At 46.1% G+C, this 71,878-nt stretch overlaps 1 protein-coding gene across 1 annotated transcript; it reads left to right on the forward strand.

The window, feature by feature from the left end:
• Positions 1-6,004: 6,004 nt before the first annotated feature.
• Positions 6,005-52,739, forward strand: HKDC1 (hexokinase domain containing 1; the record flags this gene model as incomplete). The annotated part of the gene is made up of 18 exons (XM_081268137.1): positions 6,005-6,067; positions 11,307-11,469; positions 18,302-18,450; positions 18,535-18,654; positions 23,287-23,382; positions 24,496-24,595; positions 26,518-26,701; positions 31,330-31,485; positions 32,136-32,369; positions 33,761-34,065; positions 36,430-36,575; positions 36,664-36,783; positions 39,308-39,403; positions 39,525-39,624; positions 41,337-41,520; positions 43,659-43,814; positions 46,905-47,138; positions 52,592-52,739. The coding sequence occupies 18 exons, from the start codon at positions 6,005-6,007 to the stop codon at positions 52,737-52,739; spliced, it is 2,754 nt and encodes a 917-aa protein (XP_081124263.1).
• Positions 52,740-71,878: the final 19,139 nt, after the last annotated feature.

The following is a 71,878-nucleotide window of genomic DNA, read 5'->3' on the forward strand; positions in this document are numbered from 1 at the left end:
GTGCAAGCACCTAGGTTTCAACGTCTTATCTGTGAAGCTATTACTTTTCTTTTTTTGGGGGGTGGTACAAAGGATTAAGCTCAGGGGCACTCAACCACTGAGCCACATCCCCAGCCCTTTTTTGTATTTTATTTAGAGACAGAGTCTCACTGAGTTGCTTAGCCCCTGACCATTACTGAGGCTGGCTCCAAACTGGTGATCCTCCTGTCTCAGCCTCCTGAGCCACTGGGATTACAGACATGTGCTACTGTGCCCCATGAAGCTATTACTTTTCTGTGTCCAAAATTACGTTAATGACTCTTATTGACCACTATTTCTTTCCTTTTTTAATCTCCAGCCCTTTTTATGTTTAATTTGAGACAGAGCCTCACTTGTTAAGTTGCTGAGGCGGGTCTTGAACTTGAAATCCTCCTGCCTCAGCCTCCTGAGCTGCTGGAATTACAGGTGTGTACCACGGCACCCAGTTATTTCCTTTCATTGTTGTGTCCTCTTGAATTTTTGCCATGTTTAACCAAAAGTCTCGTACACTTTCTGAAGTTGGTTATTTTGTGCATTTGAGATTGAAATTATGCTGAGAATTATTAAAAGCCATCTGAATTACATTTCCTTGTCTCTTTCTAAATATGTGTTTTGAAAATAGGGCTTTTAATGTACAGTTGTGATTAAAAAATAGTCCTGTCATAGTTTCTTTGTGAGCATTCCCTGTCTTCTCTGGGCATGCAACAAACCTATAAAAAGATCAGTAGTATTCTTTTGAAACTTGCTGAGGCTGACATTTCTGCTTCATTTGTGGTTGCTCCAGGGAGACTCCATAGTAACTGTAACCACTGGCAGAGGTTGGAAGTTTTTACATTGATTTTCTTTTTATGGACATTTGTTCTCACTCACTTTTACTCTTTTACAGCAAATGGAATGCCAGCAGGTCAGACTGATTTATGTTTTGGACAACTTAAATTTGGACTTGCCATTTAAAAGAACACAGGGCACAACTCAAGATCTGTTTTCTTAAGTAACAGGAGTACAATTTTTAAAAAAATTCCTAACTGCTCCTATAATACCCGTAAATAAAATTGGTGCCTAAAAGGACTACACTTTATCTTTTTGGTGTCAGAGAGTGAATTCAGGGGCATTCGACCACTGAGCCACATCCCAGCCCTATTTTGTATTTTATTTAGAGACAGGGTCTCGCTGAGCTACTTAGTGCCTCCTTTTTGCTAAGGCTGGCTTTGAACTTGAGATCCTCCTGTCTCAGCCTCCTGAGCTGCTGGGATTACAGATGACACTGCACCCAGCTACATTTTCTTAGCCTAAGTGACCAAGTGGGATGAGATGAAATACAGGTTTTTAGGAAGGGTCCCTGGCCTGGTGAAGGCTTAGATTCAGGAGATGTGTTTAGTGTGGGTCAGTAACTTGGGTGATCTCAGTAACTTACCCTTCACATAGTGACTAACGAGGTGGCCACAAACTCTTTACAGAGATGAACTTGCCCGTCACCTTCAGGGAGAGCAGAGTTGAGGTAACCCAGGGCCTCCGCACTTTCCACTGTGCTACCTGGGGCTTTGGGCCAGTTTTCTAGCCTAAGTCCCCTGTCTCCCTGTGCTTGGCCTCCAGATCAGGGACAGCCAGTGCAGCCCAATTAAGTGCGGACTCCAGAGCCAGAACACCTGCATTCACATCTCTAGTCCACCAGGTGCCAGGGCCAGTGCTCTGGGCCTCGGATTCTCCATTCGTGGATCAGGAGAATGGAAGTGGCTGCAGGAGTTAATCTTAAACACCTAGTTAACACCATATATGTGCTTGCTGAATGAACAGGTCAATTTTTCTGGACTTCTGGTGCTCCTACAAGCTTGGTACTTAAAGGAAAGCAGATATTATCTTTGGGCCTAGCTGGAAAACCAGGCCAAATTTGAGTGTGGTATTATGTGTGGGTACACTACATGCTTTTAAATATAATGTATTTATGTATATATGTATAAATGTCATATTCATTTATATACATATGTTTACCACTGATATGTATGTATGTATGTGTGTGTGTGTGTGTGTGTGTGTGTGTATTTCAAATTGAATATATATATAGACACACACACAGATTTTTACCAATGGTTCTTAGATTTGTAGAATTTACTTGGAACCTACTTATGTGGTGTACATTGCACTATTAATTTTCTGTTCTTTTCAATAATGTTGTATTCCCTTGAAGGCAGGAACTATCTTAAGCTTATTGGATTGACTGAGTCAGCAACATTTGTCAAAATTTTTTGATGCTAAAGATAAATTTAATACACACACACACATATATATACTTATATATAATTAATACATATATATTGTACTAAGCTAATGTCAGGTATAAATTAGAAAACTCCAATTTGAATTAAGACTATACCTTTGATTTAGTGTTTGTAGCTTTTATAATTTAACCTGATAAATCATTTTCACTCCTCTTATATGGCTCACAGTATACATAAATCATATCGTTAATGCACATGAATTTATATACTGAGCCTTAATATTTCTCAAGGGACGTGATGACACACTGGCATAGTGACTGTATTTCAAATTGAATTTTTATTAAGATTATTGTTGATTCATATGAAGTTGTAAGAAATAATAGATCGCTGTCTTTTAGCTGTGGAAAAAAAAGGATAAATATTGTTTGTGCCTATCTTTAGGGTCTCCAAAAGGTAACAAACTTAGAAATTAAAGTTCTGCTTCCTCCTTTCAATTAATATGTTTGGGTCAGTTGAATGAGGGGGAAGATAGTATTATACACATATATGCATATCATTCATATTCACTGTATATGTGCATGCCTTTGTATGAAAGAGAATCATGCTTCTTTTCACCCCACATTTTATTGACCAAAATAGTGAAAATCCATGTGGATTAAAGTAGGGCTCAGTGGAAACAGAGACCTGTATCAAGATGAGTCTCTTTCCTTAGAGGGAAGATTGGACCAGATGGGTATTATATTTCAACCAAAATGTCACTTGTCAGTAACAACTTCAGTAATAATAATAATATTGATTAACAGTTATTAATAATAATTATTTATTAATAATAATAATTATTATTATCGTTTTGGGTACTAGGGTCTAACCCAGGGGCACTTTATCACTGAGCTATACCCTCAGCCCTTTTTTTTTTTTAAGAGAGAGTGAGGGGGAGAGAGAGAGAGAGAGAGAGAGAGAGAGAGAGAGAGAGAGAGAATTTTTAATATTTATTTTTTACTTCTTGGCAGACACAACATCTTTGTATGTGGTGCTGAGGATCGAACCCGGGTCGAACGCATGCCAGACAAGCGCGCTACCGCTTGAGCCACATCCCCAGCCCCAGCCCTTTTTTTATTTTGTATTTTGAGATAGGGTCTCACTAAGTTGCTGAGGGTCTTGCTAAGTTGCTAAGGGTGGCCTCAAACTTGTGATCCTCCTGTCTCAGCCTCCCAAGTCTCTAAGATTACAGGCATGCACCATTGTGCCTGGCGCACACATCTGTTCTTAAGCAAAATCCAAGATTTTGTAAGACTTATACTCAGATATCATTGAATAGCTACATAGAGCTTAAAGAGGGTGAAACATTCCAAGGATTGGATTGGAATAATCAGATGAGGAGTGGTAAAGAAATCTAATTATTTTATCTTGATTCTATAAAATGAGGAGGCCTGGCTAAATGACTCCAAATGCACATGATCTTTAATAATCATGAAACTTCTTGGTTTAGTCACCAGCCCAGACCTAGAACGTAGGTGCTCATGTGCTTAGATTAAAAATGAAATGATGTAACAAGTAAAAATCCTCTGGTGCCTGATGAAAATCCAAAGTCTGCCTGTCTGACTCACTCAGGCGACTGGGAGATTTCCAAGACCTTTGGTGACGGTTCTGTTTCCTTTTGCCCACTGGACATTGTAACCTCTTATCTTTGTGGTGAATAAATCAGCAATAGCAGGTGCCATACGCACTGCCGAGGTTACTTTTTAAATGGGGGGAAAGACAGATAATGTTGTCATTCGAGGTCACGTGACCTGCCCCAGGTGTTATCCTTGGAGGTCTGGAGGGCATTAGCATGTGTATTTCAGAGCACAAATTCTACTGAGTTTGGGGAACTGATTGGCTTTGGGAACTGAAAGTTAACCTTTGTTTGCTTGTATAATTAAAATAGAGGACTTGAAAGTCATAGTTTGAGGAGTAAACACACTGAAAGGATGGAGGTTATCAGTCTGGGAGACTGTTGGGTCAATTTGGCTGAGAAAAGCATCCGGAGTGTTTTAACCAAGCAGCCCCTGCTCTGCAGGCCCAGGCCAGACTGCCCCTGGCTCATCTGCATGATGGTCCCGTAGAGATCAGTGGCTTCCTGAGAGGCAACTGTTGGAGGTCCCCTGACCAGGCCATCGTCAGTCATTGTTTTGGTTAATAAGATTGTACAGGAGAAAAGCAGACGGAGCCCAGGCTGGTGAGCTGACCAGGGCAACAGGCTTTAATCAGAGACCCCTTGTCACTGAAGAGCAGGCGCCTCGTAGGAGCAAGAAACACTGGAGCACCCTGTGTTAACATGTGGTCACTGGCTGGTTTTACAAAGCATTTGATTAATATTTGGCTTTGTTTAGTGCCCAACTTCTTAGAGCCAAGAATATCTTTATCTGCTTTTTTTCCCCTCAAGGAAGCCTGGGTTGGAGTGACATCTCTGTACTTTGTTTTCTAAGTAGTTGAAATTCTTTTTTTTTTTTTAATATTTTTAAATTGTCAATGGATCTTTATTTTATTTATTTATACTCAGCGCTGAAACTTGAACCCAATGCCTCACACATGCTAAGCAAGCGCTCTACCACTGAGCCACAAACCCAGCCCACAGAATGCTGCTAATAGCTATCAACTGAGTATCCCATGAAGAAAGTGGAATTTGAGAACCAGAAGGACAGATCAGTTAAAAGCTGGAGCCTGGAGTCCAACTCCTGGGCTAGATTACTGGCTGAAGCATTTACAAGCTTTGTGATTTTGAGTAAGTCATTTAACCTCTCTGAGCCTCAGTTTTTCTCATCTATAAAATGGGTCTACATAGTGTTCCATTCGTATTAGCTGCTGTTAACCCTGTGAATGATTTTACTAGCCAGCCAATGACCATAGCCGTAGTGTGAAGTTTATCATTCCTTCATCTTGGTGCCTTTCTTGGTCCTTCTCACATCAAGTATGATGAGTGAGATAAGCTGATCAAATAAATATCTCTGGGGAAAGAAAACTTTTCCCATCTGTGATGTCAATTTTCCTCTGGCAGCAGCTTCCCAGAGAGTCATGGTGACTTCATTCTCAAGCATATTTTTTTCCTGGGTCACTACCTGGGAAACAAAGGGTGTCTGCCTTTACATCATGAATAGATAAACCTTTATCGATCGTTTTCCATTAACCGTGGGCTGTTAGCTAAGAGACTGGATCTTTCACAAATGGAGGAATTTGCTTCAACATTTTTGGTAACTCCCTGACCAATTAAGACAGTCCTTCAGGGGACCAAGGAGGGGGACCAAGGAGTCATGGAGTTTTGTTACCAGGTAGAGGAGAAAGGGATTAAAGAGGAAAACCTGGGGCTGGACATTTGCAGGTAGCTCCACTGGAAGTTGGCTTTGTTTAGTGCCCAACTTCTTAAAAGATTTTCCTCGGCTGAGTGGGCTTGGTGGAGCACTGGCCTGAGAGCGTTGCTGAGCAACGAGATTTTGTGGCACTCGCTGCTCAAATAGTCAAGCAACCCATCCATTCCCAGCCTCCCCCTCTACTGGCCCTCAGCTACCACCAGAGCCTCTGTTAGACAATGAAGTGTGTGGCAGAGGGAGGGACCGAGACAGGGGGTGAAGTTTAATCATTGAACCAGGCGGACTGGAAGTATTTAGGTGGCAGCACCCAGCTCAAGGCCTGGACTAGAGGTGTGCAGCGCCCTGAAGTCGTGGGAATAACACTGCCCTATTCTTTGGTCTTTTGTCTTCGCCTAAATCAAGAGAAACCAAACTTGGGGAAACATGTTTGCGGTACATTTGCTGGCATTTTACTTCACCAAGCTAAAAGAGGATCAGATCAAGAAGGTAAGGACTCACAAAGCCGAGAGATGTGGGGGCCTTCTGCAGATCCCCTCCTGCATCAGAAAAGGACTCAGGAGCTGGGGGTGTCACTCAGGAGCAGTGCTGCTTGCCTAGCCTGGGGGAGACCCTGGGTTCCATTCCTAGTTTCAGAGAGCTTATGAAGAACAGCTCTGCGAGCCTCTGACAAGTAAAAACTCAGAGGGGGAAGGAGAGGTACGTCTGCACACCCCTGGGCAGTGCCTTACCATCCCGAACCCTGAATTTCAGTGGAACTTTCTGGCAGATATCACAAAGGAAGGAGCTGAGGAGAAAGTGTAGGGAATGCTTGAAGGGGTTTGTCTCAGGAATGTAGGAGGAGGCTTGATTCAGGGATGCTTTGGGGGAAAGATCACATGGAAGAGTCATTTGTAAAGAAGTTTTAAGAACTTCTGAAGAAGATCTGATTATGCATATAAAATATAAGACCCCCAAGAGGAATGTAAAATTTATTTGTTTGCAGTAACTGGGGATGGAACCTGGGGCCTTGCTCTCTACCACTGAGCTATATCCCCAGTCCCTTTTGTTTTATTGAGACAGCATCTCGGTAGGTTGTCCTGGCTGGCCTCAAATTTATGATCCTCCTGCCTCAGCCCCCTATGTAGCTGGGATTATAGTGTTTGCCACTGTGTCTGGCTATATAATTTGCTTATATTATAATGTATATAGTTTACATATATATGTTTGTGTGTATATCTATAAATTTTTTTTTGAGGGCTCCATATATAGTTCATGCTAGCCTTGAATTTCTGGCCTCAAGCCATTCTCCCGTCTCAGTCTCCCAAATAGCTGAGACCACAGGTATATACCACTGTGCCTCGTAGTTTTAATGTGTACTAATTGAAATGTTTATTATTAGCACATGCTATTTGCCAACAGTGCACGATTAAAGGTGTGCATTATTTGGTCAGTTTGCCCCAGGAACTAGATTACAAAATTCATTCCAAATTTGGCTAGTTAAAGGTTGCCAAGGTCAACTGCGGGTAATCAGATTCTCTCCAGGCAGCTGAAACAAGCCTGCCTTTCGGGCTGCAGTGGGCCAACTGGCTGTCAGCAGCAGCAGGGCCACTGAGTGGCATGACTCAATTTATAGATAACAGATGGACTCAGCCAAGGTTACCCAGGTATTTAAGGTGAAATCCAACTAAACCTACATCTGAGATTGCCAATCCCAGCTGTTTCTATTTACTATGATGTCTTCCTGCTTTTCCAAATAAGAGGATGAAGCCCTCACAGCCTTAGTGTGTTTGGTGAGATAAACTTCCACTAAATTCTATTCATGAGGAAGTTAGGTGAGAGGTACAGCAAACTTAGAAATATAAAGAAGTGAGTTTAACCTTTTAATTTTTATTTGTTGGTTAGACTCACAGAGTCCCCTACTGGAGACTGGAGGAGGTGAATGAATCCTCCGCAGCCCTGCTTGGGATTCCCTTCCTGTTATTACCTTTGCTTGGGAAAGATGCAACTCCCACTCCCAAGAGGGAGTCTTGGAACCCTGAAATATTTGGTTCTGCAAACTCCTTTCATTTCCTTGGCCCCTCTGTGGTGGCTGACCTTTTGTTCCACCTTAGGTTAAGGTGAGACATGTTTGTCCACCAGCCCAGGTACAGGATCGGATGGCCTCTGTGGAAACGCAGGCTCCGGGGTCCTTTTGCAAGAATCAGTTTTTGTAAATACCCAGAGTTCACCTTCCCCCTCCCTGTGGGAGGCAAGAAAGTGGAGCATTTTGCAGTTAACCTGGGAACCTAACAGTTTCTGGGGGAGCCTGCTTGTGGCTCTTGGGCTGAGTCATAGATTCTGAGAACATTCCTCCATGTGTCGGAAACACATCTGGTCAAAAGGCACCCTGTGGTCCTGTAGCCAGTCCTGTCTTAGCTTGTGCCTCTAGGACTGTCGAGCTTCTGAGCTCACACATGCCTGCAAGGGTTGCTGTTCAGACCCTGGAACGGGTTTTCTTTTGTTTTAAATCTCCTCATTCCAACATTGAAGACAAAAATAAAACAAAACAAATAAGAAGAATGGAAAAGAGGAACCCTCTGACAGCTTCTTTTCCAATTCAGTATGTTGACATTATTGAACTGTCGATAGCACTGGCTGGGCCTGGTCACTGACCTGCCGACTGTTCTTCCATAAGAACAGGACAGGTCAGGTTTTCAGTGAGTCTTTTTTATGGTTTAGTAAGTCAACATTATGAAAATGTGGAAATGTTGCCTTTATTTTTTATTTTATTTATTTGGTACCAGGGGGATTGAACCTGGAGGGGCTTAACCACTGAGCCACATCCCCAGCCCTTTTTTATATTTTATTTAGAGACCAGGGTCTCTGAGTTGCTTAGGGCCTTGCTAAGTTGATGAGACTGTCTTTGAACTCAAGATTCTCCTGCCTCAGCCTCCCAAGCCACTGGGATTACAGGTGTGCACCATGGTGCCTAGTGAAATGTTACCTTTAATCTCACCTTTAATTTATCTTTAATAACAACCACTGTCATGTTTGTTATGTGGGTGCCCTTGTGGCCATTTTTGGTCCCATTATTATATTGATAATGTGCTGTATGTACAGTTTTGCATCTTTCTTTTTTCTTTTTGGTACTGGGGATTGAACCCAGGGGCAATCACTTAGTCACATTCCCAGCCCTTATTTATATTTTATTTATTATTTATATTTTATTTAGAGACAGGATCTGACTGAGTTGCTTAGGGTCTCACTAAATTGCTGAGACTGGCTTTGAACTCGAGATCTTCCCGCCTTAGCCTCCCGAGCCTCTGGGATTACAGGCATGTGCCACTGCGCCTGGCTCAGTTCTGCATCTTGATTTTAGCACTTATTGTTTTGTTGTAAATGCTTATATCCACTCCTCCATGATCTGAATAATTATTAATTTAATATCTTCCTAATATTTATTAAGTAGGTATGTCACAATTTATTTAAACTTTGCCTTCTCAATGACATTTGGATCCTCAAAAATATTCTTTTTTAGCAACTAAAATATGGTTACATATGTGAGATCATTTGAGTTCTCTGTTCAAAAATTTTTCCTAATTTGACTCAGAATGAAAGTCGGATTCCTTACAATGAAAAATATATTACCATGACAAAGATGGGCCTGTGATTATTTTTCTCCATATTTAGCATTATTTAAAAGGTTAAATCTGACTGCTTTATATTTTTAAGTTTGCTGTACCTCTCACCTAACTTTCTCATTTAATAAATAGAATTTGGTGGAAGTTTCTCTCACTGGCTGTCAGCAGCAGCAGCAGCAGGATAGATTCCTGAAGTGAAACTAGTAGGTCAAAGAGCAGAACCTCTTTATGACTCTTGTTTCGTCCCAGGAGACCTCTGGACTAAGTGATCCTTAAGGCCCCATCCTGCTTCTACATTTTGCAGTTCAACAGTTCTGAGCTTCAAGGATTGTTAACAACCCTTGTTGTTTGTGAATTTGCTTTTTCCAAGATAAACGCGATGGTTGCTGGCTCTCCTGTTTAGGTGACATTTCCTATTACAGTTTGTGAGTCCCTCCAAAAGTGGGCTTGCTGCTCTGCAACTCCAACTCCCTCCTTTGGTGCCTGGGACATGTGTCCCTGGTTACACATGCCCCAGATCACCTGCATGGATTAAAAAGATAGCTTTTTTTTTTTTCTTCCTGTCCTAACATACATTTCATTCTTCCTGTTTAGCTACTGGGCCAGGGACATAAAGAATAGATAAGAAACTGTTGGGTTGACATTCTTTCCACCATAACTTTGACTTATTGAAAGCAGAAGCCACCCATGGGCTAAATGACACTGGCAGGATGCAGTTCACAATGGCCCCCAAAGGGCCTCGTCTTATGTACGAGGATGTCGTTCTGTGGATGCCTGAGAAGCCCTATACTCTCAGGCGGAGCAAAAATGATCAGCAGCTTGAGGGGGGCACAGTCTGAGGGGCTTTGATAAAGGACCAAGCTTGGTTCCCACATGGGGCATTCCCACTCTTTCTTCTCCAACCCCAATTACGTGGGTCACGTCCAGTCCGTGCGGTTTTCTGTGATTGTGTGTGGCTGTGCCACCAATTAATCCTCAACGGACGCGGGTGAGTAGGAGGCTCCTAATGAAGCCTGACCTGGTTATAGTCTTTCTTCTCAGACCCGCGGAAAGCTCAGTGCTCCTTTATTGTTAACAACCTCTAATGGTTTTCTGGCCTCTCTCTGGTCCCCAAGTCCCCAGAGCCATGGGGCTCTTTCACTGGATTGGGTCATTCTGTCCCTCTGAGGCCTGGCTGACGGCTGGGCACCCTCCTAGGATAAAGAGGGGAGCCCTGTGCTTCTGGTGTCATTTGTTGGTTGGGCACATGGATCCCCCATGGAGCTGTGAGCCAAAACCCGGCTGCGGAGTGGTCCCGGTGCTGTCCCTAATCTACAGCTCTATGAATGCTCCTCCATGGCTCCAAGCCTTGTTTCCTCATCTCTCAGTTAGGGACAATAACTGTGGCCTCATCTGGCTGCCTCAAAGGGATATCATAGGGTTTTCATTTTTTATTTTTTGGTAATGGGAATTGAACCCAGGGGCGCTTAACCTCTGAGCCACATCCCCAGCCCAGGAGCAAACTTTTCTCTAAGGACACGTGTTACAGTCTACAAAGTACTTTTGTGTACGTCACCTCATCAAATCTCTATGACAGCTGGGTGCACTAGGTTTTAAAGGACTAGGTTTTAAAGATTGCAGTTGGAAACTGAATTTAGTTCTGAGCTTCCTAACAGCCAATAAACAAAGGGAAATGTTTCTGGATATGTCTGTAATCATAATCGGATCAAAGGAAGTTGCCCTGTTTAGGAATTGAAGATTCAGGCTATTGACTGTCCTTGCCAGTGGAGAGGAAATGGTACCACAGGGGAGGCCTTGAGGTGGGAATTGGAAGCCCTGCATGCTCCAGGAAGTCCCCACCCCCTGTCTACTGTCCGGTCAGAATAGCAGGAAGTCGATTCTTCCCCAGAGCTTGCCCTTTAGAGGAATAAGCGGGCACCTCTCAGTCTTCCGTTTCATCTGCTCCCCCAGCTCCCCACTTCGTCCCTGGCTGGTGGAGGGGCCAGCTAAGGAGACCGTGGGAGAGCCCATCACAAAGCTGTCCCTCAGGTGGGACGCAGCCTCAGGGTGGGAGTGGGAGTTTACAGCCTTGGCTGGAGGGCAAGCACCCCCACCTGCCAACCCTGTCACCCCAACATCTGTTCCAGGTGGACCGATTCCTGTATCATATGCGGCTCTCTGATGAGATCCTTCTGGACATCATGGCCCGGTTCCAGGTTGAGATGGAGAAGGGCCTGGGGAAAGACACCAACCCCACCGCCTCGGTGAAGATGCTGCCCACCTTTGTCAGGGCCATTCCAGATGGCTCAGGTGAGTGGGGCTGGGGCTCCCGGACCTGGTCCCTGGCTCCTCCTGACTGATAAGTCCCTGATATTTGCTTTTATACCCATTTTCTCTCCCCATATCCCTTCTCCCTGACCCTCTTGGCTTCAGTGCTGCTGACCACCTTTGGGTTCCACAATCAAGACACCCTGCATTCTCGCTGCCCATGTTGGCCTCACACATTCTGTCCTCTGTCTCTTTCTCTTTTTGGTACCATGGATTGAACCCAGGGGTGCTTAACCGCTGAGCCACATCCCCAACCCTTTTTATATTTTATTTTGAGGTAGGGTCTCATCTCACCAAGTTGCTTAGGGCCTCGCTGTTGCTGAGACTGGCTTTGAACTTGCAGTCCTCCTGTCTCAGCCTCCTGAGTCACTGAGATTACAGGTGTGCACCACTGCACCCGACCTGTCTCCTGTACTGCTGCAGCATCCCACCATTCTCGCCCTGGTGAGCACCACCTTAGCTTTCCAAGAGTAGTCTAGAAAGATCACTCACTGCCTCAGATGGGAAGCATTCTTGTACTGGGTCAGGTGCTTATCAGAATCCTGGTCACCATGGTGGATGAGAGTCTCCCCTGGACTAATGGCTCCATGAGGCCTGGCACTTATTCACCGCAGTGTTTGGAGCATCTAATGCACTATGGGCCTGACACAGGAGTTGAAAGAACAATAAATGGCATTCATTCCTAGGTGCCTAGATTCTAGGCTAGAGAAATAATGAAAGGAAGCATGTTGCAATGGAAAAAGAATTAAATGACAATTAAAGAAAATTGGATTGTAGGCCCAGCTCTGTCCCTCCTTGGTGACTTTGGGCAAGTGATGAGCCTTGGTTTCTCCATCTGTAGAATGAGAGCATTGGCCTAGGTATTGGTTTCTATTGCTGTGTTTTATTTTGATCTCACTTAGTTGCTTAGGGCCTTGCTGTTGCTGAGGCTGGCTTTGAACTTGCCTTTGTAGGGGTGAGCGGGAGCAGGCTGGCTGGCCCAGGGGTCTGCATTAGGACTAGGCTCCATATTTGCCTGGGCATAAGATTTAGATTCACCCCGGGCAATTCCTAAACATGTGGTTTCCCAGGTCTCTCCCTGGAGGTCTAGTAAAATTTAGTGGATTTACACGACACAAATGTACGCTCTTACAGTCTGGGGGTCAGAACTCTGAAATGGTTCTCGTTGGGCTAAAATCAAAGGGTTGGCAGGGCTGCCTTCCCTCTGGAGGCTCCAGGGAACACATCTCCCTGCCTTTTCCAGCTTCTGGGAGCCACCGCATTCCTTGCCTTATACTCCCTTCTGTCTTCAAAGCCAGCAGTGTCGCGTCATCAAATCTTTCTCTGGAAGCTGGGTGTGGTGGCTCATGCCTGTAATTCCAGCAACTTGAGAGGCTGAGACAGGAGGATAGTGAGTTCAAAGCCAGCCTCAGAAACTCAGCAAGGACCTCAGCAATTTAGCAAGATCCTGTCTCTAAATAAAAATTAAAAAAGGACTGGATTGTGCCTTGGTACAAAAAACAGTACAAAAAACAAAATCAAGCGGGGTACAGTGGCACATGCCTGTAATTCCAGCAATTGGGAGGCAGAGGCAGGAGGAGTTCGAGTTCAAAGCCAGCCTCAGCAAAGAGTGAGGTGCTAAGCAATTTGGTGAGACCCTGTCTCTAGATAAAATATAAAATAGGACTGGGGGATGTGGTTCGGTAGTCGAGTGCCCTGAGTTCAATCCCCTGTACCAAAGGGGGAAAAAAAATCAAATCTTTCCTTATCTCTGACCCTCTGCCTCCCTCTTCCACATTTAGAGACCCTGTGATTACATTAGGCCCATTCAGATTATCCAAGATCATCTCTCAGGCTCAAGGTCAATCGATGATCAATTTTGATTCTATTTAGTTCCCCTTTGCCATTTGCTCTAACATAATCAGGGATTGGGACATGAGGGGATGGGGGCATTATTTTGACTCCCACAGCCTAGGGCTCTCTAGATGGGATCTGGGAGTTCCTACCTGACCGCTCCATTCTTAGCAAAGCCAGAAGAGAGAAAAGAATTGGTAATTGCTGAGCATCTCCTGCGGTCACGAAACACTAGGAACTCACTGCCCGTGCTCCGCATAGAACCCTGTGGAGAAGCCGCAGGTCAGATGGGAGCACGGAGGAGCCAGGTCTCCCCCATTTTCAAGGCCCCAGTGCTCAGAGCCTTAGGGCCCCGGAAGGAGCAGGGACTGATCTTGGGAAGTTCTCAGGGGGCCTTTGATTTGATGAGTTGAATTCTGGGTCACTCTGGGACAAGGCTGGGGTCAAAGTAGCTTGGCTCTGTGGGTTGAGAGGCCCGGCCTCCTTGCTGGCAGATGTGTGCTTGTGATGGGCAGAACACCCGCCTTGAGGAACAGGAGCTTTGGAGGGAGACACCCGTACTTTGAAATCTCAGCCCCACCTCTGGCAGTACTCGATGAGAGTGTGAAGGGGCCTGTGGCCCTTGATGGGTCCTTCCGGGCCATTCTGCAGAAGCCTCTGAGTCACAGGGTGTGCGTGGGGTTGGTGAGGGCAGAGAGCTAAGTCCTCCCTGCTTCCTGAGCTGTGGCCCCACCTCCAGATACCAAGAAGGTGTGGCCCCAAGAAGCAAAGAGTGGCCTTGGATGATCTGGAGATCTGGGGCTGGCTGCTTCAGAGGGTTTAGAAGTGAGGTTGATCATGTTCCAGAAACTCCACCTTCCCCAGGTTTTTCACTGTTCACTTAGAACCTCTCACCTACCACCTGGTGTCCAGTGGTTCTGTTGCAGAGAGGTCCCTGGCCCAAGTATCTAATGAGCCCTTGCAGACCCCAGGACCACTGTGCTCCTGTCCTCATCCGTGCAAGGGGATGGTCAGCGTGCCCGTCTGACAGTGGGACTGTAAATGGAGGGGCCACAGGAGTTTCTCCCTTCCTCTCCAAAGGCTTGAATTTTTTCATTTGGTGAAATGAAATGACAATAGAAAGATCCACAGGAGAACTATGTGCAAATTTATTAATGTTCACGGACACACAGGAGCCACACATAATGGGAAACTTGAAGAAGAGTGGGGGTGGCTGTTGTGGCTTAAATACCCTCTTCATAAGGGAGAGGGAAGTGGGGGATAAGGCAATTTCAGAGGGTAGTAAATGATTTTTAGGGCCAAAGCATGAGCCCAGAGAGCAGACAATGGCCTGGGACAAAGTTCTTCCAGGCTCTAGGTATGGTGTTTGGCTTTTGGTCTCCTTGGTGATAAGAGGTAACCTTCCTTGGTTAATGACATCTCGGTAGAGGACTGAAGGCAAACATGTTCCTTCTCGGCAGATAGGGTCCCTAGGCAGTAGGGGGGACTCCAGGGAAGGCCCTTCCTGAATTTGCTGCTCTCCAGGTGCTCCAGAGTCGCGCATTTGGGGGTCTTGTTTTCTGAGCTGACATTAGGATCCAGTGTGGTTGTGTGAATGAAGTGCTTTAAAATCTCCCAGATGGACTCTTGTGAGCTGATGGTGTCATTTCGTGATTACTGACAAAATCAAATAACCCTCTCCTGATCCCTGGGAGCTTCCATTCAGAAATGTATGCAATTTCCCTCGAGCTCCTTCTGCGTCTGCTCGCCTCCATAGTTTCCCCTCTCCTGAGGGAGTCTACCGTCTCCTGAGTCCGACTCACCTCTCAGCCTTTTAAAAATGTGCCAGGGACCATTCTTAGGACCAAGAGCCTTCACAGTGTTTTGTCATCTCCCGCCTCTAGCAGGTGTGGAAGGAGGGGCCCCAGAAGCCCCCAGCCTGGGGTGGGGGTGAAGGTGGTTAGGGGGCCTCAGCCGGAGCCCACCTGGCTTCTGCCTCCACGTGCTTCCTAGACCTGCACATAGGCCTGGGATGAGCCCGGGGGGCTCTGAGGTTACCTGCCAGCATGGCTGATGGTCCCAGAGGGTTTGTAGTTGTCTGAGAAAAAGAATCAGGTTCACCTGGAAAGGTTCCCAAACCGGGTTTTCCTAGCCTCTCCCTCTGGAGATGGAATGTCCAGAATTCTGTGGCAGGTCACTGTGCACCTTCAGGAGACACAGCACTGAGGAATGCAGAGGGAACGAAGGCATGAACCCTGGCATGGCTTAGGAGAAAGGAACACACCCCCCCCACCAGCAGTTGGTGGAAATAAGTCTGCCCAATTGGGAAGCCCTGAAGGTCCTCCGCTGTCCTGGCCCCCCTCCTCTGCCTGGGCAGGGCCTCCCTCCCTCAGGCTCCAGTGAGTTCTTCCTGTGGGGTTACAGTCACATCACAGAAGGGATCACACCACGTGGTTTCCATGAAACAGCACCTTGAGTCACCAGAGGAGTGACATGTTTGCACAGTGATAACGGCACTCTGTGTGGTGTGGGGGGTGGGGAGAGGAAGATCTCCACACTAGCCAGGTCTCACACCATTTGTGCAGCTCCATAGCCTCCTCTTTTGCTAAACCCTTGGGCTACCCTGATTGGTGCCAGAGGTTTTTTGTTTTCTTTTTTCCCCTCAAAATATCAATCAGACTGTGGCATTTCCTAGCTCAAAATCTTTCTGTGAGCCAGGTGCCGTAGTGCACACCTGTAGTCCCAGCAGCTCAGTAGTCTAAGGCAGGAGGATCATGAGTTCAAAGCCAGCCCTCAGCAACTTAGCGAGGCCCTCAGCAACTCAGTGAGACCCTGTCTCTTAATAAAATATAAAGGGCTGGGGATGTGGCTCAAGCAGTAGCGCGCTCGCCTGGCATGCGTGCGGCCCGGGTTCGATCCTCAGCACCACATACCAACAAAGATGTTGTGTCCGCCAAAAACTAAAAATATATAAATAAATATAAAAAAATAAATAAAATATAAAAAGGGCTGGGGATGGGGCTCAGAGTTTAAGTGCCCCTGGGTTCAATCCTCTGTACCAAAACAACAACAACAAAAAACAAGCAAACAACAACAAAACTTTCTGTGGCTCCTGCTCACCTTCTGGATAAAGCCCTAACTCTCTGGGGTAGGGTGACTTTTCTAGATCCTCCTGATTTACCCCAGACTACCTTCCAGGCCCATTTCTGCTTCAGAACCACAGGCGCCCATTCCTTAGCTCATGGTCTCCTCTTCCTGGAATGCGGCTGTCCCCTGCCTGGCTACCTAACTTGCTCTCATCCCCACACTCAGCTCTGATTTGGGCATCTCTCCCTGCACTTTCCACCCTTAGAGTCCCTGTCCTCCTGATGGAAATGGCTTCCTTCTGCACCTGCACTGCTGATAAGCTCCCCAAGGCATCTGCAGCCTTTCATCTTTGCATCCCTAGCACCAGGCCTGGGACATGGCACTGATAGGTGCCCCATAAATGTTTGTACATGGTGATCTGCTGATTTCCACACCAAGGAAATGTCTGGGTGAGCGTCTCCAGCTGCTGCATGAGACGTGCTCATAATAGATGGATAAGGTTTGCTCCCTGGAGTCCCCAGCCAGGTATCATGGCTTCACCTGGCTCATTTCAGAGCTGATCTGGGAAGATAATCTCCAGATGTTTCCACAGAAACAAAAGATGAAGCTGGCTGAGTCTATCAATGAGGGTTCTCCACCCTGGCGACCCGGGCGCTTGTTTAGAAGTGCAGAATCTCAACCCACTGGATCACTAGCTGTGGGCTAAGGAGCTCTGAGCCAGCTGAGGCTCTGCCTCCAGCTCGTTGACTGCCCAGATTGGAGAAACCCACCGGAAAACACGATGTGTGAGGTCATGACACGAGGGACACAAGATCATGTGGAAATCCAAGGGCAGGAGTGGTGGTGTACTCAGGCCTCAAGGGAACTGGGCCTTGAATGCTTTCTGCCTGTGATTGCTACTTGCAGGTGACCCCGTTGGCTTCCTGCCTGACCTCAAGGGTCAGAAGCACTGACGGTTTGGTTTCTACCATCTACTAGCAACTTCCTCTGTGTTTTATTTCATGCTTTACAAGGAGTGACTCTGGCCAGCTGGCTCCTGAGATCCAGGCAGGTGTGACAGCCGTCATGTAGTAGGACACAAGGCCTGTGGGTGCTGGGTTTATGAGTTGGAAGTTTCACTGACCTGTGCTGTGGGCATGTATACTGAAGCACGCCTGGTACTGGAGCCTACCCTTCAGGCATGAATAATATGTACAAAGGCTTGTTGTCAAACGGGTACATGCCTGAGTTTGCATTCCATCTCTGGCTGATGCCAAAGGCACTGGCAGGGATCCTGAGTCGATGTGGTCAGGACTGCCACACCAGCATGTGCGTCATTTCCACCGTTTTGGTAACGGGCGTCTCTCTTGGACCAGGCTGTGTAGTGTTCCATTTTCTCCTTTTGGAATGGCTCTGGCCTGAAACTTAAGCATCCAGCTGGGTGTGATGTCACATGCCTATAATCCCAGTGACTTGGGAGGCTGAGGCAAGAGGATTGCAAGTACAAGGCCAACCTCAGCAACTTAGTGAGGCCCTCAGCATCATAGCAAGACCCTGTCTCAAAATAAAAAATAGAAAGGGCTGGGGATGTGGCTCAATGGTTGAGCACCCCTGGGTTCAATCCCTGGTACCAAAAAACAAGGATTCACATGTGTCTTCTCCAAATGAACATCCTCATTTCCTGCAGCTTGGCTGAGTGGGGTGAACTCAGGCTGCAGAGTTGGACATACCTGGGCTCACACCCCACTTCTGTCCCCTGCTGCAGTGGCTCAGACACCCGCCACACTCCTCAAGCCCCCCCCCCCAAGTGAGCATGCTGACACTCGCCCAGGGGGTGGCGTGAGCACTAATGGCATTTCTATGTCCACCTTCCAACACTGAGCTCACCACAGGGCAGACCCTCAGTGAACGGTGCCTGTCTTTTGTTTCTTAATAGAAAATGGGGAATTCCTTTCCCTGGATCTTGGAGGATCCAAGTTTCGAGTCTTGAAGGTGCAAGTCTCTGAGGAAGGGAAACGTAATGTCCAGATGGAGAGTCAGTTCTACCCAATGCCCAATGAAATCATCCGGGGAAACGGCTCGGAGGTACGGAGCAGGCAGGGAAGGCCTTGTCACCAGGGGTGAGAAGCTGTGCCTTGGGCCCATGTCCTGTGCGTTTTCTTTCTGCAGCTGTTTGACTACGTGGCTGACTGCCTGGCAGACTTCATGAAGACCAAAGACTTGCAGCATAAGAAACTGCCCCTTGGCTTTACTTTTTCTTTTCCCTGCAAACAGACTAAGTTGGAAGAGGTAAGCCCGAGGGGGTGGGGAAGGTGCACTTGCACAGGAGCCCGGCTGGGCACAGTGGGGACAGCAGGAGCTTTCTGGATTATCTTTCCCTCCACTGTTTGCTAGTGATGAGATGGCAGAGACCTGGTTAACACCGTGGCCTTGACTCTGCTCTTAACATGAGCAAAGCACAAAGGAGGGAGTGGAATGGTTTCCAGTGGCTCTCAAACCTTGGGATGCAGTTTAAGCCCCTGGAGGGCTTGGGACCCAGGTTGCTGGGCTCCACAGAATCACTGGGTCTGCAGCCAGGCCCTAAGTGTGCATTTCTAACAGGTAATAGGAGACATGGTTTGAGGACCAGAGTTAGGACCATTGACACCACGGCTACCTAGCATTAGAGTGGGAAGCCTCGGGCATCTCTGTGAAAATAAGTTAAGGGCCTTGCAGAAGAACAATAAGCTTTCTGGGAGCCCAGGGGTTACTGTCAAGAGTGAGGTCTCTCCAGGCCACTCCTGTTTGGGGTGTGGTGGCCTCTAAATCTCCTACTGCACACTCTGGCTATGACATCCAGTGGTTCATCATAAGTGGCTTGGGCCACTTACTGCTTGGTGCTGGTAGTAGAGCTTCCATATCCCCCAGACCTGGCCTTGAATCACGGTGTCTCCTTGAACAAGTTACTTAACTTCCGAGCCTTTTGTTTGTTCATTCATAAAACAAGGGTGATAATATTTACTTGCTGGTTAAAGGGAAGCTTGACACATTATTTGTAAAGAGCTTAACGTGGTGCATAAGCCGTAGCCACTGGGTCCAGATGACTGTCTGTGCTTTTGTACCTCATTCCAAAGTCAACAGGTGTCTCTGGAGGGCAGGTGCTGTTTGTCTGATTCTCTACCCCCCACCCCGGCCTTAACAGGTGTTTGATAACTATCTTACAATTCAAAGGTGCCGTCAATCATTTGATTCCATTGAGTAGGAACTTGCCATCCTCTCTGCAGCACAGCAAGGCTGAGGTTTTCTTTCTTTCATAAATAAAAGGATTGGGGGGAAATAACAGAAAGAAGGTTTCGGAAAATGTTTAGATGAGACAGACCTTGATGAACTTGGCTCTGAGCTTCACTGTCATTGCTGTGTGGAAGAGCAGAGGCGGGCAGTTGGGAATCAGGTGTTCAAGTCAGTCCGAGATGCAGGCAGAGGAGGAAGGGTGCAGAAGATTAAACACCTGGGGCCCGAGGAAGCAGGGAGAGTTTCTCAGGCTTTGTGGGGGTTAGTTTACCCTCAGGATGTGTGATTAAGGGAGCTTCTTTGAGAAATTAAAAGTGATTAAAAGTGATTAAAGAAGATAAGGGCTTGAGAATTAAAAAGCATCTACTTGGTTTGGGGGGTTTATTGCTTAATTTTTTTGGTGCTGGGGACTGAACCCAGGGCTTCTCTCACTCTAAGCATTTGCTCTGCTACTGAGCTACAGCCTTGATTTTGTGTGTGTCTGAGTATGTTCAGGGTAGGTACTGGGAATTGAACCCAGGGGCCACTGAGCTATACCCCAAACTTTTGTTTTGTTTTGTTTTTGAGATATAGTCTTGCTAAGTTGCTAGACCATAAACTTGCATCCTCCTGCCTCAGCCTCCTGAGTACCTGGGGTTACAGGCATGTGCCACTGTGCCCAGCAATCATTGTTTTCTTTCTTTTATTTTTTTAAATGAGAGAGCAAAAAAGCCAAGCCAGAGAAATTTTTTCTGTGTGTTCTCATGGTAAAATAGTCATTTTTGAGAGAGAGAGAGAGAGAGAGAGAGAATTTTTTTAATATTTATTTTTTAGTTTTCGGTGGACACAACATCTTCATTTTATTTTTATGTGGTGCTGAGAATCGAACCCAGCGCCCCGCGCATGCTAGGCAAGCATGCTACCGCTTGAGCCACATCCCCAGCCTGGTCATACTTTTTTAAGATTTAAAAAAATGAGGGTTGCCAGGTGCAGTGGTACACACCTGTAAGCCCAGAATGCTTGGGATGCTGAGGCAGGAAGATTAAGAGCTCAAAGCCAATCTCAGTAACTTAGTGAGACCCTAAGCAACTCAGTTAGAGACAGACTAACTTAGAGACAGACTTAAAGAAGAAAATAGAAATCACCTCCAATCCCAGAATTCAGAAATATCTGTTTCTAGAACTGTAGGATTTCTCATCTAGTCACATCTACATTAAATACTAATGTCATGCTGTGAATAGTTTTAAAATAAATAGTTGTATGCTATTATTTATTTTTACACAACTTAACATTATATCACGAGCCTTTATCCCTCAGTTTCCCATACACTTTTTCCCTAACAGATCCCACAGTTTCCCTGGTACCCTTTGGAGGGAGAAGCCACTCTACCCCTCACTCTCTCTGATGAACCTGGATCATGAAAAGCCTATGGAGAAAAAAAAAAAAAAAAAAAAAAAAGCCTATGAAAAAATAAGTTAGAGAGAGCTACCGCGGGGTGGCGCTGTGGTGCAGCATAGAAACCTGGCGGCGGACGGGAGTCAGAGACCTTGCAAACGAGTGGGCTCTGGGTGTTACTCAACTGTGAGAACTAGAGCAGTTCCCTGTCTCTAAATAGCAGTTCTTTTTTCTTTTTCTTTTCTCCTCCTCTTTCCTCTCCTCCTCCTCCCCCTCCTCCTCCTGCTTCCCCAACCCTCCCCCTCTCACTAAACCCCCCTTTCCTCCCTCTCCCCTTCCCCCTCCTTCTTTTTTACTGGGTACTGAACCCAGGTGCGTTTAACCTCTGAATCATGTCCCCAGCCCCCTTTTTATATTTTATTTAGAATCAGGATCTTGCTAAGTTGCCCAGGGTCTTGCTCTGTTGCCCAGACTGGCTTTGAACTCATGATCCTCCTGCCTCAGCCTCCCCAGCCACTGGGATTACAGGTGTGTGCCACAGCACCTGGCCTAAATTGAAGTTTCTTTATCCATAAGCTGAGGGGATAGGAAGAGGTGTGGTTGGGAGTTTATGAGCTTAGTCACTCTTGACTGGGTGGACTTGGGAGATTCTTTCAACCTCCAAGTTCCCTTCTAGTCTGAAAAATTATATGATTATTTGTGATTTCAGACATGAAACACCTGGGAAACATCATTTGTAAAGAAATTATTGATAATCAGGTGAGGTAACTTACTCCTATAATCCCAGCATCTGGGGAAGCTGAGGCAGGAGGATTGAAATCTGGAAGCCAGCCTGGGTAACCTCGTGAAACTAGTTTCAAGATAAAATTGAAAGGGCTGGGAATGTAGCTCAGTAGTAAAGTGCCCTGGGTCCAAAAAAAAAAGAAAAAGAAAAAAGATTGATACAACTTGAGAACTATTTTTCCAAGTGGAATTAAGTTTTTGAGGGAGTCCTACAAGGGTTTTTGTTTTGCTAGTTTTTGTTTTGGGGACCTGCAAATCATACAACATGTAGATACCTTATGCCAGATATTTTCATCAGAGCATGCCTGAGAGAGAGAGAGAGAGAGAGATAGAGAGAGAGAGAGAGAGAGAGAGAGAGAGAGAGAGAGAGGGAGGGAGGGAGGGAGGAGTGGTATTTCTTCACATCCTCCATAGGAAAGAGATATTCCAATTATACAGTTGAATAAACGAAGGCTCCAATGTCTCAGGAATCCAAGTGTTCTGACTCTTTTTTTTTTTTTTTTTTTTGTACCAGGGATTGAACTCAGGGGCACTTAACCACTGAGCCACATCCTCAGCCCTTTTTTTTTTTTTTTGTATTTTATTTAGCGATAGGGTCTCACTTGCTAAGTTGCTGAGGCTGGCTTTGAACTCTCGATTCTCCTGCCTCAGCCTCCTGAGCCATTGGGATTACAGGCATGCCCCACCACGCCCAGTAGTTCTAACTCTTCTGTAATTGCTCTGTTACTATATATCAAGTTTCAGTCTACTCAAATGAGAGGAATAAATACTAAAAAAGTCATCTGAAGTGATATTAGAAGGATCTGTCCTCCGTAGCCCAGCTGTGGACTCAACTGCCATGTCCACCAACAGATGAATGGATGAAGTGTGTCCCGTGTGCACAACAGAATACCGTTCAGCCAAGAAAGGATGAAATCCTGTCACATACAGCAAAGTGGATGAGGCTGGAGGATGTTCCGTGAAATAAGCCAGGCACACAAAGACAAATACCACACGATCTCACTCATTTTTTTTGAATCTGCAAAAGTTGATCTCGTGGAAGTAGAAAGTAGGATGGTGGTTTCCATCAGCTGGGAAGGGTTAAAAGGAGGGAAGGCTGAGAAGAGAAGGGCCAGTGGGTACAAATTCCCAGCCAAATAGGAGAAATAAATTCTGGTGTTCTATTGCACATACTATTGCACAGCAGGGCAACTGTAGTGGATGAAATTATATTATACATTTCAAAAGGACTACTAGACTGAATATTCTAACCACAAAGAAGTGCTCAATGTTTGAGGTGATGGATTTGTTAATTTTCCTGATTGATCATTACACATTAGATACATGCATTCAAACTGTACCCCATGATCTGAATAGTTTTTATGCGTCAATTGGAAACACAATGAGAGAAAATATTGGGGGTGCTTCAGCCTAGAGAAGAGAAGCCCGTGGGGGTGTTCTGTGCGCTTGATGTTTCTGTTGCTCCGTTTGGCTGGATCTGATGTCTCCCCCCAGGGTGTCCTGCTTTCATGGACCAAGAAGTTCAAGGCACGGGGCGTTCAGGACACGGACGTAGTGAGCCGCCTGACCAGAGCCATGAAAAAACACAAGGTGAGGTATTGACTTTGAAATGAGGACCACTCCCAGTCCCAGCCCCTTTCTCTTGGGGGTCTTGTACTGTGCCTGCCCGGAAGGAGAATCAGAGAAGGAACTTCTTCAGGGACATCCCACTGTAGCACAGATGTGGCCATTTTGGATCACCCACTGGGGACCCTTTGTATGTGGGGTGGCTCCCATCACTGTTGAAAGGTAGCCCAGCACCTCCCTGCACTTCCCTGAGTCCCCCACTGGCCGCAGCCCTTCAGGGGGACTTAGTTAAACCCGGGCTGTGCATATCCACCCCTCCTCTCTCAGGCTCCACAGATGGCTTGCTCCTTGATGAGCTGGAAAGTGCAGCACAAATAAATCCCAACTGCTTGTTACCCCGAAGGAAAGAGTACACACACACACGTGTGTGTGTGTGTGTGTGTGTGAATGTGTGTGTGTGTGTGTGAATGTGTGTGTGTGTGTATTTTTGCTGTGCCAAGGATTGCACCAGGGCCTCTCCAGTGCTATCTGAGTGCTCTGCCACCAAGCTGCGTCCCCAGAGCAGAGGGCTGTTGTGCTGTGCAGCCTTCTGGTCTTTTTTCTCTTTAAGGCTGGGCTTCTATCCTTGGTAGCCTTCATTTTTCTCTTAACATTTTCAGTTTAATTTAAAATGTTCCTCCAACCCTGGGGAAACCCTGTGCAATGATCCAAGTTGACTTGGCAGAACAGGAAACCACGGCATGACCCCTGGAGGGGGGCTTGCTGGGGACCAGGTTCCTGTGGCGAGACTTTGGCTTTCTTCCCTAGAGACACCGTTGGGCCCAGGATGGCTGTGCTTTCCTCTGTGCGCTCTCAGGCTTCCTCACACAAGGGTGTGGGAACAACCCTCCTGATGGCTGTCCCTCCTAATGGGCTGTCTTCATATTCCCTCTGCACAGAGGCCTTCACCCTCAGAGGAGGAGCACAGGTCCCCTCTCCCTCTCCCTCTCCCGGCCCCTGACCTTCATACACCCCACTTCTCCCCGCAGGCCAGCAGGCGGAATCTAGTGATGTCTCAACTAACTGCTTTCCTAGGGAAGGGGAAGGGTCCTACCTCCTTCCCACCCACTGATGCTCTCGGGGCCTTGTGTTCCACAGGACCTGGATGTGGATATCCTAGCTTTAGTCAATGACACCGTGGGGACCATGATGACCTGTGCCTATGACGACCCCTACTGTGAAGTCGGTGTGATCATTGGTAACTCATTTGAACTTATTTTTCGGAGGTGGGAGAAAGGGGCTTGTTTGGAGCTTAGTTTCAGCCTAACCTGAGTAAATGGTGGGGGGCTGACCCTGTCCATTTAGGAGAAGCGACTTAGGGAGGTGGGAAATTGATTCATTCATTCACAAGTGTTTCCTGCAGGCTGTGGTGTGTGGGCCCTGGGCTGGGCCCTGGGCTCGCAGCCGTGGGCTCCTGTGCTCTTCTGGAGCTTGCAGAGGGGAGGTGGGGAAGGTCAGGGAGACTGACACTCGCAAGGTAATTTCTGGTGGTGGTGAGCATGATGAAGAAATTAACACAGGCTGCCATGACAGAGTGAGGGGTGAGGAGGAGAGGAGGACGAGAGGGCAGGGTGGAGGTGGAGGGAGAGGTGTCCCTGGCAGGGAGGAGCCTCTAACCTCAGAGATGGGAATGAGTCCAGGCTGCTCAAGGAACCTCAGAGGCTGAGGGTGGCTGCATCAAGTAGGAGAAGGCTGGTGGGGATGGGGGGAGGAGGGGGAAAGGCCACCAGCTTTTACCCAAGGGGGATGAGAAGCCCTGGAGGACTTTGAGTGGGGGTTGGATAAATGGAAAAGTGTTTTAAAAAGCTTTCCTTGGCTGCTGCATGGAGAATCAATTCCTGGGGACAAGGGTGATCAATCAAGAGGCTGTGCTGTCAGGGGACGTCAGAAGCCCCAGAGATATCCAGCAGGTGGGAGGGGCTCTGCAGGAGGGCCCATGAGAAGGCAGGAGGGACTGGTCTCTAGGTTGTTCTTGAATAGTGGCTTCTCCCCTTCCCATCTCTCTACCACGACTGGGAGAGTTTTCTGAATTGATCTATCTTAATCTCCAAAAGCACCTCCTCGACCTGACTGTCTGGAAGGGCCGGGTCTTTAAACCTGAGCAGCTTCCTGTGCCTTTCCATTTCCAGGAGCCCCACACCTCAGAATGAGGTGGCCTCCACCCATGACATCCAGCTGCTGTCCTGTGGACAGGGTCTCACTGAGTTGCTTAGGGCCTTGCTTTTGCTGAGGCTGGCTTTGAACTCGTGATCCTCCTGCCTCAGCCTCCCAAGCCGCTGGGATTACAGGCATGCACCACTGAGCCTGGCCACATTCTGCTTTCTTACATTTCCCATTTTTTCATGTTGGCATTTCAAATACTCAGTCCAGCATATCAGAGAAATAGAAAAAAATATTTTAAAGACATCTAAAGCAGCTTGTCTGAGGCATATCAATTCTCATGCTACAGGTGTGCAGTTGAATGGCTTTTCGTAAACTCACAGAGCTTCATCAATGTCCTTTGTAATTTTAGAACATTTCCATCAACCTAAAAGACTCCAAAAAGACTCCCCTTGCAGGGTTCCCCAATACTGAAGTATTTGAGGGATTTTCCTGTAGTGATCTTGTATTTGGATATGAATCGTTACTTTCTTAGGTGCTAGTTAATCACTGTCACAGATAAGATAGCACGTATGCTAAAGCCACTTATAGCAGGGGGTAAGTAGAGTATTTTTAGTGTCAAATAAAAAGGAATGTCAGTAGCTTATAGAGCAGCTTGCTCTGGGTTGGGTCAGTGGGCTTCCCCCCCCCAATATTTACAAGATTAGCTTAACTCAGCCTTCTCTTCTAAGTGCGCTTTGTCAGCTTTCATGCATATTCATGAGGGACGGCTTCATAATTGACTCCATTCATAACCGCCATCCATTAACACACTGAGAAGTATGGGCTCGGCATGTCAGCTCTATTCCTCATGAGCTTGAGGCTTGCCAAAGCTGCTTTGCTCTGCCAGCACCAGCCCTGGGGAGTGGATCAAAAGCACTTTGTGTGCATTCTTCAGGACTCCAGGCAGCTGGGTTCTCCATGTCCTGCCCAGCCGGGCGCCCTTTCCTCTTTGCATATTCTCTCTGATCCCTTTTCCAGGAACTGGCACCAACGCATGTTACATGGAGGACATGAGCAACATTGACCTTGTGGAAGGCGACGAGGGGAGGATGTGCATCAACACGGAGTGGGGGGCCTTCGGGGACGATGGGGCCTTGGAGGACATTCGCACCGAGTTTGACAGGGAGCTGGACCTTGGCTCACTCAACCCGGGGAAACAACTGTGAGTGCCCACTCGCTCTGATCTGGGCATCGGCACCAGGCTCTGCCTGATCCCTGGTGCCCTTGTACCTGGGAGGCTCTCCATATGTGACTAGTCATCTGTCTCAATGAGTTTTTAAGGCAAGGCTTGTATTTTAGTTTTATTTGGCAGATGAACAGATTGAAGCCAAGGAAGTGGACTGGCTGTCTCCTAGGTCATATCCCTAGCTCTAGTTCTGCCCGTATTTCTGGAGTTGGATGTGCATCAAGGCATTGGAGATGAGGCCATGAACCAAACCACAGGTCTGGCCCTCTTGGAGCACATAGAAGCAGCCACAGAAGGAACCCAGGCATGCCAGGTGCAGTGGCACACGCCTGTAATCCCAGAGGCTCGGGAGGCTGAGGCAGGAGGATTGTGAGTTCAAAGCCAGCCTCAGCAACTTAATGAGGCCCCAAGCAACTCAATGAGACCCTGTCTCTAAATAAAGTACAGAAAAGGGCCTGGCCAGGCCTTCCTTCTGTGTCTGCTGTCCACACCCTTCCCAGCCTCATCCCATACACGTCTCTATACTTAGGTGTCTGCCGCAGCTCTTCATCTACATGCTGAGCTCCCTGAAGGCAGCTTACACAGTTGACCTTCCTTTCCTTTCTACACACTGAGTCTTACACATTATTGAACTTCATTGAGAGTTTGTTAAATGAAAGAATGTTTAAATTAAGAAAAAAACCACATATATATATATATGAAATATATATATTTTCATTCCCCTAGTACCATATATATATATGGTACTAGGGGAATGAACCCAGGCCGCTTAACCACTGAGCCACATTCCTAGCCTTTTTAAAAAATTTTATTTTGAGACAAAACCTTGCTAAGTTCGTTAGGGCCTCACTAAATTGCTGAAGCTGGCTTTGAACTTGTGATTCTCACCCTCCCAAGTTGCTGGGATTCGAGGTGTGTGCTGCTGCACCCCATAAAAATTAATTTTGAATTACAGAAAAGTTGTAAAAGTAGTACAATGTTTCCCCATACCCATTCACTCAAATTCCCCAAATAGTAATATTCTATCTTTCTGTATATATGTATGTCTATGCTTATAACACACATAAAATACACTTACATATGTATGTATAAGATTATTTTTTCTGAACCAGGTGCAGTGGCACATGCCTATAATTGCAGCAACTTGGGAAACTGAAGCAAGAGGATTGCAAGTTCGAGGTCAACCTCAGCAACTTATAAATATATATATTTTGGGTACTGGTGGTTGGATTCAGGGTCTAGCAAGACTATCACTCTGCCACTTTAAAATATTTTTTAAATTAATTTTTTTTATTCCCACTCTTTTTAAAAAAATTTTTCTTAATTGTAGATGGACATAATATGTTTATTTTATTTATTTATTTTTATGTGGTGCTGAGGATCAAACCCAGTGCCTCACATGTGCTAGGCAAGCACTCCACCACTGAGCTACCACCCCAACTTATCCCCACTCTTTTTATTTTTTATTTTGAGACAGAGTCCTGCTAAACTATTCAGGCAGGCCTTCTATGTGTGATCCTCCTGCCTCTGCCTCCCAAGTAGCTGAGATTACGGTTATGCACCACCGTGCCTGGCCCCCACCGTGCCTGGCCCCCACCAGTGTCTTTTTTTTTTTCTGAGCTTTGTAGTTATACATAGTAGTTGGGCTCATCCTGACCAACAAACACATGCAAAGAAATCGATTTCAGTTCATGATCTTCCCTTTCCCTCCCATCCTCCCTCCCTCTCCCATGCTCCTTCTATTCTACTTCCTTTTGCTTGTCTATTCACCAATGTCTTTTTAAAATATATTATCTTAGTTGTAGATAGACACAATACCTTTATTTTATTTATTTTTAAATATTTAGTTTTTAGTTTTAGGTGGACACAATATCTTTATTTTACATTTATGTGGTTCTGAGGATTGAACCCAGTGCCTCATGCATGCTAGGCGAGCACTCGACCACTGAGCCACAGCCCAGCCCCACCAATGTCTTTTATAAGGAAGGAAAGAAATGCCGTGGTCTGGGCTCTCATCCAGAATTGCAGGTTACATTTTACAGTGATGTCTCTTTAACCTCTTTGAGCCTGGAGCACTTCCTCAGTATCTTCCTTAGTATCTGAGATACTTCTTTAGTATCTGTTTGTTTTTTGTGACTTTGAAGAACAGAGGCTAATATTTTGCAGACTCAATCAATAGCTTTTGGATTTTTATGATGTTTCCTAATGATTAGATTCAGGTGTATTTTTTTTTTTTTATTTTTTAGGTACTGGGGACTGAACTCAGGGGCGCTCAGCTGCTGAGCCAAAACCTCAGCCCTATTTTGTATTTTATTTAGACAGGGTCTCACTGAGTTACCTAGGGCCTTGCTGTTGCTGAGGCTGGCTTTGAACTTGCGATTCTCCTGCCTCAGCCTCCTGAGCTGCTGGGATTACAGGTGTGCCCTACCACACCCTGCCAAGTGCATTTTTCTGCAGGAGTATCCTGCAGGTGGTGCATGTCTTTCCCAGTGCCCTGTATGTATCAGGAGGCTTGTGGAGTCTGTTCCAAGCCTCCGCTAACCCAAGTCACTGGGTTGAGGGATACTGGCAGGGTTCTCCAGTGTGAGGTCACTCTCATGCCTGTGCGGTGAGCAAGTGTCTGATGGAGAGATTATTGTCAAGCTTTAGCTTCCTACTTTCATATCCACTGATGAATTTCTAAACCCATCATTCCTTCTATGTTTATTAGTAGTTATTCTACTAAAAGGAAGAGCTTTCCTGTCTCCTTCATTTATTTATACTAGTATGGACTTGTGGATTCCTTTTATTTTTTAATATTTGTTTAGTTGTAGATGGACACAATATCTTTATTTATTTATTTACTTTTATGTGGTGCTGAGGGTCGAACCCAGTGCCTCACACGTGCGAGGCAGGCGCTCTACAACTGAGCTACAGCCGCAGCCCTCTTCTTTTTTTTTTAGATTATGTTTCAGTTTCTTCCTATTGTTGTTTATTTTGATGCTCCAAGTTTTTTTTCTTCAGATTTAGCCAAAGGAAGCCCCTTCGAGCTGACTCCTGCGTCCTCGTGACATGTTTTCATTGCTCTTAAGTAGCTTGTCCTTTAGTGCAGAGAACATGTCCCAGGTTCATTTCCCACTTTCCCAGCCCCAGCCCTGAATCGACCTTTTTGCGGAGACGCCTTGGTGAATGAATATTTAGGCACTTCCTAGAAATCATTCAAACGCTAGAAATGCAAACCCTCACAGCACATTCCTGCCTTGGCTGTACCCACACCCAGCATACCCCGGCTTCCCTGGGGACCCCGGGCAGTCATGTTCCAAGGAAGTGATGCCCATTTTTTTTTTTACTTTTTTCATTTTTATCCATTTCCATTTCACTTAAGATAAATTCTATTCTCTCGAATCCAACTTAGATTTTATTTGATTGACTTCTGTTTCTTCAATGTTCTAAGATTTTTATTTTATTTATTTATTTATTTATTTTTGGTAGTACTGGAGATTGAACCCAGGGCCTTGTGCATGCAAGGCAAGCACTCTACCAACTGAGCTATCTCCCCAGCCCTTCTAAGATTTTTAAACAGTGAAATATTCAAGGTAGATTATGAAACAGATTGTCCTTGACTTTGTGTCATATCATGTTTGGAAAATGAAACTTGTAGTTCACCTGGTGGGGGGCTGAGGATTATCAGCTGTCTGGTGTGCAGACTTAGAGGTACAGGTGGCCTTCCAGATACTGCATTCACCTTATGGTAGATCCTCTGTCTCACAGAGAGCACAGTGGTAGCTTCCCATCTCCGTCATCTCAGTGTCCTGTTCCTCAGGCTGAGAATCCCTGGCATTGCCATGGACAATTTACTTATGAGGAGAAAAGTTTACTTTGGCTTGCAGTTTGGGAGATTCCAGTCCATGACTGGTTGGCCCCTCTGCTTTTGGGCCCCTGGTGGGCCAGCACATCATGGCGGGAGCATGTGGCAGAGGAGGCCCATTCACCCCCTGGCTGGGTATGAGAAAGAGAGAGGAAGAGGAAGGGACTAGAATCCCAACATCCCCTCCAAGAGCACTCCCCCAGTGACTGGACGACCACCCACAAGGTCCCATTTCTTAAAATCCCACGATTTCCCATCAGCATTACACAGATTGAGCACCAAGCTTATCACACATGAGCCTTTGGGGGACACTCCAGGACCAAATGACGGCAGCATCTTTTCATGTTTGGATAAAAGCTCAATGTAAGAGATGGAAGTACCTGGAATGTGGTTTGTGGTGCAATGGTTATGTGATTCCTAGGAAAGCATCTGAAGCCTATGATGTTGAGTTTCCTTATGCCCAAAGTAAACATGGCACCCCCACAGCCAGGGTGGTTTGAGATAAAGATTCTTGGAGTCCAGAATTTTGTGAACAGGTAGGAATCTTAGATCTTCTCCAACTCAGCCCTTTCCTTGATGAAGAGTGTCGAGGAGAGGACGGTGCTCTTCTGCCAACCGCGTGCTGCACCTGGGCTGGGCTGAGGCCTCCTGACCACAGAGCTCTTATCCTGCTCTTGACCTTGAGCCATGGCTCTTTGGGATATGATGCTGCATAACCAAAGATGTGGCTTCCACTGATGTGTTCACCAAATTGCAGGTTTGAGAAGATGATCAGTGGCTTGTACCTGGGGGAGCTCGTCAGGCTCATCTTGCTGAAGATGGCTAAGGCTGGCCTCCTGTTTGGTGGTGTGAAATCCTCTGCTCTCCACACTAAGGGCAAGATCGAAACACAACACGTGGCTGCCATGGAGAAGTAAGTCACTGAGTGTGTCCCTCCCGCCTTGCCTCTGTGGGAGTGGGGTGGCCAGTGGAGCTGCCTTTGGGTTTGGTGATTTGAGTTCTTACACTCAGATCCCTGCAATGGGCTGCTGGTGGAGATGGCTGGCCTTAGTCATCTCAGTGTCCTGTTCCTCAGGCTGAGAATCCCTGGCATTGCCATGGACTTTGTAATCAGTTTTGATTCAGCAGACTCGCACTCTCCCGGAGTCTGGGACTGTGCAGATTTGGGCTACATAGCACAGCGTAGTTAAAAGTATGGGCCATAATCTAATTACCTGAGTTCAAATCTTGGGTCTAGCACTTATTAACTGTGCCACCAGGGACAAGTTACCCTTGTTGTGACTCACCTTTCTCATCTGTACAATTTGGTAGTGACAGTACTTTTCCTTAGTATTTTTGTGGAGATTAAATGTGTTAATACATATAAAATCTTCAGACAAGTACCTGGCATAGAGTAAGTGCTCAATAAATAGTAACTGCCCTTATCAATGTTGATATTGTCATTCCTCTGTCACCATGAACCAGTCTATTTGTATAATCCTGAAAGGTGGGAGAGCTGGTTCCCCCAGGAGGGTGCCCGTGGCATGGGGAAGTGTGGTCCTCTCATTCCTGTCCCCTGGGCAGGTACAAAGAAGGCCTTGGTAATACAAGAGAGATCCTGGTGGATCTGGGCCTGGAGCCCTCTGAGGCCGACTGCATTGCTGTCCAGCATGTCTGCACCATCGTCTCCTTCCGTTCCGCCAATCTCTGTGCAGCAGCGTTGGCGGCCATCCTGACACGCCTCCGGGAGAACAAGAAGCTGGCGAGGCTCCGGACCACGGTGGGCATGGATGGCACACTCTACAAGATACACCCCCAGTGAGTGCCGCCTGCCCGCCTGCAACCCCTCCAGCAGGCCTCTCCTGGGGCCGGGTTCCAGTGTTCTCAATGAACGATGCTGTGTATCTGGGCAGCTGGAACCGAACACCACTGTATAGTCTAAGATTAAAAGGAAAGGTTGAATCCAAAGCCTACTTTCCCCTAAATGGTTGGGTTGCTTTTGGGAATCACTCGCAAAGATATAGTCTGCTCAAGCCAATTGCCTAATTAGGAAGGCCATCTATCCATCTACCCATCCATCTGTATGGGTGTCTGTCCACCCATATATCCATCCATCCATCCATCTACCCATCCATCCATCCATCCACCATCCATCCATCCATCTACCATCCATCCATTATCCATCTACCCATCCATCCATCCATCCACCATCCATCCATCCATCTACCATCCATCCATTATCCATCTACCCATCCATCCATCCACCATCCATCCATCCATCCACCATCCATCCATCCATCTACCATCCATCCATTATCCATCTACCCATCCATCCATCCATCCACCATCCATCCATCCATCTACCATCCATCCATTATCCATCTACCCATCCATCCATCCATCCACCATCCATCCATCCATCCACCATCCATCCATCCATCTACCATCCATCCATTATCCATCTACCCATCCATCCATCCATCCACCATCCATCCATCCATCTACCATCCATCCATTATCCATCTACCCATCCATCCATCCATCCACCATCCATCCATCTATCTACCCATCCATCCATCCATCTACCATCCATTCATTCATCCATCTATCTACCCATCTACCCATCCATCCATCTATCTACCCATCCATCCATCCATCTACCATCCATTCATTCATCCATCTATCTACCCATCCATCCATCTATCCATCCATCTATCTATCCATCCATCCATCCATCCATCCATCCATCCATCTATCTATCCATCCATCCATCCATCCATCCATCCATCCATCATTCATTCATTATTTATTGAAACCTACTAGGTGGTAAGATTGGAAAATAAGATACACCCAGTTAGAGATGGGAAAAAACAGAAGTGGCAGAAAAACAGAATGGAATCCCCTTTGACTAATGGAGGTCAGGCTGGAAGTCGAGTGGGAACATTCTAGAAAGGGCTAAGCAAGAAGATCCTTCTTTAGACGGAGAAGATGTCCAGCTAATACATTATGCATGGATGTACTCCACTGGTGAAATATTAGCTGATCAAATAGGCATTTCCTTGAGCCTCCCGAGTGTCCTTCCACTGTCCCAGCTGTCCTCGTCACCCTCCATAACATTTAACAACTGCAGATGCAGTCCCCACTCCACCTGGGTCTCTTCCCATTAGTCAGACCTGACTGTTGATATTTTGCATCACCCCTACCTCCAGGTACCCCAAACGCCTGCACAAGGTGGTGAGGAGACTGGTCCCAAACTGTGATGTCCGCTTCCTCCTGTCAGAGAGTGGCAGCACCAAGGGGGCCGCCATGGTGACGGCGGTGGCTTCCCGTGTGCAGGCCCAGAGGAAACAGATTGATGAGGTGCTGGCCTTGTTCCAGCTGACCCGGGAGCAGCTGGTGGGCGTGCAGCACAAGATGCGGACTGAGCTCGAGTACGGGCTGAAGAGGAAGACGCAGGCGCTGGCCACAGTCAAGATGCTGCCCACCTACGTCTGTGGGATGCCCGACGGCACAGGTGGGTCCGCAAGCCCCTGCTCTGAAGGGCCACCCAGAGCTCCCATCAAAACTCCCTAAGCCGGGTGTGGTAGTGTACATCTGGAATCCCAGCAGCTCATGAGGCTGAGGCAGGAGGATTGTGAGTTCAAAGCCAGACTCAGCAACTTAGTGAGGACCTAAGCAACTCAGTAAGACCCTGTCTCTAAATAAAATACAGAAAAAGGCTGGGGATATGGCTCAATGAGTAAGTGCCCCTGAGTTCACTCCCCAGCACACACTGTGCCCCTGAAAAAAAACCCTAAATCCAGCGAGGTATTCGGTTTTTAGATCGTTGGATTCATGTCTGTCATGAAAGGAGGAGATGGGGGTTCACTCTCCTTCTGAACCGTGTGCCTCGGTTGACCCAAGGGTGTGTGTGTGTGCGAGCATGTGTGCACATGTGTCTACGTGTGTAGGTAAAGACGTGAGCAGACCCATTCTAGGAGCAGACAGAAGGCCCAGGTCCTCCTGTCCCTGAGCGTCCGTCTGGGTCACTGGGCTGGTCGTCCTGCCGGTTCTCTCCTGGGGCTTGGACTGCTCTCCTTCCTCTCATTGGTTTCTGCTCTGGACTTTTTCAACTCTTGATCCTGGTCCTGCGCCTCGGGCTCAGGGGAGAGAAGCCTCTGAAGAGGACAGTAAGTTCTTTAGAAAAAATATTTTACCTCTTCGAATCTCACGGACTTCTTATTGGAATAATGACCTTTGTGAGATGATTCACATCTTATAATTTGCATTTGAACCTTTACTTCCATTTCATCTCCAAAAATACTTTGTATGTTTCTCAAAGAGGAAATGGTTCCCATTTTATGGATACCCAAACTGAGACTTAGGGGTTTAGTGACCTGCTGAGGTCACCTGTTCTGGATCTCTAAACAACCAAGATCTTTCCGAAGCCCAAATCCTTTGAGTTTACATGAGAAACACAGCCACACGTACACATACACACCCACCCACACCAAAACCCAAAATCCAGCTGGGTGTGGTGATGCACACTTAAGATCCTGATGACTCAGAAGGCTTAGGCAGGAGGATCACAAATTTGAGGCCAACCTTCGCCACTTAGAATCTGTGTCAAAATAAAAAGGACTGAGGATGTAGCTCAGTGGCTCAGTGGTAAGTGCCCCTGGGTTCAAGGTTCAATGCACCAAAACAAACAACTCCCCTCCAAAACAACAACAACAAAACAAAAACTCAAAGACCTCCCAAAATAAAAACAAAGAAAAATCAAATATATAAAAAAATCTCATAATCACTTAATGATTCATATTCTTCATTTCTTTCATCCTTCTGCCTTCACTCCTCAAAGCTCTGTTACGAACCTACTGCTCTATTCCAGGCACAGTAACAGAGTAGTGAAGTATAGCCCCTGCCCTTGTGGGTGGGGCTCACAGGTGCTAGGCAATGAATAAGTAAGTGATATCAGGTGATGAGGATCGAGAGTTCAAAACCAGCCTCAGCAAAAGAGGCTCAGTAAGCAACTCAGTGAGTCCCCGTCTCTAAATAAAATACAAAAAAGGGCTGAGGATGTGGCTCAGTAGTCGGGTGCCTCTGAGTTCAATCCCCAGTACCCCCGTCCCCCACCAAAAAAAAAAAAAAGTGAGTGAGACTGAGCGCAGGGAGAAGGTTCTCTGGGAAGGAGGCAGATGATGCGGGCAGCAGGGAAGCCCGAGGCTCTGACTGCACATGGGGCCCACAGGTACCAAGGGAGAAGGACTTGACACGTTTTTTCATTAGTCAGACTGGGGTGTGTGGGGATCAGGGGAAGGAGAGGGAGCAAGAAAAATCATCCCATGCTGTGACGAGGACCCCTCTAGGCTGCACAGACAGGATGGAAACACCTTCCGGAGTCCTTGCGGTCAGGGTCACCTGGCCCAGAGTCACCCTCAGAGGCCTCTTGCAAGTCAGTTTCAGTGTGTCCTTCACCAGACGCCCTGTTCCTAGAACACGGCACCTTGGGGCTTCCTAACAGGCCACCGCGGGGTGGAACTTAGAGCCTGAAAGGCCCTCAGAGGCCCAACCTCTTATTCTGCAGATGTGGAAAGGTAGGGCCTGGCCACCCTTGCTTAAGATGAAAAGCCATCTTTCAGAACCACTAGGTCCCTCTCCTGCAGTTCAGGGCCCTTTTTGTGGCACCTCACCAGTGATAGTTTAGGGACACCTGGCCTTTGCAGTCTGGCCTCAGACAGGTGCAAACTCCCTGTGCAGTACCCTGACCCTCTGGTCTGGAGCCCAGGAAGGCCGGCTCCAGGTCTGCTGGGCTTGGACCTCTCCTCCTCCCCCCAGTTCCCTGACACAAGTCCCTGAGTGCATACTGGAGAACGCAGCCCCCACTTTCTCCCCACAGAGAAAGGAAAGTTCCTGGCCCTGGATTTAGGGGGGACTAACTTCCGGGTCCTCCTGGTGAAGATCAGAAGTGGACGGAGGTCAGTGCGAATGTACAACAAGATCTTTGCCATCCCCCTGGAGATCATGCAGGGCACTGGCGAGGAGGTGAGTGTAGGGAGGGAGTTTCATGCCCCGTGGGCGCCGCTCGCACCCTGATGGGTGCCCAGTGGCATGGATGTGTCTCTCCCCGCAGCTGTTCGACCACATCGTGCAGTGCATCGCCGACTTCCTGGATTACATGGGCCTCAAGGGAGCCCGGCTGCCTTTGGGCTTCACCTTCTCCTTTCCCTGCAGGCAGATGAGCATTGACAAGGTGAGGCAGCTTGCGGTGGGGGGGTGGGGGTGGGGGAGCGCTCTCCTCCTCTGGGGCAGCTCAGGTTTCCTCCCAGGCACTCTTGACTTGGTTGAGGAGTCGTAATTCAGAGCAGCTAGAAACACATGGTAGAATTTTTTTCTTTTTTTGTTCTGGGGATTGAAGTCAGGGGCACTCGACCACTGAGCCACATCCCCAGCCCTATTTTGTATTTTATTTAGAGACAGGGTCTCACTGAGTTGCTTAGTGCCTCACTGTGGCTGAGGCTGGCTTTGAACGTGGGATCCTCCTGTTTTAGTCTCCTGAGCTGCTGGGATTACAGTTGTGCATCACTAAGCTGGGCCATGGTGGAATATTTTAACGATTAAAAAAAACGTGTGTGTGTTTTTTCTTGTTGTTGTTGTTCAAATCCAGAAATTGCTATTTATTAGCCATGTGACTTTGGATGATTTATTTAACTCTCTGTACTTTAATTTCCTCACTTAAAACATGAGGAGAGCTGGACATGGTAGTGCACAATTATAATCCCAGGGCTTGGGAGGTTGAGGCAGGAGGATGAAGAGTTCAAGCCAGCCTCTGCAAAAAATGAGGCCCTAAGCAACTCAGTGAGACCCTGTCTCTAAATAAAACACAAAATAGGGCTGGGCTTGTAGCTCAGTGATCAAGTACCTCTGAGTTCAATCCCTTGTTCCCTTTCCCCCACAAAAATGAGGATAAATATACACCCTTTTTTAAAGGTATGTTTTATGGATTCCAAAATTTATCTGCAATTATATTTGAGGAATATTTTGTTCAGTAAAGGAATGTAACAGATCCCTGTCAAGTGATTTAGAAAGGTCCAGAAGGAGCATCATTGAAGAAGAAAACAAATAGCAATAGTTTATAGTGTATGACTTATTTATTTAAAAACATACATAGGCATAGAGAAAAAGATCTGGAAGGACTCCTGCTGGACTAATAGTAGAGATGACCTCCTAGTAGTAGAGGTGATGGGGAGTCAGAAGGGAATGCATTCTTGTCAGTCGTGTTTTGTTCTTTAAAGATGATCCTATCCCTGTGTCACTGTGGCCCTAGGAATCAATACACTGTGGGGGAGGGGGAGCTGTGTGCAGCTGTCCACGGTCCTGAAGGGCTGATGGGCTCCAGGACACAGTTGTGTTTCTGACCTGGGGCACTGGGTTTCTAGGGCCTCTTCTTCCAGCTGTTCTGACAAGTTTGTTCTGACAAGATGAGCAAGTGGGCAGCTGGGAACAAAATCGACCATGGCTGGAGGAAAAATGAGATTAAAAGTAGATAACATTTTTGTGTAAATGCAGTTTACAAGAGAGAGGTATTTCAGTTGGGCTGTCTCTCTGATTTGTCTACACATGTCAAGCAGGAAAGGAGCAAGGTGGCCCAGTTTCTTGAGGACTGAGGAGAAAAGGAGGGAGACCTGGGCTTGCTGGCTGAGGGCCTCAGGGTGAGGTGGCATCGAGCCACAGGGTGGGGCACTCCCGGCAGGTTTGCTGGCCACCTCTCCTTCCCAAGACCTCTCTTGGCCCAGATACCCCAACTCTGCCAGCTGTCCCCTCTCCTAACTTTCTGGGCTGCAGAGCTAGGGCTAGAGTGCCGTCTGCTTCAGGTTAACAGGACAACCTTGGGCTTCTCTTTAAAATTAAAATACTTTTCAAAATTGTAAAATAGCTGGGCATGGTGGCGCATGCCTGTAATCCCAGCTCCGGAGGCTGAGGCAGGAGGATCACAAGTTCAAAGCCAGTCTCAGCAACTTTGCGAGGGCCTAAGCATTTCAGTGAGATCCTGTATCTAAATAAAATATAAAAAAGGGCTGTGGGTGTGTCTCAGTGGTTAAGCACCCCTGGGTTCAATCCCTGGTACCAAAACAAAAACCAAACAAACAAAAAAACCTAAAATACTGTTTCAGATCTTTTTCCAGGTTCATGTGCATATGTAATTTTTAAAATAAAAATAGAATAATTCACTATCTATATTTGTTTACTGAGCTTTCACTTAACTGTGCCTAAGGGACATTGTTCCCAAACATCCAGTGTTCTCCTGCAGCATACTTTAAGTGGCAGAATAACATTTTTTATATTCCTGCATAAGATGATAGGTCTCCTGGATATTGCTGCAATCATAGGATGCTAGTTTCTTTGTTCTTGTGGAACAATGCTTTGTCAAACATGTTATAACTGCACCTTTGATCCCATCTCAATCCATCCTAGGGTGAATTAGAAGTGGGACTTCTTCTCTGATCCCGGGCTTTGATTCTGTGCAGTAATGGCAGGGAACATGGCTGACCCTTGAAGAACAGGAATCGTGGCAGTGACTCCACACAGTGCTAGACCTTGTCCGGGCATCCTGCTCAGTGACACCTCCGTGCTGTGTTAGGGCTGCAGAGGCAGAAACACAATCAAAAGCCCGCCTGCTTGGCTCGCCATCAAATTGTCAGTGTCTAGTAGAAGTCGAAGTTCGTGGTGGTCCTTGTGAACTATGGCTCAGATGAATTTCCCCTCCTTTCTTTCAGGGAACACTCATAGGGTGGACCAAAGGCTTCAAGGCCACCGACTGTGAAGGGGAGGATGTGGTGGACATGCTCAGAGAAGCCATCAAGAGGAGAAATGTAGGCCATGTGTTGAGTCTCATGCCTGACCTCGCCCCCTTCCCCTCGGCCCTCTGCTCTGCCACCCTAATCCCTGTGACTCCTCCACATCCTGCTTCCAGTAGAACTTCCTCCTTTGCAGGAGTTCGACCTGGACATAGTTGCGGTTGTGAATGACACAGTGGGGACCATGATGACCTGTGGCTATGAAGATCCTAACTGTGAGATTGGCTTGATTGCAGGTAAGTGGTTAGACGATTGCCTGGACTACTATGTTGAGAGTAGTTCTGAGGCCAGGTCCTAGGCAAGGGAAAAAATGGTAGTTTACAGATGTCACATGTTTGCTAATCCTATCCCAATCCTTAAGAGATTCTCACATAGCAAGAGGTGGTGCGGGTGGGGCAACTCACTATTTCTCCATTATGCAGAGGCTCTGTCCAAGGCAGAGAAGAAATTAATTAAGATTGGGATTCCAGGTTGCCTAATTTTGAAATCTCCACTTAGTAGCTTCTTCCGTTAAGGGTTCTAAATCAGGTTGATCCTTTTTGTTGAGGAAGGAGATGACATAGAAAGAAGGGACTTTTCAAATGATGGCTTTGGGACAAGACTTTCTTAGGAAGAAAGAGACCAGAATTGAATCACTCTGGACCCCATGTGCACCACCTTGTTTCTCTGGTTCTTAGGGTACATAGGAAGGAGATGATTTGGAAAGAAAATGAGAAGAGGGGAAGAGAGTGGCCTGAAACAATACAGACATTTTAGGGACCTTTGGAAGAAGTTTGGCAGTGATTAAGGCCAAGGGTAGATTCCAAATAGGAACGACCTTCTCTAAGAGGTTGAGGGACACGTGGGATTTGAACAGGTGAAGATGTGAACAAACTTCACTCCAGGTGACAGGCACAGATTGAGTAGTGACAGAACCTGGGAAGTTGTTCCAGAGGGTTGTTTGGGCATCTTGAACATGAACAGCAGGCAGAACAAAGAGATGCAGATTGGCTTCACCTCCCTCAAACCCTTACCTAGTTTGCTTATCCAAGACTAGCTGATTCCTCCTGGTCCCTTCCAGCTTTGGCTTCTAATTCTATGACTCTGGGGAAGCTCTGTGGTTTTGATAAAGATGATGAAAATAAGCCGGGCGCGGTGGCTCATGCCTGTAATTCCTATAATCTCCTGTGGCTCAGGCGGCTGAGGCAGGAGGATCATGTGTTCAAAGCCAGCCTCAGCAATGGCGAAGCACTAAGCAACTCAGTGAGACCCTGTCTCTAAATAAAATACAAAAGAGGGCTGGGGATGTGGCTCAGTTGTCGAGTGCCCCTGAGTTCAATCCCCGGTACCAAAAAACAAAACAAAACAAAACAAAACAAAAAAAACAGAGAGAAATGATGACGACGTCAGGTACCATTTATATTGAATACTTATATATATATCACCTCATTTTTTATTTATAAAAAATTCATAAGTCAGGCCTTATTTCCTTTATTTTTATTTTTTGGGAGGGAGGGTACTGGGGATATACAATATTCAAACAGGCCTTGTCTCGTGGCCCCCTAGATCTAGCTCATCCCTCCTGCAGATGAGAAAACTCAGTCAGACAGAATAAGCAACCTGCCCAGCTCCCAAAGTAGGTAAGGATTTGAGTGAAGTGAAGCCTCTACCTGGCATTGAAGCCATCTCAGCAGATCTGCATCTTTTTGTTCTGCCTGCTGCTTATATTCAAGGTGCCCAGACAACCCTCTGGAACAACTTCCCAGGCCAGCCAGCTGAGTACAGAGCTGGATTCATCCAGTCCTGTGGTGCTGGGGATTGAACCCAGGGCCTTGTGCATGTGAAACAAGCACTCTACCAACTGAGCTGTATCCCCAGCCCTCCAATCCTGATTCTTATTCACTGCCCCACGCTGCCCAAGACCTCATGGTGTCTTAGAGAATTAAATTCCCTTCACAATTTCTTCTAGGGACAGGAAGCAACATGTGCTACATGGAGGAGTTGCGGAACATCGAGCTGGTGGACGGGGATGAGGGCAAGATGTGTATCAACACAGAGTGGGGAGGATTTGGAGACAATGGCTGCATAGATGACATCCGGACCCAGTACGACAAGGAGGTGGACGAGGGGTCCTTGAATCCTGGCAAACAGAGGTGAAGAGGGCTGATGTGGACACATATACAGGGTGTGCAGGGAGCAACTTTACAGGGCCTAAGGGCGGGTGCTATTTCTGTATCGTTGACATGATAGCTTTGCATGTTTATTATAACTCTCCATCAGCTGTCAATGCAATGAAAGAAAAATATGATGTTTCCCACAGGTAGAAGGAAGGGGTCTCCTTTTCTAATTTCCAGAAGGAACCATAAGGGCTAGTCTTGGCTCTGGAAGCAAGGGAGAGCTTTCAGAGGTCTACTCACTGGGGCTGGGGGCAGAGCAGGGGTGTGCTGGCTTAATGAGCTCTCTGGGATGGACGCTTAATCAGTCCACTTTAGAAATCGACATCCTTGGTCTTTTAAGATCTGCTACCAGGTTGGTGATTTCTGGACTGGGGGACGGGAAAGCGGGCCCCTGTGGTGGATGGGGAGGGAGGGCTTGTTCTCAAGGACAACAGCATGTCACATCATGGGTCACCATCCATGGCAAGGTATATACCAATTACTCATCACACTAAAACACTAGAAAAAATGACTTTTAAAAATTGGGACTAGATTTTCTCTTGCACTGTGATATGCCTGCTGGAGTGGGGGAGAGAGTGGTAGATTGGGCTGTTATATGAGGCTTTGATTATTGACATGGGCCCACAAACTGGAACAGGGGGTGGCAAACCCCTTCTGCAGAGCACCAGGTGGTAACTGTTTTTGCAGGCCAAAGGATCTTTATTACAATCAAGACTCAGTATCTGCATATCAAATTAAGGGGAAATACAGATATATTGACACTGGGAGGGTGGGCAGGTAGGATGTGATGAGATGCCTGGGCCAGGGACACCTTCGTGACTGTTCCTAGAATGTTGTCTAGAGGAGGCTCAGGCAAGGCTAGGACCAGCCCTTATGGCCCCTTGCCTGCTTCTGGCGTCAGTCTTTGTCCCTGGAAGGTAGGTGAGCTTTGGTAAGGCTGGCTAAACAGGAATTGCTCCAAAAAGAAGGGACTTTCTTTGTTTTGGATTTTGTTTTTGGTACCAGGGTTTAAATCCAGGGGTGCTTTACTACTGAGCCACATCCCCAGCCCTTTTGATTTTTTATTTTGAGACAGGGTCTCACTAAGTTGCTGAGGCTGGCTTTGAACTTGCGATCTTCCTACCTCAGCCTCTGGAACTGCTGGGATTACAGGCATGCGCCTCTGCACCTGGTGGGACCTTATCTCTGCATCCCAAGTATCAAGGCTCTTCTTGATACTTGGGGCAGATACAAGGGGCAGAGTCCTTGTGTCATAATTTTGTGTTTGTATCCACTGGGGCCCGTATTTTGGGACTGACAGTTTAAGGGCCGAAAACTTGAATTGGCCTCGCAGTCACCATTCTTCTTCTGTCCTGGTGTTGGTTTCTTAGGCTGAAAGATCCCGTATCCTTTAGAGAGCAGGAGCCCAGCATGGAAGTCTCAGGCGTGCTCCTATCTCCATTGGCCTCTGCAGCCAATGAGAGCCCAGCTCTGCATGGTTGTTGGGATACCCTGCAGCCATTGTTCACCTACCTGGGCAGAGTGTCTTCTGGGTACCTTGCTGCTTCCCAAGCCCCCTTTCCCCTTGCTGTTTGCCTTCCAGGAGCTCACACTCTGGTGGAAAGAGAGAAGAACTAACATTTTTTGTGCACATTTTATGTGAAGGTAGTTTCAATGTACGTGCAGGTAGATGAATTCTAGTGGAATAAATGGCTTCATGCAAAGCCAAGGAGACCCTCTAATAGATCCGATTTGCAGCAAAGCCAGAGAGAATGGGCTTTGGGGCCAAGAGCAGGACTAGGTTTTGCTCAGTGCGTCCAGTGCCCCAGATGCTTGCCTTCTGTTATTCTGTGGGTCCGATTGGCAGGAGGGCTCCCAGTCCTTGCTTACCTCTCAGCGGGATGTGGGAGAGCTGGACTGGTTCCTGGTGCACGTGGCGGAAGCCTGCCTCCCCACAGCATACTCTTTTCTGCCTTGCATCTGGAGAGAGCCTCTCCAGGCCTCCACTGCCCCAGGCCCGCCCTGAACCATTGGCAACGGCATGCCTTCCACACGGGGCCCAGGGTGCATTTTCAAAGCCACTTGCCATCACTGATTTTCCTGTCCTTACCCACTTATCCCTGTTCTGCAAACAGATATGAGAAAATGACCAGTGGCATGTACCTGGGGGAGATCGTGCGGCAGATCCTGATTGACCTGACCAAACAGGGTCTCCTCTTCCGAGGGCAGATTTCAGAGCGACTCCGGACCAGGGGCATCTTTGAAACCAAGTTCCTGTCCCAGATTGAAAGGTGACGTGTGATCAAGTCTACCTGCTGTGTGTGAAACGTTCCAAATGGGATGTGATGTTATCATGCCAGGCTCCAGTAGGGTTCAGAATTTAAAATTAAAACAGGATGGCCCTATTTGGGTGGGGGCTGATGCCTGGGCTGCTGCCTCTCCCCAGCTGTGTAAGATCACAGTCCCAAGGTCCCTGAGTGTGGCCGAGAGGCCAGCGGATGGCTTGAGTGGGCCTCAGAGTCCTTAGCAGAAATGACTAACTCCAGGAGTTAGATTAAGGCCCAAAAGTAATCTTCTTTTATTTCTGAAATGATGATCTGTCCATAATACAAAAGTCTTAAAAAAAATCACCTATATGTTCACTACCAGATAATGATATTTTGCTGGGTGTGGTGGTGCATGCCTATAATCCCAACATCTTGGGAAGCTGAGGCAGGAGGATTGCAAGTTCAAAGTCATCTCAGCAACTTAGTGAGGCCCCTAAGCAACTTAGTGAGACCCTGTCTCTAAATAAAATATAAAAAAGGGTTGGGGATGTGGCTCAGGGGTTAAGCACCCCTGAGTTCAATCCCTGGTACCCAAAACAACAGCAATAAACAAAAAATAAAAACAAAAAACCAAATATAGTTTTGATTTTTATATATTGTATTTCCTTTTAAGTTCTTGACTACATATAAAGATGTTTTCACAATTGCAGTCATATTATATATATTAGAGGTAGAGGAAATAGTAAAATGAACTCAGTATTTCCATCACCACCATCATTGATGATCAATTCATGGCTGAACTGGGGTCATCTGTACAATTTTGTACCCACCTCTGGGTTAGCTTAATTTGAAATAAATCCCATGTTTTATGTCATCTCAAATATAAATATTTCAAAATGTATTTCTAAAATATGAGTTCACTATAAAAGCATGACAACAGCACCTTTATCATGCCTGAATAGGAAATGATAAGCCTTAATCTCAAAATATCTTCTAATGTTCCCACTTCCTGAATTGCCCAAAGATAGTGATTTAAACAGTTGTTTGCATCTGTAACAAGGTCCATGAATGGCATTTGGCTGATATGTTTCTAAAATCTGTTTTCACCTACAGCTTTTCCTACCCTCTCTTGTTTCTCCTTAAAACATATTTGTTGAGGAAGCTATCATCTTATGTTTCCTATATTCTAGACTTTTCTGATTATAGCATTAGCATTTTTCTCTGTCTCTTGTATTTTCTGAAAAACTTACAGCTAGATCGAGATGCTTGGTTAATTCAGTGTTGAATTTTGGACAAGCATATTTCATAGGTGGTACTGAGCTGTCTGTCTTTCTTCTGTGATATCACCAGTCGTTGATGTTCATTGCTCCAGCCTCCTGAGTAGCTGGGATTATAGGCATGCACCACCACACACAGCTAATTTTTTTTTTAACCATACAAATTTCATTCACTTATTTTTTAAATTTTTTATTTATTTTTTAGTTTTCAGCAGACATATCATCTTTGTATGTGGTGCTGAGGATCGAACCCGGGCCACATGCGTGTCAGGCGAGCGCGCTACCGCTTGGGCCACATTCCCAGCCCCTTCACTTATTTTTTTTAAAAAAGTTTTAAGTATATGGGTAAGAAAAAGGAAGAAAATAAGAGGACAGTAATCCTACCAACATCTGAATAGCTTTCCTTCTGTTTTCTTGTTTTTGAGTGTGTGGTGGTTTTTTGTTTTATTTTGGCCTGTGCATGACATTAAAACAAACCAAAAACCAAGGGCAAACATAATATTTTATAATCTGTTCTTTACTATGTCATGAATATTTTCCATGGCATTAAATATTCTCAAAAACTTAGCAATCTTGTTAAGTTTCTGAGCTGGCCTCAAACTTGTAATCCTCCTGCCTCAGCCTCCTGAGTTGCTGGGATTATAGGTACGTACCTGCTCAATCCTTTTTCTGGCCACGTTAAGTTATTTCACAGTTATTCTTTCTTGATAACACACATCTTCCCTGAGTATCTCTGAGACAGTCAAAGATTAACTTCACATTGTTTAGGTTGATATTCAGAACTCTATGTAAGTATCACCTGTTACCACTAGTTTCCTGGGAAATAATTAGGGTCTAGACTTGAGGCCAGTCTGTCCCTATGATGACAGTTTCTCTGCATAAATTTACAGTCCTTTTTGGTGCCCACCCCTTTTCTTATTTGGTACCAGGGATTGAAACCAGGAGTGCTTAACCACTGAGCTATTCCTCAGCTCTTTTTTAATATTTAATTTAGAGAATGGGTCTCGCTGAGTTTCTTAGGGCCTCGCTAAGTTGCAGAGACTGGCTTTGAACTTGCAATCCTCCTGCCTCAGCCTGCTGAGCTGCTGGGATTACAGGCTCGCACTACCACACCCAGCTAAATATTTTATCTTCATTTGTTCCTTTACTCATTGAATGTACTCAGCCCTGTGCTGGCTTCGGCTAAGAATATAGCTCTATTGTAGTTAGGAAGAGAAAGCAGATAATCAGAAAAAGTTAAGCAGAGGGACTGGAGTTGTGGCTCAGTGGTACAGCACTTGCCTAGCATGTGTGAAGCACTGGGTTTGATATAAATAAATGAATAAAATAAAGGTCTGTCAACAACTAAAAAATTAAAAAAAAAAAGTTAAGCAGAAAGAAAATTTGGCTCCCAATGAATGGGGGCAGAGTCCTGGAGCTGGTCCTTGGGAGAGTGCTAGAGTTGGTGGGAGGGGGCTTGTGTTTGAACCTCTCTTCTCTGCTGTCTGAGAAGGCAGGTCTCCAGCACTCTGAACCCCAGACTCTTCTTCTAAAAAATGGGCCTCTGGTATATTGGTTGCTGACTCTAACATTAGTGCCTAGTGAGATGAGGGGTGTGAGCATGCCTAACACCAGAGGTGCTCACACTTTGCTCTTTAAAGATGACGGAACTTCTTGGGCTGGTGGAGCCTCTTGAGTGTCAGCTTCTAAGCATTCTGTTCCAGCTTCGCCTTTGCCTGGATCATTTTCTCTTTCTTCCTGCCAGGACATGCGTGGGGGGCAGGGAAGTGTGGTCAAGCTGCCCAGGTTCCAGAGCCCCAGCAAACGGGGGCTGACATCCTTCTCTGCTTGCCCACAGCGACCGGCTGGCCCTCCTCCAGGTCCGGAGGATCCTGCAGCAGTTGGGCCTGGACAGCACATGTGAGGACAGCATTGTGGTGAAGGAGGTGTGTGGAGCCGTGTCCCGCAGGGCGGCCCAGCTCTGTGGCGCAGGCCTGGCTGCCATCGTGGAAAAGAGGAGAGAAGACCAGGGGCTGGAGCACCTGAAGATCACCGTGGGTGTGGACGGCACCCTGTACAAGCTGCACCCTCAGTGAGTGGCCCTGGGAGCCGGGAATGGGGTGGGGCAGGAGCTGTGCTGGCGGTCAACGTAGGAGAGGTGCCCCCACCCTTGGCTGGCAGGGGGCTGGCATGGGTAGGAAGGACAGGGTCAAATCAGAGACAAGAGGGGAGTCTAGGTGCCTCTGCTTCTTGGTGGCACCGTGTGGGAATATTAGCCAACCTCTCCGAACCCCAGGCTTCTCATCTGTGACAGGCCAGCCCCAGTGATCCCTACCTCTCAGGGCAAAATGCATGTGGATTAAATGAATTAATTTGTGTCAAGTGCTCTCTGCATCATACTTGAAAACCATGTTATTATATTCCCACTTGACCCCACAGGGTAGTAAAGAGACCTGATTATTTTGCAGGGCACAGAGCTCTTGTCCAATATGAGCTGGTGATAATTTTCTTAGCTCAGAGTCCTGGGACAGAAGGACGAAAAGCCCCTGTTGCAAAACGTGGGTTTGACTGTTGGCTCCACCCAGTGGAGGCTGGGAGGCCTCCGGCTGCTTCACACCCTCTTTGAGCCTCAGTTCTTTTTGTAGAATGAGGACCGAAATCTTACCCACCTCATACGTTGTTGTGGGGATTAGTTTTAAATAGCTCTAATAATGAAAGCTATTATTTTATTTAGTGTTTTGCATTTATTTGGCAAAAATGTGATGAAATAGCTAGCTTCTAAAATTTCCATTTGTGTTGAACTGTATTCACGGAGACATTGATGTTATGGTGAGCCTCAACCCCTAGCCCTTGCTCTGCTGTGGGTAATTGACGGGCATCTTCTCTTGGTGTTCCCCTGGGGGTCACAGAGTTTTGGTCTGGTCCCTTGAATCAAAACTTGAACAAGGGATAGGAACCATATGATTATTTCAATGGGTGCAAAGAACTTGATAAAATCTAACACTCATCATAATAAAAGCCCTCCACAAACTAGGAATAAAGAAATTTCCTTAACCTGGTAAAAAGCATCTGTGTAAACCCACAGCTAACGTATGTAATGGTAAAAGAGTGGGAGATTTAGCCAGGCACCGTGGTGATCGCCTGTAACCCTAGCAGCTTGGGAGGCTGAGGCAGGAGGATCGCGAGTTCAAAGCCAGCCTCAACAACTTAGGGAGGCCCTAAGCAACTCAGTGAGACCCTATCTCTAAATAAAATACATAATGGCACTGGGGATGTGGCACAGTGGTCGAGTGCCCCTGAATTCAATCCCAGGTCGCTGCCCTCCAAAAAGAGCTGGTGTTTTGCTTTTAAGCTCAGGGACAAGTCAAGGAAGTACACTTTCACCACTGTTGCTCAGCAATGTCCTGTCTCGAGTGTGGCCACCAGCTGATCACATGGCTTTTTATCTCTCAGACAAGGATTGATTCATGGGTGAGGCTTTCAGAATCCAGACTAAAAATATGTGACCCTCAAGGGGAAAATCAATATCGAATCTAGCCATGGCAGTTAGGGAAGAAAAGTTTTCAAAGAACATTCTATTGGAAAGGCCAGGGAAAACTGTCTTTATTTGCAAATGACATGATTTCATATAGAGAAAGTCCTAAGGAATCCACACACACACTCAAAAATAATACTCAAGCTAGTAGACAAGTTCAGCAAAGTTCAGGATGCAAAATGGATACACAAAAGTCAATTGTAGCTGGGTATGGTGGCACATGTAAATCCAGCTCCTCAGCAGGCTGAGACAGGAGGCTCCCACGTTTGAGGCCAGCCTGGGCAATTTGGTGACACCTTGCCTCATAAAATAAAATAAAATGAAGAGGGCTGGGGATGTAGATCAGTGGTAGAGCACACCGGGTTTAGTCCCTGGTACAACAATAAGAACAGTGAAAAAGTCAATTGTACTTTATATACTTTCAATAAACAGCCTAAAAATGAAACTAAGACAGCAATTCCTGGGACTGTGGTTGTGGCTCAGTGGTAGAGTGCTTGCCTAGCACATGTGAGGTACTGGGTTCGATCCTAAGCATCACGTAAAAATAAATAAATAGGGCTGGGGATATAGCTCAGTTGGTAGAGTGCTTGCCTTGCATGCACAAGGCCCTGGGTTCAATCCTCAGCACCACACACACAAAATAATAAATAAAATAAAAATAAAAAATAAAAGAAAGCAATTCCACTTACAATAGCATCAAAAGAACAGAATACTTAGGAATACACTTAACCAAAGAAGTATAAGATTTTTACTCTGAAAATTGCAAAACATCTAAAGACAATAAAGAAAAAATAATATAGGTAAATGGAGAGACATCTCATGTTCATGGACTGAAGGACTTAATATTACTATGAGAGCAATAATACCCAAATTGATCTACAGATTCCACATAATCCCTATCAAAATCCCATCTGGGCTGGGTTTGCAGCTCAGTGGTGAAGCACTTGCCCAACATGTGTGAGGCCCTGGGCTCTATCCCCAGCACTGGGGGGAAAAATCCAATTGGTTTTTTTGGAGAAATTGTCAAGCTGCTCCTAAAATTCATATGTATTCAATGGAAGGCCCCAGAACAGCCCCAACAATCTTGAATAATAAGAAAGTTGTAGGGCTAGGGTCGTAGTTCAGTGATAAAGCACTTGCTTAGGATGGTGTGAGACGCTGGGTTTGATTCTCAGTACTACATGTAAATAAATTAATTAATTAAAGGTCCATTGACAACTAAAAAAAAATATTTTTTAAAGTTTTCAAACTCACATTTCCTGATTTTAAAATCAGTGATTAAGTCAGTATGGTACTGGCATAAATACAGACATATAAATCAATGGAATGTAATTGACAATCCAGAAATAAACCCTTATATATAGGTCAATTGATTTTTGATAAAGGCACCAAAGCCATTCAATGGCAAAAGCCCAGTCTTTTCAACCCACGGTGTGACAACTGGGTAGACACCAACAAGAATACAGAGTAGGACACCTGCCTCCCACCACACATGGCAGTTAACTCAAAATGAATCAAAGCCCTAATGGAGGAGCTAAAACTGAAAAATCTTAGAGGAAAATGTATGTAAATCTTTGTGACCTTGGATGAGATAATGGTTTCTTAAATCTGACATAAAAAGAAAAAAAGAAATAAGCAACAATAACCAAAAAAAAAGACAAATTGTACTTTATCAAAAATTAAAAATGGGACTGGGGTTGTGGCTCAGGGGTAGAGCGCTCGCCTAGCATGCATGAGGCATGGGGTTCAACCCTCAGCGCCACATAAAAATAAAATAAAGGTAATGTGTCCACCTACAACTTAAAAAAAAAATTAAAACGTGCCAGGTGAGATGGCACATGCCTGTAATCCCAGCGGCTTGGGAGTTTGAGACAGGAGGATCAGGAGTGCAAAGCCAGCCTCAGCAACAGCAAGTTGCTAAGCAACTCAGTGAGACCCTGTCTCTAAATAAAATGCAAAATAGGGCTGGGGATGTGGCTCAGTGGTCAAGTGTCCCTGAGTTCAATCCCTGGTACCCCACCCCCTGCCCCCCCACCAAATTTTAAAATGTTGCTGGGAGCAGTGGCGCATGCCTGTAATCCCAGTGGCTTGAGAGTCTGAGACAGGAGGATTGTGAGTTCAAGGCCAACCTCAGCAACTTAGTGAGGCCCTGAGCAACCCAATGAGACCCTGTCTCTAAATAAAATACAAAAAACGGGCTGGGGATGTGGTTCAGTGGTTAAGTGACCCTGGGTTCAATCCACTATACCTAAATAAATAAATAAGAAGAAATGTTGTGCTTCAGAGGACACCACAAAGAAGAGACAACCCACAAAATAAGAGAAAATATTTGTAAATCATATATCTGACAAGAGACTTATATCTAGAAAAGATTATTTAGGACTCAACTTAAAAAGACAAATTACCCAAATAGCAAATGGATGAAGGCTGTGCAGTCATCTCTAAAGAAGATACACAAATGGCTATGAGCACAGGAAAAGGTGTACAATATCTTAGTCTCTAGGAAAATGCAAATTGGCCATAATATAACATCTCCCCCCGCCCCCCGGGATGTCTATTAGGTGACAGACACAATAGCAACTGTTGCTGAGGATGTGATCCAGTTGGAACCCCCATACACTGAGGAGGGAACACAAACTGATGTGACTACTTTGGGAAACAATTTGACAGTTCCTAAAAGAGATAAACATAGAATCACTCTGTAACCCAGCAATCCTATTCCTAGGTGTACCCAAGAGAACTGAAAACCTATTTCCACAAAAGAACCCATAGCAAGATGATTCATAAGAGCTAAAAAGTAGAAACAACCCAAGTGTCTATCAGCTGATAAGTCAATAAACAAAATATCATATAGTTCTATAATGGAATATTATTGTGCCATAAAAAAGAGAGTGAAGTACGGCCACATGGACAATATTGGTGCACCTTGAAAATATGTTCAATGACCAAAGTCAGACAGTAAAGGCTACCTAATGAAATTTTGTACAATTTTATTATATGAAATGCCCAGAATAATCAGATCTATTTTGATAGAACATAAATTGGTGGTTGCTGGGGAGGGGTCCTGTGGATAGGAATGGAGATGACCACTAATAGGTATGGAGTTCTCTTTTAGGCTAATGGTGATAATTGTACAACTTTGTGACAATACTAAAAATTATTGAATTGTGTACTTAAGTGTGTGTGGGGGACAAAATGGCTTGACTGCCAAGCCCTTTTCTCCTCTGTCCCTGGCAGTTTGGGGCTCACCACCCCTAAGACCCCAGGGAGCTGCAGTGGTTTCCCCAGGCTGCCCTCTGGCTGGGCGTCAGAGTTGGTTCAGAGCAGGCTGGCCCTCTGAGATGACCAGCACCTGTACCATTCAGGAAACCCAGGATTCTCTAGCTAAGTGCCCGGGGCCTCTGTTAAACACACCTTGACCCCACACACTAGCCTGACGACTCTGACCCTGAACATGCCGTTCAGATGGATCTAATACCTCGAAAGACAGCCGAGAAAGGCCAGGGGCCACTGTGATGCAGATGGCGTGACTTACGGAAAATGAGAGGGGGATGGGTGGGTGTCAGTGGATAGAGCAACCAGGGCCCAGTTTTAACTTGTTGGGTCTGAGTGGAGGGTCACAAGTGTCCACTGGACTATTTTTTCACTTTTCTGAAAGCCTAAAAATTTTTGAAGTAAAAAGTTGGGGGAAATTTTAAACCCAAAATTAAACAATGAATGAAAGTTTTGGAAAAAGGCCAATCTTGATAAACTGATTAGTTGTACAAATTCAGACACATCTCTCAACTGTATCTTTATGTTGTAGAGAGAGTAGTAATCATATCTGAGCGCTATTTGTTATTCTCCGTTATTCTGTAGGTAAAACACCTGGAACAATCCCTGGCATTAGTAGTTGCTCAATAAAAGGCACGACTTGAGAAATGAGCTGGGAGGACAAAACTAGATCAGAAGAGTTATAAATGTGCATCTCCCATCTGCAAGGGCTGATGACATTTCTCTCCTTTTCACAGCTTTTCCCGGGTACTGCAGGAAACAGTGAAAGCACTCGCCCCCCAGAGTGACGTGGCGTTCATGCTGTCAGAAGACGGCAGTGGAAAGGGAGCAGCTCTCATCACTGCTGTGGCCAAGAGGACACAGCAGTCATGGAAGGAGAACTAGGAGTCCCCAAGGTCGGGCCTGACGCACCTCGGATACTCACCAACCCTTCCTCTGGCAGATGAGTGGGTCAGGGACCAAAAGGCCACCTCCGACGGACTTTACCTTCTTGGTGGCTGAAAGAGGACCCCAGGTTCTCGGGTACTCTTAGCATCTTGTTACTGGTTTTGCAGTGACATTATATGACATCTCCATTCGGTATACGTTAGGGCCAACAATAACCCAAATTGTGAAATCGAAGTCTCTGGCCTGAGAGATCTGCTTTCTGTGGCTTTGGGTCCTGTGGCTGCTGGGCTTGGGAACACAGTCAGTCTGCCCCCACGGCCCGGGTGACTGAGTTCCTCCCTGAGATGCTCGAGGAGTACCCTGGGTTGTCCACTTGTGGATGAACAATTCAGAGGATGAGAGACTCATGCAATAAACCAGGGGATTATAATCTAACTTGTGCTCAGCTCATCACGTCGACTTCAAATGTGAGGCAAGAACAAAGACTTTGGAGTGTTCAGCCCGAGAGGCAGAGGGGCTGGTTGGCCAGTGCCCCACGGGAGTCATTCTGTGCTTGCAGGAAGCTGTACAAGCACCCTGTGGGATCTTGTTCCTCAGTGTGTGTCACAGCATGTGCTTGAGGCATCTTTTTCGTGGTTGCGTTGCTGCGTGGATGGCTTTTCAAGGTCTGCTAGGTAGATGAAATCCAGTCACTGAATAAAAAAATATTTGGTTTCCCAAGAAACTTGGCATGAGGTGTTGATCTTTGCTCTGGGAGGCTCCCTTGTATCTCCTTGTCCTGTTGGAAGGATAAGGAAGCCGTAGAGGGCTGGGGATGTGGCTCAAGCGGTAGCGCGCTCGCCTGGCATGCGTGCGGCCCGGGTTTGATCCTCAGCACCACATACCAACAAAGATGTTGTGTCCGCCGAGAACTAAAAAGAAATAAATATTAAAAAAAAAAAAAAAGGAAGCCGTAGAGTCAGGAGGCGCTGAAGATCTCTTTGGTCCAAACTTCATGCCAGCTGGAGGAAATGTTTGGACCGACTAATACAATACCCTTAGCAGAATATGCAACGTTCACTTTTGAACTGGAGTTGACTGGGGTCCTCTTTCAACCTCCATTGGTTACATTCCCCTCCCTGAACTGGGCCCCTCCCCACACCCATTTATCTCCCTTCTGTTCTCCAGAACTGTGTGGAACTGGCCTATCCTTGACTCTTTCTCCAGTGGACATCCCATTTCTCTCTCTTTCATTCTTCCCTCCTACTCTTTCTCTGAACTGTCTGTGACTTTCTTGTTACCTAGTTACATCCTTATCTGGCCTAGCAGATAACAATATCTTTTTCTTGGGCTGGGATTGTGGCTCAGCGGTAGAATGCTCACCTGGCACATGTGAGGCACTGGGTTCGATCCTCAGCACCACATAAAAATAAATGCCATAAAAGTGTTGTGTCCACCTATAACAAAAAAAAATTAATAATAATAATATCTTTTTCTCCCCCGCCCCTTGGAATTGGGGATTGAATCCAGAGGTGCTCTATCTCCAGCCCTTTTATTTTCATTTTGAGACAGGGTCTCATTAAGTTGCTGGGTCTTGCCTCAAACCTGCAATCCTCCTGCCTTAGCCTCCCAAGTTGCTGGGATTACAGGTGTGTGCCATCAGGGTCAGATTATTATAATGTCTTTCTCAGACATTTTTTTTTCATCAATTTATTTTATTTTATTATTTTTTTTTTCTCAGACATTTTTTCAATTGCTCAAGTGTCCCTACTACTGAGTCATTCTTATTTATACTTACTGAAGAGAGGCATGAGGACAAACAAAAGTTTCTAGGAAATCTTCCTTGCAAAAATCGAGGCTGTCATCCTGGGAAACAAAAAGGAGAAAAATAGTCTTGCAGATGGGCCAGGTTGATTTCATTTTATGCACTAAATTACATGCTGACTTATATAGTGCTTCAACTCCACAAAGAGTGGCAGTGTACCTCTGCATGAAGAGATGTTCCCAGTGCCAAATGTCACCTACTGCTGAAGCAGGATGTTCAGACAGACAGAATGCAGGAGGCTGAATCCAAAACAGTGAGAGAGGCTGGGAACAGATGAGAGACCCTGAAGGATGATGTGTGGTGACTCTGCTGAGAGCAGGTCCTAGATTAACTAAAATTAACCTAAAAATTTTATTTTGGGGGGCAGGTATCAGGGACCGATCTCAGGAACACTCAGCCACTGAGCCACATCCCCAGCCCTTTTAAAATTTTATTTAGAGACAGGGTCTCACTGAGTTGCTTAGCGCCTCACTTTTGCTGAGGCTGGCTTTGAACTCGCAATCCTCCTGCCTCAGCCTCTCTAGCTGCTGGGATTACAGGCTTGCGCCACTGCATTGGCTTTTTAAAAAATACTTTAAGGTTACACATCCCTGGAGACATGTACAGATTTGTTCAATTTATCTTTTCATATTTTGAGGTTATTCCTCTTTGGAGAAATGATCACCTTTGAGATTTGTCTTACTGAACCAAGAACCTGTCCTTGTTATCCTTCCCCACTTCTCTCCTTCTTTGGTACCACACCCAGGTTTCCCGTCTTTCTTCCTCCTGGGGTTGAGAGGGTCTCTTTATTCAGCATCCTTCCTGGAGTGTTGATCTGTCCCAAAGATTCACATCGCTGTGCCACCAAGCCCTCCCGTGACCTGGTCTCCCAGCAAACGTTTGGTAGGTTAAAGGAGGTCATCCAGTTTGTCTTCTGCTACATCTGGTCTCTTAGAAGCAAAAAAAAAAAAAAAAAAAAAAAAAAGCCTGGGTTTCTAGGCAACATTGCACATTCTGACTAATTGATGGCATCATAGAATCCTTGAACCAGGACTGGAACTCTAGAGAACTCAGACATCCATCTTGCATCTTTACACCGGCCAGCCCCCGAAACACCTGGGGCGAAGCAGGCCTGCTGCTCAGTTTACTAAGCAAGACCAACACCCATACAACAGGTGAGCAGGAACCCACAGACTTTTCCTCTTAAAACGAGCTTCATGACCTCCTTCTATTTGTCCTTCTTCAGAAATCTCGTTTTTGTCTTTTTTTCCCATTGGCAGGAAAGGGTGCTCCAGGAGAATCAGGACTTGGGTCTCCTTCCCACAGTCCCCAGAGCCTACCCCCATGGCTAGCATTGAATAGCTCCTGGCCAGTTCTCTGAATGAATGAATGAATGAATGCTCCAACAAGCACATGGGTGAATTATTGCTTTCCTTTGACTCTCCCTATTCTTCTGCCTCACCTGAGGGGGCTCGAGCCCTATGCACAGTATAAATGATGACTCAGTGGGCACCAAGCTCTGTCCTAGGCACCAAGGACCCAAAGAAACATGACACCTCTCCTTCCCTGTAAGAATTCACAGGCAGCAAGGAAAGAAGGATGTGTAACTACCTATAACACAACATGGTAAACAGGACCAGGGTGAAGGCACAGTTCCTGACCAGGCCTACACCTACATCCTTTAGATCAGGCTCTCACAGCTGAGTGTGTGAGCATCGTGGACTTCCTTTGGTAGTAGCATGAAAGCTATAGATTCTTTTCCAGAATGTGTGTGTGTGTGTTTTTTTTTTTTTTTTTTTTTTTTTTTGTGGTACTGGGGTTGATCCCAGGGTGCTCTATCGCTAAGCTACATATCCAGCACTTTTTATTTTTTTATTTTCAGACAGGGCCTCATAATTTGCCCAGGCTAGCCTTGAACTTGTGATCCTCCTGCCTCAGCCTCCCAAGTTGCTGGCATCACAGACATGTGCCATGGCCTTGGCTTCTCAGAGTGTTTTTAAATGCATAAAATGCATAGAATTGGGCTGGGGTTGTGGCTCAGTGGTAGAGTGCTCACCTAGCATGCATCAGGCACTGGGTTCGATCCTCAGCACCACATAAAAATAAAATAAAGATACTGTGTCCACCTAAAACTAAAAAATAAATATTAAAAAATGCATAGAATTACAAAGGAAATCAACAGTATTGAATTGTATAGTTAAGAAAGTGGAGCTAGGCATGGTGGTGCATGCCTGTGATCCCACAGGCCTGAGAAGCTGGGGCAAGAGGATTAAGAGTTCAAAGACAGCCTCAGCAACTTAGCAAGATCCTCTCTCTTTGGTTTTTTAAAATAAAAAATTTTAAAAAACCAAAGAGCTGAGGATGTGGCTCAGTGATTAAGTGCCCCTGACTTCAAACCCTGGTACAAAAAAAAAGTGGTGATATAGTTATATATGTGCTTCTTTATTAATGCATTATGTATCAAGATCCAACAAAACCTAATAACAATTATAATTTTGAAGTCTTGGTGAGTGTAAACAGTATTTTGAGACATTTGCAACAACAGTAATGAAACTATTTGTACTTTCTACTGGAAACAAAGTCACAAGTGCTGCTAATATTGATGTGGCTCTGTTTTTCCAGAAGTATTTAGAATTGCATCTTTGTTTTGTCCACACTAGTCTATAATGTTGAATGGATTTTCCCTTTATCTCTTGTAGCATTCTATGTCTTTTCAACCTGAGACCCTTTGTTTTTACTAATTGGAGGATATGTATGAGGTTTTGCTTTTTTAAAAATATATATATTTATTTTTTTAGTTGTAGTTGGACACAATACCTTTATTTCACTTATTTATTTTTATGTGGTGCTGAGGATCAAATCCAGGGTCTGGCATGTGCAAGGCAAGTGCTCTAGCACTGAGCTACCACCCCCACCCCCAGTTTTGCTTTTCTTCAAATATTTTCAATTTTTTTATTTCTTCTCTTTCTGGCACCTCAATTTTCCAAATGTTGGCATTTCTACTTCTGTTTTCCATAGTGTTTAACTTATCAAAAGATATTATTTCTTTTTCACAGCTGCTTTCTCAGAGATTTCCTCAATTTGATCTTCCAATTCAACAGTTCATTCTTTAGCTGTGTCTATTCTGACAGGTATCTATCTGACATGTCTTTGGCTATTTTCTAAAGAGTGTCTTTCAAAGAACAAAAGTTTTTAATTTTAATGAAGTTGATTTATGATTTTTTTCTTTATGACTATGCTTTTTGTGTCTTATCTTAAAAAATTAAATATGAAACAATGACAACAAAACTCTAAAACCTTTGTCTAATTTTTCATTATCTTATTTTTTCACCTACCTATATTATGTGTTTTATATGTAATATTTCTAGTTCTTTTTTCTTCTTTTTGTGGGTTTTCTTTTTTCCTTTTTTATTCTAATATGTTATAGATGACAGCAGAATACAGTACAATTCATATCACACACATAGAGCACTATTTTTCATATCTCTGGTTGTACACAAAGTATATCCACACCATTCATGTCTTCATACATGTACTTAGGATAACGATGTCCAGGGTTTTCTTTTTTGCTTATTTGTTTTTTGGAGACAGGATCTCACTCTGCTGCCCAGGCTGACTTTGGATTCACAGGTTCTCGTGGTCATCTTTTCTCAGCCTCCTTAGTATCTTGAACTGCAGACTCTTGTCACTGCGCCTGACTCTTCTAATTCTCTTTCTGATTTCACATCTTTTTCATGTGTTTATTTTCTTCCTCATTTCATTATATATGTCTATCTACCTATTTTACATTCTTGGTCTCTCTGTTAGATTTCTGATTTAGACAGTGTATGTTGCCTAGTTGATTGACATTTTCTTTCAGGTAGCTCTTCCTAGGAGTTTTGCCTGTGAACTTATACTCATGCAAGGATCACCCTGTGCTCTGTGTTGGAATGTGGCCTGGGTCAGGGCCACCCCAGCCTGAGTTCAGTGAGAGCTTGGGGAGGCAGAATTTTAGGGCAAAAGTCCAGGGCACCCCATATCCTCCCTCAGGGAAACATTCCTGTCAGCCTGAAGCACCTCTTAGGCAGTGTTTTACGAACTGGTCTTTAACCTCTTAGGAATAAGCAGTGCTCAAAGGAGACACCTCACTGGTGACATCTGGAAAGGGGACATCTCACCAGGGGGAGCTCCCAGCCCAGACAGGGTGGGTCAGTGCCGGAGACTAGTCAAGCTTCACCTGCTCCCCGGCTCATCACCCAAACACAACTCAGCCCCGCTTCTCCTCCATGGACACCTGTGCTGAGTTCTCAGGTTTCCCTGTCACTAGTGAAGGATCAGGAAACAACCAGGAAAGAATTGTCGTGGGAGCAGCGGAAGCTGAATTGATCAACTTTTTGTGGTCCTGGGGATGGAACCCAGGGCCTCACACATGCTAAGCACAGCTCTCCAACTGAGCCACCCCCCCCCCCCGCCCCCAGCCCAGAAGCAGAATTTAAACTGCTCTTCTAGAGCTGTACCCGCCTCCCCCAATTCTATCTCAACACTGAAAAAGCAAAGCAAAGCAAAACAAAAACGTCTTCTCTAACTCATTGATTCCAACCACAAAGACAGTCATTTCATGTGGTGCAGTTGATACAAGGGGTATGTTGTTTTTGTTGTTAGTGGTAATAAAAATGAGCTTTTACTCTATATGTTACTTTTTGTTTTGTTTTGTTTTGGTTTAACAATAAATTTTTTTGTTGTTGTTAAGAAAATAGCATGGGTAACTCCTATGATTTAAGTCATCTTTAGCATTTTTATAGCTCCTTATAAGCCTAAATCAAGTTCTATCTACCAGGTTCTCGAGGGCTGATAAAATTGATGTGTTTTAGAGTGATCTACAGAGGGATGAAGGATGGGGCTGGATACAAAATTAAATCTGCTGGTGGGATTAAGGCTGAGGAGGCAGAGAAAACGAGGTTCCTAGGAAAACTGACAGGTTAGCCAGTGTCCCCCGGCAGACCCATCACCTGGGGGCCATTCTGCTCCTAAAACTCACTGCTGGACCGGCAGCCTCTGGCTTGCTCTTCTGGGTTTTATGTGTGTTTGACCTGTTGGTCTACGAGGCTTTGGGAGCCCAGGCCCCACTCTGTCCCGGGCCTGGTTGAAGAAGACAGCGCTTCAGGTCAAATCAGAAACCCATCTCCCCTCACAGAGAGCTGGGGCCTGTGGCTGGACCCTGGCCCAGATTCTGGCCTGTGTCTGGTCTGCGTGTGAGGAGGGGAGCGCTTTGGGGTGAAGGTGGAGTGCCCGGGTTGGAAGCTAGGCTCTGGACTGCTGGACAGCGCCTGGGCTTCTGTACAAAAGACAATTGAAGTGTAGCTCAGTTCCTGTGATAACCCTGTCCCCGCCCTCCGCTTCCCGGGCTGGAAGCCTGTGGGAGCACATAGCTGGCATTTTTGCTGGAGATTAGGAAGTCTTTTGCTACCTCTGCGAAGAAGCTTGAATTCAATGGACTGTTGTGGTAGGATGGAGTCTTTTTTTCTTTCTTTTTAAGGGAAAAAAAAAAAAAAAAAAAAAGAAACTCGAGATTTGGCTCAGGTTGTTCCAAGGCAGTGAGACGATGAGCTCTCTCCAGTGTTGGGCAAGAAGCCACTTTGAGGGTGAGAAGCCACTTCATGTGGTCACATCGTTTGTTTGTCTGGCATCCTCAAGAGAATAGAGAGGCTGTGATCCCAGGAGCCTCGGAGGAGTGAATGTTCACCGTGATGCTCCAAAGACCGTCTTCAAGCAAGAAGGGTCAGAGCCCCATTTCATAGTAAGTTTCGTTTCTTTTCTTTTTTTTTTTTTCCTTTCTTTTTTTCTCTTTTGAACCCTAGGGCGCTTTACCACTGAGCCACATCCCCAGCCCTTTTTAAATATTTTATTAGAGACACGGTCTTGCTGAGTTGCTCAGGGCCTCGCTAAGTTGCTGAGGCTGGCTTTGAACTTGCCATCCTCCTGCCTCAGCCTCCTGAGTTGTTGGGATTACAGGCTTGCACCACCACGACTGGCTCATAGTGAGTTTATTTTGAATTTTTTATTGATTCCATATTACCACTTAAGAAGTGAGGTCATTTATAGATGGTGGCGCCCTAAGAGACTTCAGAGGCCTGGGAGGATGATCTGATTGGTGGTGGGATGACCAGGCTGAGGGGCAGGGCCCTGTGCTGTGTGTCTTCTTGATCTTTAGGTGGCCTCTCTCTGACATGGGCTAGTTATCTCTCTGCCTTCTTCCTTGTGTTATGAAGGGTGTTGGGATAGCATGCAAGTCCAACTTTGAAAGAGAACTTAAGCTGTTCTTTTGGACTCTGCCTGTTTTACTTCCTCTGAGTCGTGTCTTTATTTATTATTTATATTTTTTAGTGATACATGGATGCATATCTTTATTTTGTTTATTCATTTTTACGTGGTGCTGAGGATCGAACCCAGTGCCTCATATGTGCGAGGGCAAACGCTCTGCCACTGAGCCACAACCCTAGCCCTAGAGTCGTGTCTTTTATTAGCATGTTCTTGGGAACAGAAAGTGTCCAGGGCTGACTTTGGTTTCTCGATTTGGAAAATAAATTGGCTAGTGATCAGGTCGACTAAAGAGGTGGGACTGGTGTGGGTGGGGTTTGCCGTATGTGCTGAACAGTCAACCGAATGGACACATGAACATACAATTGTTTGGATGTGATGAGGAACCTCAAGATGAAGCAAGAAACATGTTCCCCCAGAAACTAAGTAGGTCTAGAGCTGTGAAGTAGTTAATGCTTATGAAAAGAAATGATCGCTTAAGTATGTGGTCCCCAAATTTCTACCTAGCCAGCCAAGTCATGAATGCAAAACTTAAGACGAACCACACGGGAGAGGGGCCTGTGATCTGGACAACACTGGAGAGTTGGGTCATTTGTCCTTCCCCACCAATCTGCAAGGCCAACTCCTGTCAGTTGGCCCAGCAAAGGGCATGTGAACACCAAGTGTCCATCACTTTTGTTCTTTTTGTGTGTGTGTGCGTGGGTGGGGGCAGGTGCCAGGGTTTGAACTCAGGGGCACTCAGCCACTGAGCCACATGCCCAGCCCTTTTATTGCATTTTATTTAGAGACAGAGTCTCACTGAGTTGCTTAGCACCTCGCCATTGCTGAGCCTGGCTTTGAACTCGCCATCCTCCTGCCTCAGCCTCCCAAAACACTGGGATTACAGGCACGCACTCCATTCTTGTTTTAATTAACATCCGGGTTCTTCTTCTAAGCTTTGATTGGCTGGTGACGTGCCTTCATGAAAATCCACCGGTAAGCATGGTGTCATTCTTCTGTAGCCATGAGAAGGACAAGAGGGTTCTGCAAGAACCCAGAGAACTAAGGCTGAGGCAGGGAGAGCTGAGGGAGGCAGATTTCAGCTCTGATTTTGGAAAAGGCTGCTTTGAAGGGGGAGGGACCACCTGTCTGGATCTTGTCTGAGTTCAGTCTGGGCTATGGCCTGAATGTTTATGCTCTTGCCTCTCAGATTCATAGATTGAAACTTGATTCCAGTGTGACTTTCAGAGATGGGAGCCTTTGAGAGATGATGACGTCAGGGTCATTACCAAGTGCCCTGGCCTCTCCCCAGGAGGCCCACATAACAGTCAAGGCCTGTGCCCTTGTTTCCAGAGGCTGCATGAGTAAAAGAGATACCAGAGAGCTTGCTTGGCCTTCCATTATGTGAGGACGCAGCGGAAATTGCCATGTGTGAGATACGTGTGCTCAGTGGGGCGCTGAGTAATTCCAGCAACTCAGGAGGCTGAGGCAGGAGGATCCCAAGTTCAAGGCCAGTCTCAGCAATTTATCGAGATCCTAAGCAACTTAATGAGACCCTGTTTCAAAATGAAAGATAAAAAGGGCTGAGAGTGTGGCTAAGTAGTTAGGTTTCCCTGGGTTCAATCCCCCATACAAAAAAACCTGAAAGGGCTGGGGATGTCGCTCACGGGTAAAGCACTTGCCTAGCATCACAGGAGGGGGTGGGGGGGAGAGGACTCACAAGACACCAATTGTGCCTGTGACCTTAGGATTCCCAGCCTCCACCACTGTGAGCAATAAGTTTATGTTGTTTATAAATCATTCCCCATCGATGGTAATTTGTTATAGCAGCCCAAAGGGATTAAGATCGTGAGGGTGGGACTGAGATGGCACCTGCTGGTGTAAAAAGGCCCCTCTGAAATTAAAAGTCCCAAGTTGTTTTTTTCCAACTTCTGCTTATTTTCTTCATCTCGGTGGAAGATGAAAAACCGCTCCCAAAGCACAGTAAGGGTTGAAAAACATAAATTGTGATCTTCTCTCTGACTGGCACAGCCTAGCTAAATCTACACATGACTATTTCCTGGCTTTTGTTTCTATAGGTTGCAATCACTTCTATAGGATCAGCTGCCTCTCCCCAGTTTTAGACAAAGTGCATTAAATCCAGTTTTCTGTTTTTCTTGGTGGTATTGGGGGTGAAGCCAGGGCCTCACTTATGCTAGGCAAGTGCTCTACCCCTGAGCTACTCCCCTCCCTTTGTTGGTTTTCTTACATGGGCAGGTTCCCTGGCTTGTCTGGCAGTAACAATTAGGTTCTTTTTGGTTTTCAAATAATAAAACCGGGTGTGGTGGCACATGCCTGCGATCGGAGTGTCTTGGGAGACTAAGGCAGAAAGGTTTCAAGTTTGAAGCCAGCCTACCAACTAAGCAACACCCCGTCTCAAAATAAAATAATAAAAAGGCCTGGGGTATGGCTCAGTGGTAAAGCCCCTCTTGATTCAATCCCCAGTGATGATGATGATGATGATGATGATGATAATAATAATAATAATAATAATAATAATAATAATCAACGTTTACTTCCTGGAGCCCAGTCCCTGGGCAGTTAATCTCTGAATTGTTAAAATCCTTGAACTTTATCCCCTACCCCCACCCTATCAAACAATTTATTCTGCTTCTCTTTACAACTACTGACCTGTATTAGATCTTCCAGAATCTCATTCATAAATTCCTCTCTCATGCAGTGAACATAGTGAAAGAGAACAGGATCTATGGTACTTTGAATAAGCAAACCCACTTGTCTGTAGGCATCTAGAAGGTGGCTTCTTAAAACAGCCTGTCTCCAAAGTTTTCAATTGACTAGGCCAGAGGCAAGGCATTTCCAACAAGTTCCCAGCTGTCGCTGTTGCTGTTGGAGTGGGGAGCACACCGTGGGCACGGGTGTCCTAGAGGACAGAGACCACTCTCCCCTAACTTCTAAACCTAGAGGGGGCAGATTAGTAAGTACCAGCACACATTTTCTCCTCCTCTTCCTCTTCTTTGTCCTCTTCATAAATTTTATCAGGGCTCCCTTGGTCCTGCCTCAGAGGCCGCCAAAGAATACTCTGACCCAGACCAATATATTCCCGTCCCAAAGCCACTTCCTCCAGGAAGCCTTCCAGGGTTAGATTTTGTGGTTCCCTATTCTCCATGACAGCTATCACAGCTCAAAGTTTGCCCTGGAATTCATGGTGTGTCTGAATTAGTACCTCCCACCTCCAGAGACTGTAAGCTCCAGGAGCACAGGATTGAAGAAAAGTAGGGAAGAGATGGGGTGGCTGAGTGGGGGAAGGTGGTGAGTCACCCCCAGGATTGACACCATAAAAGACGGTGAAAGGAACAGGAAGCTTTCTGTCCCGGAAGAACAAAGGAAGGGGAGGAAGGAAGAAGGATGTGGGTGGCCTGGGACATTCCCTGGAACTTGTGGCTTGTCCTGGTCTGCCCCAGCTCTATCTGGTACAACCAGAGCTTTCCTTCTCTAATTTGTCCACCAACCTGGGCATTTCCCTACAGACTCTGTTTTATTTATTTGGGTACTGGGGAGTGAATCCAGGGGCATTTGACCACTGAGCCACCTCCCCAGCCCTGTTTTGTATTTTATTAGAGACAGGGTCTCGCTGAGTTGCTGAGGCTGGATTGGGACTGGCCTCAGCCTCCTGAGCCGCAGGGATCCCAGGCATGGGCCACCATTCTCTACAGATCTTAAAACCTGGGCTGGTTTTATTACTCTGAGCTGCTTAGCAGCTCAAAATCTCAGCTGTAGCATCCAGAAAATAGTCAAGGTTCCAGGGCTGCAGGGACGTGAGTTCAAACCCAGTGGGCACAGGAACGGATTTCCTTCTTCAAGCTTCCTTCTGTTCCCTGTCCCCAAAGTGATCTCGGCTTCCCAGCACAGCGCCTGGAGCTTGCGAAAGCTCCCTGCACCAGAGCTGCTACTGTTGTCACCCATCTATCTTCATGTCATTGTCCTCACCACTGTCACCATTCCCTCCCCCTCTACCCAGGGTTTCTGTGAGGTTCCAGTGGGACTCAGCACTTGATAACCAGAAAGCCCTGTCTGAATGTCAAGGGCACCCCAGTGTCCTGGCCCCTGCCCACGAGGCCCACATAACAGCCAAGGCCTGTGCCCTTGTTTCCACAGGACGCCGGTGCAGGCCCTGCCCCTTCCGGTCCTTTGGTAACTCTAGATTTTATGACAAATGCATCTTTTGTCTCTTTCTGTTCTCAGGACTCCAACTAAGCGTCTAAAGAACTGTCACCCAGAGCATTGTTCCCAAGGGAGACCAGAGCCTGCACACCCCCACGCACCTCGGGCCAAGAATCCCGGTCGGGTTACAAGGACAGTCTATGTGGTCCTTTTGGAAAAACAGGAGTGAGCCCAAGTGAGGAGCCGGCAGAGGTGACTCAAGTTAACCCAAGGCAAGTGGCTGGGGCCTGGGCTAGGGCTAAACACCATGATGGTCTCACTCTCACTGCAGGCCACCTGTTCTGGCCTTTGGCATTAAGTAGTTTCCTGTCCCATGTAAAATAAGATGAAGAAAGAGATGCTCAAGCCTCAGGCTCTGAAAGGGTAGATCCTGGCATTCAAAACCATGGAGAGCTGGGTGTGGTGGCGCATCTGTAATCACAGTGACTAGAGAGGCCGGAGCAGGAGGATCGCAAGTTTGAGGCCAGCTTGGGCAACAGGTGAGACTCTGTCTCAAAATAAAATTTAAACAATTAAAAATGGGCCAGGGATGTAGCTCAGTGGTGGAGTGCTTGCTGAGAGTGCCTGATTCACTGGGTGCCATCCTCAGTACCACCAAAAAATAAAATAAAAATCCATGTATTTTACTCCTGAGGCCCAGAGGGGGGAAGCACTCTCCCAGAGTTAACAAACACAGTAATTTGAAATGGACCTGAACTTGCTACAGTTAACTGGACTGATGCCCTTTTTTTGGGGAGAGCCGGGGACTAGGGCTGGAACGCAAGGGTGCTTTATGGCTGAGCCACGTCCCTAGCCCCAGCCCTTTTTCTTTTGAGACAGGGTCTCACTGAGTTGCTTAGGGTCTTGCTGAGTTGCTGAGGCTGGCCTGGAGCTCGAAATCCTCCTGCCTCAGGCCCCTGAATCCCTGGGATTACAAGCGTGCGCCTGTAATTTTTTAGTTGTAGATGGACACAATACCTTTATTTTATTTTATTTGTTTTTATGTGGTTCTGAGAATCGAACCCAGGGCCTCACACATGCTAGGCAAGTGCTCTACCACTGAGCCCCCAGCCCCAGCCCCTACCAATGCCCTTTTTAATATGGTTTTTTAAAGGCAGGTGCTACGCTGGTTTTCATCACAGCTTGTTTGGTTGTGAAAGCCTCTCTTCCCTGAGTGCCCATCTGTCCTTCTCTATTGACCTCGGTATCTGAATAGATGCTCTGTTATTGAGGGACAGTGTAGTACAGTTTTTTAAAATGTGGGAGTCGGAACCAGCCTGATTTCAACTCTGAGGCTTGCTACTTACCACCTATATGGCCTAGGAAGTTGCTTGACCTCTTTGAGCCTTAGCTTCCACATTTCTAAAATGGGGATAATGGTGCTTATGAGGGGTCTTGTGCCTGAGGAACTTTAGGGCATGCCTGACAGGAAGCACTCTAGGAATGCAATCTGAAATTACCTCCTGGTGGGTCCTTAAGGCCAAGGGAGCATGTTCACTGAATGGTCTGCTGGCCATAATTGGAAATGAACAAGAAATTCAGCTGTTAAAAGGCTAACAGATTGTAGATTTCTCTGTTATTAAAATGCTGACATATGCCAGCCCAATAGCAGGCCTGTAATCCCAATGGCTGAGGCAGGAAGATTTCAAGTTCCAGGCCAGTCTCAGCAATTTAGTGAGGCCCTAAGCAACTTAGTGAGACCCTGTCTCAAAATAAAATATAAAAAAAAAATGGCTGGGGATGTGGCTCAGTGGTTAAGCATCCATGAATACAATTCTTGGTACAAAAAAAAAAAAAAAAAGCTGAAATATCAGGATCTGTAAATTCAAGCAAATGACCCAAGAAATGAAGCATCTGAACTGCATAATAACAATACCTATGCCAGGATGTTTTGGAAGGGTGGCACTTGGTTTGGGCGACACCTGGTTTACACAGATGTTTTAGGTCCAGGGAGAAAGAGTGAGGAGCACGGTTCTAGAGAGAACCTTGCCAGCCCCAGAGAGAGGACGGAGGAGGTCCCAGGGCAATAGGAGCCATGGGAAATGCCTGCTCCCAGCAAGAAGCGGGGTGTGTGCAGAATGGAACATGGGGTACCTACCACTCACCGGGGAAATGCTCCCCTGCCCTTCAACAGGATCTCTAGACCAAGTGCATTGAGTGACCTCCCAAAAAAGTGCCTCGGGTATGTCCCCAAGGTTCTTTCCCTCTTGTCTCCTGGGTAACAGCAGGTCATAAGCAGAGGAAAAAGAAAGGGGACACTTCTTCTCTGTCATCCTACAGGCCCACGGGGCTTTTAGGACATCAGTACCAATGAGAAAAGGGTAATTCGATTCTCTGTAAAGTGCTTAAGAGTTTGAATCTCCGGCACTCAGAAAGGAAGGTAAGAGTGTGTGCGGAATCCGTGGAAATTGTAAACCTATCTTGCGTAGTTAGGAGAACGTCTTTTCATAAAAACAGAGTTAAAAGCAAAGTGGCAAAGCACGCTGGGTATATATGCTCTGCTTTGGACTGGGCCAGCTACTGGGATTTGATTGGCACTACTGATGGTGCTGGAGGGGCCTCCATCAGAGCTCTGTAGAGGAAGCTGATTTAGAACTAGGGACAGAACCAGGCTTCAGCCTTCCAATTCGTTTGGTCTTGCATGCCATTGGGAAAAGATTTTTGCAGGCACATTTCCCAATTCATGTATTTTAGCTATTTCCAGATTATATCCATTTATGATTGCACTTGGAGGATATGTCCAGGACAGGCAAATCCACAGACACTGAAAACAGATGAGTGGTTACACAGGTCAGGGGAGGATTGCTCTAGGGGTGCCTGCGTGAGAGGTAGGAGTGATGAACGTTTTCTAGAATTAGATAGCTATAATGGTTGTTCACCTCTGAGTATACTATAACGACTGAAGTATACACTTTATATACATTCAGTAATAAATTGAAATAAAGTGCCCTGTGGTTCTACCTATAACTTTTTTTTTTTTTTTTTTTTTTTTTTTTTTTAGTGCTAGGGATTGAACCTAGGGCACTCTACCACTGAGCTACATCCTCAGACCTATGTATTTGTGTGTGTTTATTTATTTATTTATTTAGGTACTGGGGATTGAACCCAGGGCCTTTCACCTTGAGCTACAGCTGTAGAATGTTCATTTATTTGTTTTTAAAATTTTGAGCTATGGTCTCACTATGTTCCTGAGGCTGACCTTGAACTTGCAATCTTCCTGCCTCAGCCTCTGAAATTGCTGGAATTACAGATCTGCACCACTGTGCTGGGCTCGATCTATCTATCTATCTATCTATCTATCTATCTATCTATCTATCTATCTATTTATTCTGAGGCAAGGTCTTGTCAAATTGCTGAGGCTGGAGTTGAATTTTTTATCTTCCTGCCTCAGACTCCCAAGTGGCTGGGATTACAGGTGTGGGGCACAGTGCCAGACGGCTTCTTCTTTTGGGCTGTTATCAACATGTAGTTATCCAGAGAAAAATACAAAGAAGGACATATGCTAAATTTTTAGTAGATCTTATTTCTATAGGAGTAAATGTGATTTTAATTTTTAAATTACTTGTCTATGTTTTCTTCTTCTTCTTTTTAAATGATGACTATGCATTCCTTTTGCAGTTATAAACAAGATTTTATCCTAAGTTTCTCCCTGCCCTGTTTGTTTAAATTAACAGACAGTGTGGGGGGTGAGACATACGAAGCTGACCCTTCTGAAATTTTGGCCTCTTGAAGATGCCTCTGCTCGTTTCTATTTCTCTTGGGTTTCCTCCCCAGGAAGCAGAGGAGGCTGTGATTGTGATGACAGGACTCCAGAGAGTTTCTTTTTTTTTTTTTTTTTTTTGCTTTAAATATTTATTTTTATAGTTGTAGTCAGACACAATCCCTTTGTTTTATTTGTTTATTTCTATGTGGTGCTGAGAATCAAACCCAGGGTCCCACATGTGCTAAGCGAGCGCTCTACTGCTGAGCTCTACTCCCAGCCCAGAGAGTTTCTTCTAGAGTAATATCTCACTAGAAACCTTGTGACATTGTACCTGGGTTTATGGATGCTTCTAGAAACAGGGACCCATACTCTGTCTCTGGTCCTCAGTATCAGAGTTTTTAGTTTCTCAGTTGGTGAGGACAAGGCTTCGGAGACCCTGACCTGCCCCTTGAACTTGACCTTCCTCCAGGCCTTGGAGACCCTGCTACTGAGAACAGGAGGAAAGGACCTGGCACAGCAGCTGTGTCCCCACCATGGGCCAGAACTGCCAGCGAGGACAGGTAAGCTCCCCCAGCTCTTCTCTGGCTCCCCAGAGGGTCACGTGCCATGACCTGCTCTGCACCCTCTCTAGTGGGGCCTTGTGTTGGGGTCCATCTCAGAGGAGGGAAAACCCGGACCAAGTGCACAGCAGGAAACCTTGTGGGGCAGGCGGGAGCCTCTCAGACCCAGCCCCTAGCTCTCAGTGCAGGTTCAAGTCCCACCTGGGCCACGAGGTTCCTGACCACGGGCAGCCCACGTAGCCCTCCTGGTAATGGCTTCTTAGACAGTTATGGTCCTCGAGAACGTTCGCTGAAGATGGGAGCCGGGCTTTCCCTGTCTTCAGAGGACCTCCCTGGCAGAATTTTCCATTGCTGTGTAAGAGCAGAAGTCCATTGTTAGGTCTTTGAGAGAGGTTTGCTTCTCCCCTGAAGGTTGAAGTTTGTCCTATTGTCACCAGCCTCAAAATGGTGACAGGACAAACTGTTCCTCTGAGTAGCTGGCTCATTTTCAATTGATCTGTACTGCAGATGGGCCCCATGGAGCAAGGACTATAGACTTTTCCTTTCACAGGTTAGGAAGTCTGAAGAGTGATATAAGCCCCAGGAACAGCACAGGACTGGCATATTTTTTCTTTCTTTTTCTTTCTTTCTTTTTTTTTTTTTTTGGTACTGAAGATTGAACCCCAGGGTCCTTTTTATCACTGAACCACATTCCCAACCCTTTTAATTTTTTATTTTGAGACATGGTCTCCCTAAGTTGCTGAGGCTGGCCTCAGACTTGCAGTTCTCCTGCCCCAGCCTCCCCAGTTGCTGGAATTACAGGTGTGAGCTAGTTGGCACTTATTGAGAACCCTCTCAGAACCACCACTGAGTTTTGTGAAGACTACCCTGGTCAGCCCTTGTGGGGAAAATTTGATTTTCATTAGCCTCAGAAAATAGACATACAAACTCAAGAAGCTGCTTTGGACCTGAGGTGAGGGGGTTAGGAAGAGAGGAAAGTTCCCTTCAGTCTTGCAGAGTGATTTAAAATGCCCCCTTGAGTGGGGCTCTAGGGTACATGCCCATAATCCTAGCAATTTAGGAGACTGAGGCAGGAGGATTGCAAGTTTAAGGCCAGCCTGAGCAATTTAGTAAGACCTGTCTCAAAATTTAAAATTTAAAAGGCTGGATCTGTAGTTCAGCCGTAGAGGGCCAGCCTGGGCTATATAGTGGATACTGTTTAAAAAAATAAAGGATAAATAGCCAGACACGAGCAGTGACGCACATCTGTAATCCCAGTGGCTCAGGAGGCTGAGGAAGAAGGATCGTGAGTTCAAAGCCAGCCTCAGCAACTTAGCAAGGGCCTATGCAACTTAGTGAGACCCTGTCTCTAAATAAAATATAAAAAAGGGCTGGGGATGTGGCTCAGTGGTTAAGCACCCCTGGGTTCAATCCAGGTACCACACAAGCACATAGATAATAATAATAATTAACTAATCAATTAGTTAATTTTAAAAATGCCCGTCTTTGTCACCTCTGAGAAAGGCTTTGTAAAGTCCAGCCCAAATTCTCCCCGGCTTTAGAGAACTGAATTTCTTGCTGTTTCTCAGGCCCAGGTGGAAGCTCTCAATCTCATTTTATTCTCACTCATGGAACCTAAGGCACCAGCTTGTTTTTTTTTCTTAGTTGTAGTTGTCAATACCTTTATTTTATATTTATGTGGTGCAGAGGATCAACCTAGGGCCTTGAATGTGCTCTACTGCCAAGCCCCAGCCCCCAGCCCCAGCCCAGCACCAGCTTACAAGCGGGTGTAGAGGTCACTAAATACACAAATCTAAAGACTCCCCTTGGCCATTGGACCTCTGAAGAAAGAAGTTTTGCCCTCTCAGGGAAAGGAGGCGTATTTCCAAACCACCATGATTGTTTGGGATGTCACTGCCACCTCTCAGGACTCCCACTGTCCCCTTCCTGTGCCCCTGCCTGGCTTTGCCAGTCCCAGGCAGAAGGCCACTGAGAGTTTAAAGCAGGCGGCCAGCCTTGGAGAGGTGGCACAAAGCAGCCAGTGTCCCAGGCGCCATGTGGCAGTCAGCAGGCTTGGGCACTGGTCCGGAGTTGAGTGTCAATCTGTGGGTCTGGGCAGGTCCAAAGAGGAACGTGGGTTTCTGGGATCTCAGATACGAGGTGAAAACCCAGGCATTGGAAATTGGTCTGATCCCTCAAGTAGCCCAGGGTAGGCTGGGGTCCTTGTTGCCCCATGCCCCTGCCAGCTGGCGATCTTGACTGGAGTTATGCCATTTGTCAAGTGTACAGTTGGTCTCTGTATTCATGGGCTCCATATTCATGGATTCGACCAAGGGTGGATTGAAAATATTCAGAAAAAAAGTTTTCATCTTTACTGACGACGTAAGGATGTCATTCTTTCCTGAATTAATACAGTCTAACAACTATTTACAGAGCATCACATTGTGGTAGGTATTGTAAAATCCAAAGTCTGTGGGAGGATGTGCATGTCATAAGCAAATACTATGCCATTTTGTATGAGACTTGAGCGTCTGTGAATTTTGGTATTGTGGGGGAGTCTTAAATCAATCCCCAAGGGGTTCTAAGGACAGCTATGCCCTGTGTGGATCACTTCACTCTATATGGTCTCTGAATG

Source organism: Spermophilus citellus (assembly GCF_964194105.1).
Source record: "Spermophilus citellus genome assembly, chromosome: 15".
Taxonomy (NCBI): domain Eukaryota; kingdom Metazoa; phylum Chordata; class Mammalia; order Rodentia; family Sciuridae; genus Spermophilus; species Spermophilus citellus.